This window comes from Staurois parvus, unplaced genomic scaffold, assembly GCF_062004578.1.
Source record: "Staurois parvus isolate SC_StPar_1 unplaced genomic scaffold, SC_StPar_1.0 ptg000609l, whole genome shotgun sequence".
In the NCBI taxonomy this organism is placed as follows: Eukaryota; Metazoa; Chordata; class Amphibia; order Anura; family Ranidae; genus Staurois; species Staurois parvus.
This window is the reverse complement of record NW_028318405.1, coordinates 22,515-80,871: the sequence shown is the minus strand read 5'-3', so window position 1 is coordinate 80,871 and position 58,357 is coordinate 22,515. Positions and strand designations below refer to the sequence as shown.

Below are 58,357 nucleotides of genomic sequence, written 5' to 3'. Positions count from 1 at the left end.
TAGCGGAGCGGGAACTGCCATCAAGGAGTCTGAGGCTGAGAAAGGCGTTTTTTAACCTTCCTCTTGGACTTCTCGGCAGGATCCCTCACTCCCTCCACAGCACCACCTACCTCCCCTTCCTCCATCGGAGAAGCGGGGTCACTCGAGACCTCCCCCTTCTCCCCCGACAGAGCCCCAAACGTATTACCCAGGGCCAGGTCCTCCACCTCAAGAGAGGAGGCCGACCCGGCAGTGGAGAGGGCAGGCCTATTCCGCCTCCTCACCACTGACCACTCTCTGTCCTCCTGGGCCTTATCCTGCCCACTCTGAACAGGACCCTGGTCCTCCTGGGGAGCCCCCCCTGACCTCCGCCTATGAGGAAGAAGGACCGGGGGAGCCAGTACGACAGGCCCAGATTTTACCTCCACCACTCCTGCCCCTTTGGCAGCCTCTGCCAACTTCCTCCCTCCCTTAGGGGCAAGAACCGGTACCGCAGAAGGAACTACAGGAGCCACTACCGTATCTGACTCAACCGGGGCAACTACAACTGAGGACACCTCAGACCCATCCTCCCTGCCTCCAGAAGCTGCTGCAGAGGCCAAGCTGGCCCTCTCCGCCACCAATTCAGCTTCCTCAGCATCCATACGGTCTAATTCTGCCACTAGCTCATCCACCTGCAAATTTCGGAGGGCCTCTGAGCACTGATTATATGAGTGCCCCATGGTGCCACACAGATTACATTTTATTACATTGCAGTCCTTAGCCAGGTGACCAATCTCTTGGCATAGTGAACACCTGATGACTGGACAAGTGGCTGCAAAGTGCCCCTTAGCCCCACACCTATGGCACACCCGGGGCTGACCAGCATAGAACACGATCAACCGGTCCCACCCCAGGAAGGCAGAGGAGGGGATGTGTTGTAAGACATTACCCTCCACCCTCAGACGAACATTGGCCATCCACCCACCCATCCATATTTTCCTGTCATCCAGGATTTTCTGCAGAGGCCCGAAGACATCTCCAAACCTTCCCAACCAGACAACAATATCGGAAACTGGAATTGACTCGTTCCTAACCAGAATCGTTACCTTTTTTTTGACATTCTGGCGAGAAACAAGCTTGGTAGTTAGCCCCTCCCACCTAGGACTACGGGCATAGGTGAACTCATATTTCTGCCAAAAAGATCTAATAGGTCAGCCCTCGTAAAGGATAGATCATATTCGCCCATCCCCACCGGGGCAATAAAGGCAAATATGTCCACCGCACAGAAACCCATCTCCAAGATGGGGTCAATGACCTCTCTACGCCCCAGGGGAGGGCCCGTCCCTGTCCACTTAAGCTGCACTACATTCCTACGCGCAGCTGTGGTAGGCAGGTTCCCCGCCCGTGGCTGGGGTACCCCCAAGGCCCCCTGACCCCCCCTTAACACTGCTGAGTAACTCAAAGCAGGTCTTGACACAGGAACCTCAGCCACAGCAGGAACAGACACCTGGGGACCCGCAACCGGGGCAACAGAAACCTGGGGATTCGGCCCAGGCAGGCCCTGCTCAACAGCAGCCTGGGCCCTAGGGCCCTCATCACTGACAGGGGGACTCACCACAACAGACCCTTGCACAGCCTGTCCACCACCAGGGGGACCCGGAGTAACATGCACAACACCCGGGACCCCCCCAAGGGACTGGGCTCAGATAAGACCTGAACTGGGGCCAAGACCAGGACAGATACACCATCCCCGGGAACCTCAGCAGGGACCCGTTCTACAGACACAACAGCCGCTTCATTCCCCAGTCCCCTGGAGTCCTGCGATACATCCTCCACCAGCGGTTCCCCTGCTTTCGCCAGAAATTCACCTTCCACAGAGCTAGGCATCCGTTGCAGTTTCACAAACACGGCCCGCTCCCGCAGAACAGGTCTTGACGGCTTCCATGACGACACTTTCGCTTCTTCCTCCTCTGACTCGGCCGACGTGAACCGGAAGTTGTCCGCCCGATATTCCAGCCCTGTCTCCGTCGCAAAGCAGAGCTCTCCTACAGCCTCCGCCTCCTCCATCTGTGAGCCCCAATCGGCTGGCTGCTGCTGCCCGGGGGGGAGGGAACCAGAATCTCCGTGTCCTCACCGGCCTTGGCGTTTCCCTTATTAGGAACTTCACTCTGCTGGGTAGATGCAGCGTGCTCCGGCACCTGCTTCTGCTTCCCATCGGTCAATGGCGTCTCTGACAGCTCCTCCATGGAGGAGACAATCTCCACTGGGCCCCTTACAGCAGCCACTCTTCTGCTCCTTGCAGCCTTGAAGCGGGTCTCGTTCTGATACTTCTCCCTTAGTACTCCACTCTTCTTTTTCAAGGCTGCCACATACTTGCTTTGGAGGGCCAGCCGCTTTTCCAATGCCTCCAGGCCTGGCTTCATCAACTGGCGTTTTGTGCTCCAGACTCTGTCATATGACTGACGGAACTTTTTAAGTTCCAGACTCAATTTCTCCAACTTTGTTTCCTCCTTCTCTATCATGCTGATACGGGTTACCACTCGGTCGCGGTACGCGCTGCCATCTTCCCCCTTCCTTGGGGCTGTTCCCAGGTCCTCTATGGCTGGAAAATCGGGACCGGTACTAGGCTCCTCCAGGGGCATATCAACGCTGGACCCAAGCCCAGGATCTGCCATCCTCCCTGGGCTGGGCACTTTAGCCCCAGGCTTCTCCGGCCTACCTGAAGCTCAGCAGAGCACAGGCCAACACAGCCTCTCCACACGCAGTCAGGAATGACTCACCACAGGGCTCACCTGCCTTTTGGGCTGCAGTACCAGGACTGGCCAGCGGGTGCTCTCAGCAACCAGAGGCTCACTCCTGCAGTCAGCCAAAACACCTGAGGCTGATTGCAGAAGGTGAATGTAAGGAATGAACAGGCCTGTGATCTGGGCCTTGGTGTATGTTTCCCAAGAGCCCCTGTACCTGCATCCTGTCTGATCCTGCTTGATCCCTGACTCTGATTGAACTCCGCCTGTCCTGACCTCTGCTATTCCTGACCACTCTCCAGTCTGCTCCTTTGGTACCTTGTCTGCCTGATTGTTCCTGACCCGGTCCGTCTGACTACACTCTGCCTGCTCCTTTGTACCTTGCCTGCCCGTTTGCTACCGACCCGGCCTGCCCGACCACGCTTAGTATTGTTCTTTTGTTATCTGTTGGGGGTTTTGGTTTGGTTTGTTTTCACTGTGTTTATGTTTAGTCTTGCACTGCATTTATGTATTGTTTAGTCTTAAATAAATTATATTGTTTATACTATATCTGAAGCCTGCATTTCCCTGTGTCAGTCCACACACCTCTGGTCATACCCGGAGCCCTGACATCTGCCTTGTCCCCGCAGGGTCAAAATTTGATCCATTAAGAGGTGGGATGTGATGCTAACCTGAGATTGTTTACTTAATTGTTTGACTTTAATTTATTTGATTTTTTGTTTTTTTTTTAGCTCTGGACACTTCTGTGAATACCAGAGTTTAACAAATTGTTTCTTATCCTCTTATTGTTGCCAACAGACAGACATTTCATGCCACTCTGTTGAATACCTGTGTTTATATATTTGCCTGGTTATCACAATATTTAGGTCTGGATTTATGTGTTGTAGCTGTTAGATGGTTGGGCGTGCTACAAACTACCATGACCCCTATCTTAAATTAGACCCTTTGGAGCAATATAGTTACATAGTTAGTCTCTCTGAAAGAAGACAAAAGTCCATCCAGTTCAACCATTTAAAAAAAAAAAAAGTTATAATCCTACATCCACAGTTGATCCAGAGGAAGGCAAAAAAAAAAAACCCAGCAAAGCACGATCCAATTTGCTCCTGCTGGGAAAAAAATTCCTTCCTGATCCCTTGAGAGGGAGGCAATGCCTGGTATTGATCCAAATTGTCCTCACCAGATTTAGCGAATCAAAGATCTGTGTGGATTATACTGTTAGAGACAACTGTTAGAAGAGCCTACATGCATTGGCAATGTTACTCCTTTTCTACTGGGGTCAGGACAGCTACAGTAGCAGACCAGACTGTGATCTGTATTTAAGCCATGGTCAAACTGTTGTGGTTCATCCACTTGGGTTGTTGGTGTTTCTTCCCCTATAGTAATGATGTTATATCTATGCTGTTCCTACTCTCCAGTTCCTTAGAGTAGTATTTTTGGCTTTGTGTTGCCAGGTAGTCCTGGATTGATTCAGCCTGGTGTTTCCCCCCCACATGCCACTCACTGAGTCCCACCAAATTTAACTGGTACCTATTCCTATATATCCCTATTGCCTTTTATAGGTGGCCCCATGATCCCCTATTGCCCGGGGGCCCCATGAGTTGTCAGTACGCCCCTGCCCACTACCATGGTTATGTGTATGTGCTGAGATGGGGGCAGGATCAGAGACCCATTTTGTCACATTTGGTGTGTTTTGTGATGCCACATGGCATCAGAGGTCAGTGGGATGGCTGCACAGGTTTTTGGTTCATAGATGGCACTTTAAATTACTTTACACAGTATTATGTACCTTATAACATGCCTGATGAAGGGGTCCTGCATGCCTATGAAATGTTGCATCTTACTGCTGTGATGTGATCACCTGAAAAAAATGCTTGGACAGCATTTTCAAGATCCGCGGTGTGCTGGCGATATACAGTGTACTCCTCCTTAACATACTCTGAACTTGTTTTGGCTCGGTGGTAGCCAGCCCAGACTAATTGTGTAGTTCTTCTACTGGTTTTTCCCTAAGCTTCAGTAGGCTGTAGCAGTAGGCTGTGATTTTTCACTGTCCCCGGTAGACGTCATTTGTACCACTGGCCCTAATATGAAATTTCATAAACAAAAACGAGGCATGAATATTTATATATCCTTCAGCCAATCCAATAGGAGGTTTAGGTCACTGGTGCATGCTGGCGGATGATATAAATAATTGGGATAGACCATTTGCTTGCTCACTTCTTCTGGACTGAGGCTTGAGGATATGCTGCTGGAAGTAGCTCTGCTCTTAGCCTCAATAGCCTGTTTGGGGTCTGACGTGTTGAATATGATCCCGGAGATGTCTTGCCTGGTGATGGGGGAAGCTATGTACTTGAGCTGAAGTGGTCCTGAAGCTGTCCTGCCTGGTGTGGAGGAAGCTGAGCCAAGGAGAATATCCAGGGGAGGCCCCTTGCTGGAGAAAGCCAGAAGATGATTTCTCACAAAGCCTGGCGACTCACTTGGAGGTCGCACTGAAATATGGGAACATGCTTGCAATGTTGTTGGGCTAACCTAAAATTGACACTGAGAATCTAGACATTGATCTGGTTCTGAAGAGTCTGTCAAGTGGTGTGCAAGGTATCTGGGACCTCTAACCCTCACCTCCTTAACCGTTCTGCAATAAAACTGTAAAAAAGACAAAAGTGACTGGTGCCCAATATTCAGTCCCCCATTTTAGCTGTGAATTCAGCCCTGGGATGAAATGCTAGCCCTCTCCCTGCTTCTGGAGGTGTTATCCTGCCTTCGGGGTGTCGTGAGGGTGCTACAGCCACATAGTGTGTGTCCACTAAAACAGATGTTCCATAGCTGATAATGAAACTTCCTGACATCTAGAGAGTGTGGCTATTCTTCTTTTAACTGAACTGTGACATACAAAGTTTGAATGGATTGAATGATGCAAAGCTCATATAGAATATCAAAAAGAAGGCGGAGGTTGAGGACAGGTGGGGCTGGTTATGGGCCAGGAGACAACCCATAGTAGGAATAAATGCATTAAGCTCAACACTTGATGACGCATTGTTAGGTCAGGGCAGTCAGTGAAGGTTCATATATGAGAAAACTAACAGATACAGAAGTCAGTGAAGGTTCAGATACACTGAGACAAGCTAAAGTCAGCGCAGGTGAAGCAGAATCAGAGACAGTAAGCTGGATTAAAGTCACTATGTAGATCTGGGGAGTCAAACACACGGAAAATACAAAGGTCGTCAGTAGGGTTGAGTAGGAAAGTTACACAAACTTGATTTTGGCTCAGAATTACAGGTTTTGCTTTTACTGAAACTGAAAATAGAGTCTATACACTGAAAGGCAACAAGTTCCCCTTTAACCACTTCCAGTGCGGACACTTTCACCCCCTTCCAGTCCGGACACTTTCACCCCCTTCCAGTGCGGACACTTTCACCCCCTTCCAGTGCGGACACTTTCACACCCTTCCAGTCCGGACACTTTCACACCCTTCCTGACCAGGGCAATTTTCAGCTTTCAGCGCTATCACACTTTGAATGACAATTGTGCGGTCATGCAACACTGTACCCATATGAATTTTTTACCATTTTTTTGAGACAGAGCTTTATTTTGGTGGTATTTATTCACAGCTGGGATTTTTATTTTTTTTTGCTATGTAAATGAAAATGTCCAAAAATTTTGAAAAAAAGTGTTTTTCTTATAATATTTTGCAAATAAATAATATTTCATCATAAATCTTGGCCAAAATTTATTCCGTTATCTTTTTAGTAAAAAAAAAATAAGCCAAATTAGTTTATAACCAAAAATAATAGTTTTTAAACAATTTTTTTTTAAATATTATTTATTTATTTTTTTAATTTCTTTTACATACTGTCACCCTAGCAGTACAGTGTCACCATGGTGACACTGTACTACTTTTGGGGGTGATGGAAATTTTTTTTTTACACTTTTTGCTTTTACACCCATATAGGATGTAAAAGCAATCATTTCTCTTTCTCTCTGTCTGCATTCTTGCAGCCATTGAGAACTACTGAGTGAGCTGTGATTGGTCACAGCTTGTCACATGGTACAAAGCTGTTGTGAATAGCCCTGTACCATGTGACCTCGGTGATCATTCACAGATTTCACACGTAGTAAGTAATGATGTCAGAAGTGACATCTTGCTTACTACCTTGCATGTGATCACTGATTGGCCAATCAGTAGTCACATGATCGGAACCTCGTACAGAGGTCCTGTCCAACGATTGGTGTTTCACTGTGTCCGGAGGACACAGCGGGCACTGGATCGCGGTGCTGCGCGCTCCCAGGGAGCGTGCACAAGCAGGGTGCGGGGAGGCCGTTTATAAACACCCACCCGACCCTGCACTGCCACCGTCCGGCCGTTTATATACAACGGCCGGTCGGGAAGTGGTTAAAGACCAGACCTTTTCTGGCACTTTTTGTTTCCATGTAACAATGAGTATTTTTTGGTAGAAAATGTGGTAGGTACTGCAATTTTTTTTATGTCACAATATTTGCTCAGCAGATTTTCAAATGCAATTTAAAAAAAATACACTTTTTTGAATTGTAATGCAAAAACCCCACAATTTTTTGTAAAATATAAAAGATAATGTTATGCCGAGTAAACAGGCCCCATGCACGTCACGCTGTAACCAGTTGCCCTCTGCCCTACTGGGGTGTTTCATTTATTTGCTATATACATGAATAAATACCAAAAATTAAAAACAAACAAAAACATGTTTTCTTTGTTTCTGTTATACAATTTTGCAAACAAATAACCTTTCTTCATAAATTTCAGCCAAAATGAATTCTGCTACATAACCCAAATCAGTGTATATTATTAGGGCCCCTTTCACACAGGTGTTCTATTTGTCCGTTTTTTATTCTTCCATTGATTGATAAAAAACAGACATCAATTGATCTCTATGCAAAAGTGGATGCAAACGGCTGATCATTTGGTTACATCTGCATCTGACAACATTTTTTTGTTCCGCTGAAAAAAGGAATGGACGAAAAACTGATGTAAATGGACAAATGGTCCATTTTTGCATCTATTTTTGCATTGGTAGTAGAAACGGCCGTGTGAGAGGACACTTAATCTATGTGAAAGTTATAGAGTCTGCAAACTATGGATTATACATTTGAAAATTGATCATTTATGATATACTGACGGCCTGTCTAATTTTGGGAGGCCCTAATATGCCAGGACAGTATAAATCCCCCCCCAAATGACCCCTTTTCAGAAAGTAGACAGTCCGAAGTATTTATTAAAAGGCACATTGAGTTTTTGAAGTTGTAATGTTTCCACAATTTTGGGGAAAATGAAGAAATTAAATAAGCGTTTTCACACACACACATATATATATATATATATATATGACCGGTGAGTGACAGTATATAAAATAATAATAATAACAATAATAATAATATTCTTTTTTCAATTTTTCATTTTTTTTTACAATTTTTTATTTACAATTATTTTATCATACGGTGACCAGAGCAGTGCAATATTACCATAGTGACACTGTACTTCTCTGCGGATGTGATCAGGATTTTTTAAATTTTATATTATGATTGCTTACAACAGCTATGTTCACTATTACAAGAAATTATTTTATGGATGGCATCCATTTATGCGCTATTATGTACAATTGTGATAGCTGTGATTGTCCACAGCTATCACATGGTGCAGGTGCACTGTGAGTGCCCCTGTCTGTACTATGTGATCACTATGACCAATCACATAGATCAATATAGTACACAATGGATATTTATGAATGAAAGCCATTCGTTGTGTATATTTGACATGTGAACACTGTGAATGGTCACAGCAATCGCATGGTACCAGTCCAGTCCAACGAGCTGTCATCTGTTGTGTCTGGTGGGCTCAGCAGGTGACAGATCAGGCTGCTGCAGAACCCCTTGGGCACACATAAGGCGCACAACTTGGAGGACAACATATGACGTGCTCCCAGAATAACACTGCTCAGGCTCGGACATCATTTTACTATAGGCCAGATGGGAGGTAGTTAAAGGTAGGAACATACAGTGTCCGTAGCTAAAAGACCTCAGTGCCGTGTAATGCTGTGGGACACACATGGTTTTATTAATCAACAAAGTTATTGATCACGTGGATATTTTTTATTCCTTTATTTGTTAATAAGAAAAATGTTTTGACCAGCTATGTACAGTAAATGCTATGACAGCACCGTTATGGTGATCACATTATTTTGTTTATAAACAAACGGTTACATTCATGGTTAGGGTTACCAACCGACACAAAACTGGAGTTAATTGTAGGGTTCACTTTTTTTTGTCAAAGTATGAGCCCAAGAAGGAGCTTCCATAACCTTCAAGAGCCCTGTAAAGCTTCTTGTTTGTTTGAGTCCCACTAAAGAGGTTGGTTCTGGTTATCATCTTCTCCTCTACTGAATGGGATGGGAAATCCTTTATTTTGAGGCTTTCACTAGAGTAGGCGGTGAGGAGACATTTGGCGATAAGGAAATGTGGTCTGGTGACAACTGTCTAAGATGATTTTAAGAGATTTGTTTTTACTTCCTACTGTATCTGGAAAACTGAAAGCGAAGGTAAATCTACCCAAATCGAATGTAGACAGAAAAATGAACTGACCGGTCTAACCATTCTCTACTCTACCAAAAGTAAAATAAATAAATTAAATTGGCTATATATACACACAGCTCCCCCAATGACTGATGTATTTTGCTAAATGGAAAAATGCTTCCAAAATCCTTCATATTTATGATTAAATTGCAGCTGATTTTCCTCACCCCTACTTATAGAATGAAGATCAACCAAAAGATAGGCAAAGCCACACATGAGTAGGAATCCAAAAATGAGAAATAAGGACAGTAGGTATTGGAGAGACCTTGACTGGGTACTTGACTTGGGTCTTTACAAAGCAGATGCCCATGTGTGCTTTGGCAGACATGTGTCTATTTATGCGCTTGCACTGGACATGTCTTCAGATGGTCTACAGTTCTCCTTTCCTTCTTGACAACAACATAACACTGTAAACATGATTGATCATCTTGAAACCTTTACCTCTCATTTTTTATTTATTTTTTATATATTTACCTCTCATTACCTATATGTTTAAAATGAAACATTCATGTTTTTGGTGCAAAATATGCAACTATGCAGGACTTCATTTCTCGATTTCGTAGACTGTAAATCATGGGATTTAGCAGCGGATTCCCAACAGAGTAGAGCAAAGACAAAATCTTGTTTAGTGTGAATGAATGCTGCTGAGAAGGAACTAAATAAAGAATGCTGACTGTTCCAAAGTACATGAAAACAGATGCTAGATGGGAACTGCAAGTGGAGAAAGATTTCTGTCTGCTGGTCCAAGAAGGAATTCTCAGTATAGTGAAAAATATGGAGACATAGCTCAAAATTATCAGTGTAAATGGAAGAATACTAAAAAGAAAGGTGACTATTGAACCTACAATTTCAACTAAGTAGGTGTCAGTAGAAGGCAACTGCAAAAATGAGCCCAGATCACAAAGCACATGGTCAATAATATTGGACCCACAGTACTTTAAGTTGCAGATGGAGATAACTAAGAAGGCCATTGCTATAAATCCAGGAAGCCAGCAACACAAAGATAGGTGATTTTGCATTTTGTTATTCATGATGGTTGAATACCTCAGTGGGATGCAAATAGCCAAATATCGGTCATAGGCCATCACTGTAAGGAAAAGACATTCACCGCTTCCCACCGATGCTCCCAAGTACAACTGAGTAATACAACCATAAAATGAAATTGACCCACCATTTCCCCAGATAACATACAATATGTTTGGCAGAAGTATGGTGGTGAAGAGTATCTCACAAATAGATAAATTGCACAAGAAAAAGTACATGGGTGAATGGAGTTTTTTATTTGTAGTTATTAAACTGATTACCAAGGAGTTCCCAAATATAATGATAACATAACATATTAGGAACAAGACAAAAATTAAATATTTCAGATCTTGGAGATTCCCAAACCCCAGAAGAACTAGCTGCATTGTTTTTGTTTTATTGTGTTCACAAGTGACCTGATGATTGGAGATTTAGAAAAAAAAAAGGGTAAAATGAATTTATGATTTTTTAAGGGTCAATCTATTCATTGATGTTTACATCACATCTATAGTCTTAACTTTTCTTCCTTACAAATTTAATTAAAATTAATTTTAACCACTTCATGCCTGAGGGTAAAACAAATCTCAATGCCTAAGCACAATTCTGCAACGTTGACATGTGTTAGTAAAACCGTACGTATCATCACAACTACTTTGTACATTCAGGTGGATTATACCTTGATTTTTTCAGGACAAATTGGGCTTTCATTTGGTGGTAAATGGTAATGGAAAGCTCCTGATTTTTTTTTATTATCAAAGGAAAACTGGCCCAAAAGTAAAAAAAAAAATCATTTTTTTATTTAGCTATGTGTTTCTTACTACTATCATAACCTACCACCAAAAAACAATCCAAAATAAAATATATGTGTATGTTATTTTTTGTTTGTACCCGTAGTACAGCCCAGAATCAATAGTGCGCATTTTGTTTTTGTCTTTTTTTTTTACCTAAAACACACTGACATTATTATTATTATTATTATTACATCGAGTTTATATAGCGCCAAAGGGTTTGCTCAGCGCTGTACAATAGAGGAGGGGGGGACAATACATGAGACAATACAGCAGCAACAAACAGCACACGAGGGGTTAGAGGGCCCTACTCTTTCGAGCTTACAATCTAGGAGGGAGGGGGTAGTGGTACAGGAGGAAGTGGCTGTGGGGATGGAGTGGTAGGAGGAGTGAAGGAGAACTGCTGTTAGGTGAGGGTGGGGTAGGCTTCCCTGAAGGTGGGTTTTCAGGGAGCGCCTGAAGGTGAGGAGGGAAGGTGACAGTCTGATGGGTTGGGGTAGTGAGTTCCAGAGGATGGGGGAGGACCTGGAGAAGTCTTGCAGTCGTGCGTGGGAGGAGGAGACCAGGGAGCAAGGTAGAAGGAGGTCCTGTGAGGAGCGAAGGGTACGGGTAGGGTGGTACTTGGGAATCAGGTTGGTGAGGTAGTTAGGGGCAGTGTTGTGAATGGCTTTGTAGATCAGAGTGAGTAGTTTGAATTTGATGCATTGGGCAATCGGGAGCCAGTGGAGAGATAGGCAGAGGGGGGTGGCAGAGGTGGAGCGGTTGGTGAGGTGGATGAGTCTAGCCGATGAGTTCAGGATGGTCTGAAGCTGGGAGAGCCTGCACTGGGGTAGGTCGGTGAGAAGGGAGTTGCAGTAGTCAAGGCGTGAGATAATCAGGGAGTGTACGAGTAGTTTAGTGGTGTCTGGGGTAAGGAAGCAGCGTATCTTGGCGATGTTGCGGAGGTGGAGCCTGCATGTGTTTGTAAGTGATTTGACATGGGGTTGGAAGGAAAGGTTTGAGTCCACAATGACGCCAAGGACTTTGGCTTGCGGGGCGGGATTGATGGTGGTGTTGTTGGTAGTGATGGATAGGATGGGGGGGGCGAGGGCAGGGGGAAAGACGAGGAGCTCGGTTTTGGGGAGGTTAAGCTTGAGGAAATGGAGCGACATCCAGTCAGAGATGTTGTTTAGGAGGTCAGTGATGCGGGCGGAGACTGTGGGGGTGAGGTGAGGGGTGGAGAGGTAGATTTGAGTGTCACCACCGTAGAGGTGGTAGTTGAAGCCGTGGGAGTGTATGAGTTTGCCAAGGGAGGAGGTGTAGATGGAGAAGGGGTCCAAGGACAGAGCCTTGGGGGACCCCAACAGAGAGGGGGAGGGAAGGGGAGGTGGCGATGACACTAACTGACATTGATACCAATTTTTTTAAAATCCTGACCTTTGAGCTTGACCTATGACCCTCACCTTGACCCAAACACTAACCCTGGCACTGCACTAGATCAAACCTTGATCTAGGTATTTTTCTTTATTTGTTCTTTTATTTTTTAATATTTATTTATTTATCTTCTTCCTTTTTTTTTACAAAATTTTTTATTCTCTCCATGCCAGGAGTTAGAGAGATACAATGTATAATAGAATGTATATAATGATACAATGTATCTGTAAGGGACCACCTGACAGCACTTCTAGCAGTCCACTGATAGAGCCTCCCCAGAGCGCGGAGTCTAAGTTCCGGAGCACTTGTTCACCAGAGCCCCTGACCAGTGGTAGAGGAGTCTGCCAGAGGCTCCTGCAGGGTGAGAGTCTGATGTGAGGGGACCAGGGGATCCCAGAGGGATGGATGGACGAGCAAGAGCGGAGTCAAACAAGCCGTGTCGGTATCCGGGGGGTCGGTGCGGTACAAAACAATAGGCAAAGAATGGTCGGGTCACACGCCAGGTCAATAACAGGAGATCAGATCTAAAAGGGAACATCCAGGAGCAACGTCAGGCAAGCCAAGGGGTCAGGACAGGAGAAGGCAGCAAGGTCAGACAATCCGGATCAAAAGTACTCACAACACAGGTATCAGGTAACAGGATATGCAGAGAAGACCATTCGGCAACAAGTGACAGCACTGGCCGCTTTAAATATCGCGCCCCGCGCTGTCATTGGTGCCAGTCGCGCACTCGCACACGCTAGTGAACTCCGTCGCCGCCGTGGATTGAGCCCTAGCGCCCGAATCCCCGCATGAGATGGTCTATTGCGCATGCATCGGGACCAGCGCCGCGGCGATCCCTGACATTGCCCCCCCCCCCCCCCCCTACGGGCAACCTCCGGGTGCCCAACTGATTTCTCCACTGCGGATGGCTACGAACAAACCTCCGGACGAGTCTAGGGGCATGGACATTTTGAGCTGGTTCCCAAGAGTTTTCCTCTGGACCATAGCCTTTCCATTTAATCAAGAATTGGGTCTGGCCTCCCCTCTTCCGACAATTTAGAATTGCTTCCACTTCGAATTCCTCTTGTTTTTCAACAGTGATAGCTTCAGGGGGTCTGGATTCTCGGTCTGGGAATGGATCTGGGACAACTGGTTTTAGCAGCGAGACATAAAACACCGGGTGAATCTTAAAGGTTTCTGGAAGAATGAGCTCATAAGCTACCTTATTGATTATGCGTTTAACACGAAATGGCCCCAAAAATTTAGGTCCTAGCTTCTTCGAGGGGCATAGCATCTTCAAATTTGTTGTTGCCAACCAGACTTTATCCCCCGGTTGCAGCGCCAGTTCCCCCCTTCGCTTCTTATCAAAGGCTTTCTTGTTATCTTCCTGGGCCTTAGCCATGGCTTCTTGCAGTATCTTGTCAGAAAACAAATCGATCATACTTTGGGTAGCTGGAACTGCGCTCTCGGCTATCAAATCAGGCAAGAAGGTGGGATGAAACCCATAGTTTTCAAAAAATGGGGATTGTCCCGTGGCTGAGTGATTTGCATTATTATATGCAAATTCCGCCAAAGGCAGAAGTGTCAGCCAATCGTCTTGTAAAAAGGACGTATAGCACCTTAAATATTGTTCCAGGGTCTGATTGGTCCTTTCTGTCTGCCCGTTGGTCTGGGGATGAAACGCAGAAGAGAGAATCAGCTTAATGCCAAGTGCTTTACATAAAGCCTTCCAAAACTTGGAAGTAAATTGAACTCCTCGATCTGACACAACATCTCCCGGAACCCCATGTAGTCTGACCACTTCTCGGATAAAAATCTGAGCGGTCTCCAATGCCGATGGGGTGCTTTTCAGAGGCAAAAAATGGGCCATCTTTGACAGGCGGTCAATAACGACAAAAATTGCGGTATGGCCCTGGGACGGGGGAAGCTCAACTATAAAATCCATAGCAATCATCTGCCAGGAACGAACAGGTATGGGTAATGGACGTAATAGCCCCCAGGCCTTGCTTCTAGGTGGCTTGTTCCTTTGACAGATGGTACAAGGTCTGACATATCGTTCACAGTCTCCAGCCATGTTAGGCCACCAAAAGGTGCATCTAAGCAACTCCAGGGTTTTTGCCAATCCAAAGTGCCCTGCCATTGGGTGGTCGTGACAATGCCCCAAGACCTGCGTCTGGACTTCCTCTGGCACTACGATCAACCCCTCTTTCCGTATCAGTCCCCCTTCGTTTGAGAGTGGTACCCCTGGTAGGGTAGGCATAGTCCCTGACGCATCTTGCAGTTTTGAGCGCAGTTCTGTCTGGAGAGCCAGAAAGTTTCCGGATGAAAGGATGGTATCTGGCCTGGGTTCTTCCTTGGGGTCCTTGAACATGTGCGAGAGAGCATCAGGTTTAGTGTTTTTAGATCCTGGCCTGTAGGTGATGTGGAATGAGAATCGGGAAAAGAAGAGTGCCCATCTTGCTTGACGTGGTCGTAGACGTTTCGCCGTCCTCAAATACTTGAGATTTTTGTGATCTGTAAAAATCAAAATCGGGTGGGCAGCTCCTTCTAGCAAATATCTCTATTCCTCCAAGGCGGTTTTAATGGCCAATAGTTCTCGGTCACCGATGTCATAGTTCCGCTCAGCCGGGGTAAGTTTCCTGGAGAAGAATGCCACCGGGTGTAGGAGCTCCTTTGGGCCCTTCCTCGGTGACAGAATTGATCCTACTGCATTTTTGGATGCATCTACTTCTAGTACGTATGGTAGTGCTGCGTCCGGGTGGCCCAGGATGGGTGCCGTGGTAAATAGATTCTTTAGGGATTCGAATGCCGCCTGGGCCTCTGGTGTCCATTTGAAGCGGGTTCCTAGCTTGGTTAACTGTGTGATAGGGGAGACCAGACCTGAAAAAGTCTTGATGAATTTCCTGTAGAAATTGGCAAAACCAATGAATCGTTGAACGCCTTTCTTGTCAGTAGGGATTGGCCAATCAAGAATTGCCGTGACCTTCTGGGGGTCCATCGCAACCCCCGCGGTGGAGATGATCAGACCCAAAAAGGAGATACTCTGCTGTTCAAAGCTACATTTGTCAGCTTTGGCGCATAGGCCGTGTAGGCGCAAACGCTCCAGGACCCTTGTCACATGAACCCTATGAGTCTCCAGTGAGGGTGAAAATATCAAGATGTCATCAAGATACACAATGACAAAGATGTCAAGGTAGTCCCTGAAGACATCATTGACAAAATGTTGGAAAGTGGCCGGGGCATTGAAGAGTCCAAAGGGCATAACGAGGTATTCAAAGTGGCCAAACCGAGTGCAAAAAGCCGTCTTCCACTCGTCCCCCTCTCGGATACGAACCAAATTATATGCCCCCCTGAGGTCCAATTTGGTGAAACAAGCTGCGTACCTCAAGCTTTGAAAAAGCTCCGGGACCAGAGGCAAAGGATAATGGTTCTTGATCGTGATCCTATTCAATTCACGATAATCCACACAGGGCCTCAGAGATTTATCCTTTTTCTCAACAAACAAAATTCCTGCCCCTGCCGGAGAGGTGGAAGGGCGGATAAATTTCTTTTGGAGATTCTCCTCTATATATTCTTTGAGAACCCCTAATTCTACTTCGGACAGAGGGAAGATTCGGCCAAAAGGGATCTCGGATCCCGGCAACAGGTCGATTGGGCAGTCATATGGGCGGTGAGGAGGCAGAGTGTCGGCCCCGCGCTTGCTAAAGACATCAAGATAACTATGGTAAGCTGCGGGAACCACCTGTTTTAAACTGGGGTCCTCCTCTGAACATAGGAGAATCTGGGGAGCCCCGGGCCCTGAGGCATGACAGTGTTTCTGACAATATGCCGAAAGGAAACTGAGTGATCCGGTTTCCCAGTTGATCTGTGGGTTATGGGCCTGCAGCCATGGAAGCCCCAAAATCACTGGGAAAAGGGGTGACGCAATGGTGTCAAAACGTAAAAGCTCCCGGTGGTGTCCCATTATGGTGGTAAGCATAGGGGGGGTTTCCTGATCTACCAACCCTGATCTAATCCGGGAGCCGTCAGCTAAAAACAAATTGAGACCCCATTTTCTGGCCTGTAGAGGAATCTCTTGTTGACGTGCAAAATCAAGATCCACTAAACAACTGCATGCCCCTGAATCAATGATAGCCATCGTTTCCACGGTTCTTCCTGGGAGCTGAAAGAAGAGGGGTACCGCTAAGTAACTAAACTGGTTCATATTCCCAATAGAACAGGAAGAAACTGAAGATCTCGACTTACGTGCTTTCACAGGGCAGGACCGCACTATATGCCCGGCTTCTCCACAGTAGAAGCAGAGATTCCTGGAACGTCTTCGTTGGCGCTCCTCAGGAGACAAGGTATGCCGAGCCAGCCCCAACTGCATGGGCTCCGGGGGGGTCCACTGGAACGGATGATAGGTTGTCTGTGGAAGTTAACTGACCTGCACCTCTGGTTGGTGCCCATGTAACTCCTTGACCCTGGCCAGACCTCTCAGACCAGCGTTCCCGCAACCTGCGATCAATTTGGATCGCCAGGGAGATCAGATCCTCCAGGGACTCTGGGAGGCCCACTCGGGCCAGTTCATCCTTTAGGGCCTCTGAGAGTCCGACCCGGAATCGGTGACGCAGGGCAGCATCATTCCAGCGCGTGTCACCCATCCATCGCCTGAACTCAGAGGCGTATTCCTCTGCCGCCCGGTGACCCTGTCGGAGTGAATATAGGGCAGATTCAGTGGAAGCTGCCCGCTGCAGGTCATCATATAGGATGGCCATGGCCTCGAAAAAATTGTTTACCGACTCCAACTGGGAATCATGGTTTTCCATTAATCTATGGGCCCAGTCCTGGAGTTCGTCTTGAAGTAGGGAGATTATGAACCCCACTTTAACCAACTCGGTCGTAAACGTGCGGGGCTGTAGGTCAAAATATAGAAGGCAAGAGTTCCGAAATGCCCTAAAGCGCGCACGGTCTCCCCGAAAACATTCAGGCAGGGGAACACGGGGTTCTGCCGGAGAGGGTGCGACAGCAGCCCCGTGGTAGGCCTAGGGGTCTCCCCTGAGCCGGTGGCCGGAGCCAGGCCCTGGGGAGAGGCATCAGACACGGTCATGGTGTCAAAACGGTTCTCTAAGCGAGTGCATTTATCCTGTAATGCGGTGACAGCCTGGGTCAGGACTGATAAATACCTGCAAATGTCCTCCAGGGGAGAAGGGCCTCCCTCCAGACTCAGTCATGGCCGAATGGTACTGTAAGGGACCACCTGACAGCACCTCTAGCAGTCCACTGATAGGATCTCCCCAGAGCGCGGAGTCTAAGTTCCGGAGCACTTGTTCACCAGAGCCCCTGATGGTGGGGATGGACTTGGAGCGCTCCGAGACCAGGTCGCAGCTACTGGATATCCCTACCAGTGGTAGAGGAGTCTGCCAGAGGCTCCTGCAGGGTGAGAGTCTGATGTGAGGGGACCAGGGGATCCCAGAGGGATGGATGGACGAGCAAGAGCGGAGTCAAACAAGCCGTGTCGGTAGCCGGGGGTCGGTGCGGTACAAAACAGTAGGCAAAGAATGGTCGGGTCACACGCCAGGTCAATAACAGGAGATCAGATCTAAAGGGTAGTGCGCATGCGTGAACTCCGTTTCCGCGGTGGATTGAGCCCTAGTGCCCTAATCCCCGCATGAGACGGTCTATTGCGCATGCGTCGGGACCAGCGCCGCGGCGATCCCTGACAGGAGGTCTTGTAAGGAACGAATATTACGGGTTGGGCGGTATTTGGGTATCAGGTCAGTGAGGTAGTTTGGGGCGGCGTTATGAATGGCTTTGTATGTCAGTGTTAGTAGTTTGAATTTAATGCGTTGGGCAATCGGGAGCCAGTGGAGGGAATGACAGAGGGGGGTGGCGGATGCGGAGCGGTTGGTAAGGTGGATGAGTCTGGCCGCTGAGAAGGGAGTTGCAGTAGTCCAGACGTGAGATAATGAGGGAGTGAACGAGTTGTTTAGTAGTGTCTGGGGTTAGGAACGAACGTATTTTGGAGATGTTGCGGAGGTGGAGTCTGCATGAGTTTGCCAACGATTGGACATGGGGTTGGAAGGACAGGTTTGAGTGTAGAGTGACACAGCATGTGGTCTTAAGTCACTTTAACCACTTCCCTGCTGACCTATATCAGAAATACTGCTACAGGGCGGCAGGGTTGCGCAAAATCATATATATATATATATCAATATGTGATTTTGCACCGCCATTTGTGGCCTAGGATGTCGATCACCGTGTCCCGGCCAGTGATTTCCCTGCGGCACCTGGCTGAGTATCACTGATGGGGAAAGACCTTTGTGTAAATAACACAGGTATCTCTCCTGTCAGCTCCTGCACACTGGTTTGTATGGCTCTGCATAGCATAGCCATACAAAGCAGTGTGCTTACAGTGTAAAATACACGCAGTTAACCCTTTGATCGCCCCAAATGTTAACCCCTTCCTGCCCAGTGTCATTAGTACAGTGTCAGTGCTTTTTATTAGCACTGATCACTGCATTGATGTCACTGGGGATGTCAGTGACACCAAGTCAGTTCCCCCCAGTGTCAGAATGCCCGCCACAGTCCCGCACTCCCGCTATAAGTTGCTGATCACCACCATTACCAGTAAAAGTAAAAAATTCCAGTATATATACCGCCATTTGTAAAAGCTATAACTTTCATGTAAACCAATTAATTTGCACGTATTGGGATTTGTAAAACATTTTTTACTGGACATGTTTATTAGGAAAATATAAAAAATATAGTTTTTTGTTTCAAAACTGTCAGTATTTTTGTGTATAGCGCAAAAAATCAAAAACGCAGAGACAATCAAATACCACCAAAAGAAATCTCTATTTGTGGGGAAAAAGAGACATACATTTCATTTGGGTGCAGTGTTGCATGACCGCGCAATTGTCAGTTAAAGTAACGTAGCGCCTTAGCGCAAAAATGACCTGGTCAGGAAGGGGGGTACATCCTCTGGAGGGCGAGGGGTTAAGGTAACTCTTTAAGAACATTAAAAAATAAACCAGCAAGAGGCAAGGTTATACCTATAGGTTCTTATTAGTCTGCTGGCAGCTTCATCATGGAATATTCTGTGCACAAACCCCTCCTATGGTATACTAAAGTGAGTCAGAACTGTATCTAGAATTAAAAAAACTGCTTTATTTTAGAGACAATTCTATCCATTTTTGTCACCATATTCTTGTAGAAGCTGCGAAAGAAAGGTAGAAAAAAATGATTTATTTTACAAAAATGTAGAAACATACCATGTAGTTTATGTTGAGTCTTTGCTGTTGGTCTGGTCAATGATTTACATATAAACTGCTCAAATCATGAGCACAAGATGCATGCTGGATAAAATAAGTAAAATAAAATGTGTCCTAGTCTGAGGTCACCATTTATATATATTGTTTTAGGTCTCCTTGTAACAGTCAGAATAACTGATAAATAGAGCCACACATGACCAAACCTCTCAGGGAGCCAATTAAAAACGATATACTGTAATACCCATGTGTTTGAGGAATCCTGGCACTGATGTTTGTTATTTTACAACAAAGTTTAAAAAAAAATAAAATTTAAAAATTAAACTTCTTAAAAACACAAAATCAAACACATTTTTTTGTAAATAACACATTTGAAGTGGTTGAGTCATCTAAGTAACATCACATGGGGTCCAATATGAAATAACAGGATCCTTTGCAGCACATTGAGGAGAGGGAAGAGGGGAAATGTTACATAATGGCCCTTTACCATGTGATTAGCTGTTCCAGTCACAGCTGATCATATGTAAACAGACTTTTCGGTTATCAACAGTCTTTTCCTCACACGCTGTGTCTGTGTCCGATACCCGACAAGGCTGTCAGCACTTTCATTGCCCTGATTATTAGTGCAGCCCCATCAATGCCTGTCAGTGCAGCTCACCAGTGTTCATCAGTGCAGCTTATCAGTGCCAATCAGTGACCATCACTGCTGCCCAGTGGTGACCATCAGTGCCACCTATCAGTGCCCATCAGTGTCACCTACCATTGCCCATCAGTGCAGCCTCATTAGTGCCTCCTCATCAGTGCACATAATGGTGATGCTATCTCTATATGACTGCTTATTGGTTCATCCAAGGTGTACTGTCTCCTAAGGGTTCTCAGGCAGCTCTTAGGCCTGGTTGTATTGTTGTGGCTTCCTGGGGTTGTGAGTTGTACCTGATCCTCCTGCAGCCAAACTTTGCCTGGGCATGATTTGTTCAGCTAACATGGAAGGGGGCGCCCACTGCTGACATTGCACTTCGGTATTACATGTTTATTATATGCCTTGTAGATCTGTCCTTGACCCTCTCTAAACCTTACTCATTGTGAGGTATATTGAAATCTGGGAGCTCACACTGTACACCTTTGTGTTCTGACCACTTGGGTTATATCCAGTGGTGTATTTAGGTTTTGTGCTGCCCTAGGCAACACAAAAATTGGCTCCCCCCCACAGAAAGAGCCTGACATTGACCAAGAACACCCCTGACCTCCACCCGAGCCTTCCACTACCACTGCCCCCCATACACCAGCCACCATCCCCCATGGCGAGAGAGAGAAAGACACTCACCTTCACAGCACCACTCAAGTCCGGACATCACCAGGAATGAGAGTCGGGCTATACAGACATCGTCATGAAACCCACAGCATCTCTCAGAACCCAGCAGGTCTCCATGCCACGTGTGTCCCTTCTTCCGTCCCTTCTTCCAAGGGGTAGTGCTGCCCCTCCCCCCAAAAAATGCCGCCCTAGGAAAATGCCTTGTTTGCCTTGTGGTAAATACACCCCTGGTTATATTGCTTTATTTTACTCATTTTGTGCACCTAGAGTGTAGATCAGCCTTTTTCAATTAGGGTGCCCAGGCACCTTGAGATGACTTCAGATTTCTTCAGCCTTGGCTAAATGCCAAAACATTGTATACAAGACAATGGGTAGATGAAGCCTGCCTTTTAGTTAAGCAAAGCCTCAGGTTTTCATTGTGCACCATTACAACGTTCTATCTCCTGGCACTCTAACATCCAATGACATCATCATTTGATAAAAAGGACATTGGGCACCTTTGTCTGCCCCTCTCCATCAGCATTGGTTCACATTAGCTGATCGAGGGAGAGTAACTGAGCGGGAATAGAAACACTGGAATATTAGTCTGTACCAGTGTACAAAGGTGTGTTTGCTTTGGAAGAATAAAAACCCTTCATGTTGGGTGTTCTACGTGTGTGGATGTAAAACTATTAGTTTAGATTTTTACATTTTATAAAGGGGTGTCTTGAGATTGTGCAAAATTTTAAAGGGTGTCTTGACTGAAAAAAGGTTGTGAAACACTTGTGTAGATGCACCTGCTCTGCCTTGTCCCCGCAGGGTCACAATTTGCCCCCCATTAAGAGGTGGGATGTGATGCTAACCTGGGATTGTTTGCCTGGTTATCACAATATTTAGGTCTGGATTTATATGTTGTAGCTGTTGGATGGTTGGGCGTGCTACAAACTACCATGACCCCTATCTTAAATTAGGCCCTTTGGAGCAATATAGTTACATAGTTAGTCTGGCTGAAAAAAGACAAAAGTCCATCCAGTTCAACCATTTAAAAAAAAAGAAGTTATAATCCAACACCCACAGTTGATCCAGAGGAAGGCAAAAAAACCCCCAGCAAAGCACGATCCAATTTGCTCCTGCTGGGAAAAAAATTCCTTCCTGATCCCTGGAGAGGCAACGCCTGGTATTGATCCAAATTGTCCTCACCAGATTTAGCGAATGAAAGATCTGTGTGGATCATACTGTTAGAGACAACTGTTAGAAGAGCCTACATGCATTGGCAATGTTACTCCTTCTCTACTGGGGTCAGGACAGCTACAGTAGCAGACCAGACTGCGATCTGTATTTAAGCCATGGTCAAACTGTTGTGGTTCATCCACTTGGGTTGTTGGTGTTTCTTCCCCTATAGTAATGATGTTATATCTATGCTGTTCCTACTCTCCAGTTCCTTAGAGTAGTATTTTTGGCTTTGTGTTGCCAGGTAGTCCTGGATTGATTCAGCTTGGTGTTTCCCCCCCACATGCTACTCACTGAGTCCCACCAAATTTAACTGGTACCTATTCCTATATATCCCTATTGCCTTTTATAGGTGGCCCCATGATCCCCTATTGCCCGGGGGCCCCATGAGTTGTCAGTACGCCCCTGCCCACTACCATGGTTATGTGAATGTGCTGCGATGGGGGCAGGATCAGAGACTCATTTTGTCACATTTGGTGTGTTTTGTGATGCCACATGGCATCAGAGGTCAGTGGGATGGCTGCACAGGTTTTTGGTTCATAGATGGCACTTTAAATGTCTTTACACAGTATTATGTACCTTAGAACATGCCTGATGAAGGGGTCCTGCATGCCTATGAAATGTTGCATCTTACTGCTGTGATGTGATCACCTGAAAAAAATGCTTGGACAGCATTTTGAAGATCCGTGGTGTGCTGGCGATATACAGTGTACTCCTCCTTAACATACTCTGAACTTGTTTTGGCTGGGTGGTAGCCAGCCCAGACTAATTGTGTAGTTCTTCTACTGGTTTTTCCCTAAGCTTCAGTAGGCTGTAGCAGTAGGCTGTGATTTTTCACTGTCCCTGGTAGACGTCATTTGTACCACTGGCCCTAGTATGAAATTTCATAAACAAAAACGAGGTATGAATATTTATATATCCTTCAGCCAATCCAGTAGGAGGTTTAGGTCACTGATGCATGCTGACGGATAATTACATTTGAAAATTGATCATTTATGATATACTGATGGCCTGTCTCATTTTGGGAGGCCCTAATATGCCAGGACAGTATAAATCCCCCCCAAATGACCCCTTTTCAGAAAGTAGACAGTCCGAAGTATTTAATAAAAGGCACATTGAGTTTTGAAGTTGTAATGTTTTCACAATTTTTGGGAAAAGGAAGAAATTAAATAAACGTTTTCACACACACACACACATACATATACAGTCAGGTCCATAAATATTGGGACATCGACACAATTCTAATATTTTTGGTTCTATACACCACCACAATGGATTTGAAATTAAATGAACAAGATGTGCTTTAACTGCAGACTGTCAGCTTTAATTTGAGGGTATTTACATCCAAATCAGGTGAACGGTGTAGGAATTATATGACTGGTGACAGTATATAAAATAATAATAATATTCTTTTTTCAAATTTTCATTTTTTTTTTCTATTTTACAATTTTTTTTTACAATTATCATACGGTGACCAGAGCAGTGCAATATTACCATAGTGACACTATACTTCTCTGCGGATGTGATCAGGATTTTTTAAATTTTATATTATGATTGCTTACAACAGCTATGTTCACTATTACAAGAAATTATTTTATGGATGGCATCCATTTATACGCCATTATGTACAATTGTGATAGCTGTGATTGTCCACAGCTATCACATGGTGCAGGTGCACTGTGAGTGCCCCTGTCTGTACTATGTGATCACTATGACCAATCACATAGACCAATATAGTACACAATGGATATTTATGAATGAAAGCCATTCGTTGTATATATTTGACATGTGAACACTGTGAATGGTCACAGCAATCGCATGGTACCAGTCCAGTCCAACGAGCTGTCATCTGTTGTGTCTGGTGGGCTCAGCAGGTGACAGATCAGGCTGCTGCAGAACCCCTTGGGCACACATAAGGCGCACAACTTGGAGGACAACATATGACGTGCTCCCAGAATAACACTGCTCCTGCTCGGACATCATTTTACTATAGGCCAGATGGGAGGTAGTTAAAGGTAGGAACATACCGTGTCCATAGCTAAAAGACCTCAGTGCCGTGTAATGCTGTGGGACACACATGGTTTTATTAATCAACAAAGTTATTGATCACGTGGATATTTTTTATTCCTTTATTTGTTAATAAGAATAATGTTTTGACCAGCTATGTACAGTAAATGCTATGACAGCACCATTATGGTGATCACATTATTTTGTTTATAAACAAATGGTTACATTCATGGTTAGGGTTACCAACCGACACCAAATTAGAGTTAATTGTAGGGTTCACTTTTTTTTGTCAAAGTATGAGCCCAAGAAGGAGCTTCCATAACCTTCAAGAGCCCTGTAAAGCGTCTTGTTTGTTTGAGTCCCACTAAAGAGGTTGGTTCTGGTTATCATCTTCTCCTCTACTGAATGGGATGGGAAATCCTTTACTTTGAGGCTTTCACTAGAGTAGGCGGTGAGGAGACATTTGGCGATAAGGAAATGTGGTCTGGTGACAACTGCCAAAGATGTTTTTAAGAGATTTGTTTTTACTTCCTACTGTATCTGGAAAACTGAAAGCGAAGGTAAATCTACCCAAATCGAATGTAGACAGAAAAATGAACTGACCGGTCTAACCATTCTCTACTCTACCAAAAGTAAAATAAATAAATTAAATTGGCTATATATACACACAGCTTCCCCAATGACTGATGTATTTTGCCAAATGGAAAAATGCTTCCAAAATCCTCCATATTTATGATTAAATTGCAGCTGATTTTCCTCACCCCTGTTATAGAATGAAGATCAACCAGAAGATAGGCAAAGCCACACATGAGTAGGAATCCAAAAATGAGAAATAAGGACAGTAGGTATTGGAGAGACCTTGACTGGGTACTTGACTTGGGTTTTTACAAAGCAGATGCCCATGTGTGCGTTGGCAGACATGTGTCTATTTATGCGCTTGCACTGGACATGTCTTCAGATGGTCTACAGTTCTCCTTTCCTTCTTGGCAACAACATAACACTGTAAACATGATTGATCATCTTGAAACCTTTACCTCTCATTTTTTATTTATTTTTTTTATATTTTCCTCTCATTAACTATATGTTTAAAATGAAACATTCATGCTTTTGGTGCAAAATATGCGACTATGCAGGACTTCATCTCTCGATTTCGTAGACTGTAAATCATGGGATTTAGCAGCGGATTCCCAACAGAGTAGAGCAAAGACAAAATCTTGTTTAGTCTGAATGAATGCTGCTGAGAAGGGACTAAATAAAGAATGCTGATTGTTCCAAAGTACATGAAAACAGATGCTAGATGGGAACTGCAAGTGGAGAAAGATTTCTGTCTGCTGGTCCGAGAGGGAGTTCTCAGTATAGTGAAAAATATGGAGACATAGCTCAAACTTATCAGTGTAAGTGGAAGAATACTAAAAGGAAAGGTGACTATTGAACCTACAATTTCAACTATGTAGGTGTCAGCAGAAGGCAACTGCAAAAATGAACCCAGATCACAAAGCACATGGTCAATAATATTGGACCCACAGTACGTTAAGTTGCAGATGGAGATAATTAAGAAGGCCATTGCTATAAATCCAGGAAGCCAGCAACACAAAGATAGGTGATTTTGCATTTTGTTATTCATGATGGCTGAATACCTCAGTGGGTTGCAAATAGCCAAATATCGGTCATAGGCCATCACTGTAAGGAAAAGACATTCACCGCTTCCCACCGATGCTCCCAAGTACAACTGAGTAACACAACCATAAAATGAAATTGACGCACCATTTCCCCAGATAACATACAATATGAATGGCACAAATATGGTGGTGAAGAGTATCTCACAAATAGATAAATTGCACAAGAAAAAGTACATGGGTGAATGGAGTTTTTTATTTGTAGTTATTAAACTGATTACCAAGGAGTTCCCAAATATAATGATAACATAACATAGTAGGAAGAAGACAAAAATTAAATATTTCAGATCTTGGAGATTCCCAAACCCCAGAAGAACTAGTTGCATTGTGTTTGTTTTATTGTGTTCACAAGTGACCTGATGATTGGAGATTTAGAAAAAAAAAAAAGTAAAATGAATTAATGATTTTTTAAGGGTCAATCTGTTCATTGATGTTTACATCACATCTATAGTCTTAACTTTTGTTTTGTTTTAGGAAGAGTTTGGAAAGATTAGATTCCCACTCAGGTTTTACCACTATGCTGGAGATATCCCCTTACTTCCTTTCCCTAGGAACAACGTCTTCATCAGACAGAAAATGAGGGGAAGAGCAACACAGACAGACTTTATTGTCTGTTTCCGATGCTGATTTTCCCTCAATTTCCAAAAATATTTTTTTCCTTCCTTACAATTTTAATTAAAATTAATTTTAACCCCTTCACACCTGAGGGTAAAACAAATCTCAATGCCTAAGCACAATTCTGCAACGTTGACCTGTGTTAGTAAAACCGTACATATCATCACAACTACTTTGTACATCCAGGTGGATTATACCTTGATTTTTTCAGGACAAATTGGGCTTTCTTTTGGTGGTAAATGGTAATGGAAAGCTCCTGATTTTTTTTTATTATCAAAGGAAAATTGGCCCAAAATAGTAAAAATAAATATTTGTTTTTATTTAGCTGCATGTTTCTTGTTACTACCATAACCTACCACCAAAGTACAATCCAAAATAAATTCTCCAGCTCTTGACGATCGCAGCGACACTATATATGTGTATGTTATTTGTTGTTTGTACCCGTAGTACAGCCCAGAAACAATAGTGCGCATATTGTTTTTGTCTTTTTTTTACCTAAAACACACTGACATTGACACTAACTGACACTGATACCACTTTTTTAAAATCCTGACCTTTGAGTTTGACCCATGACCCTGACCTTGACCCAAACACTAACCCTGGCACTGAACTAGATCAAACCTTGATCTAGGTATTTTTCTTTATTTTTTCTTTTATTTTTTAATATTTATTTATCTTCTTTTTTTTTACAAAATTTTTTTTTCTCTCTATGCCAGGAGTTAGAGAGATACAATGTATAATAGAATGTATATAATGATACAATGTATCTCTCTTCTCCATTCATAGAGAGAGAAACAAACAAGGGGGCCAGGATGCACAGTGACTAATCACTGTGATAGCCAATCAGAGGCTATCACAGCCATCTTGTGACCCTGAATCGGGAGTACCGGGTCCCAATCATTAAAACGGGACCCGGGGCTCTCAGTGACACCGCGGTCTTTGTGCTGGGAGCGCGCCGAGCACAAAGACAGGTACGCAAATATGTGGCCCCACGGAAAAAAGCCCAATTCCGTGAGGCCGCATATTTGTTTGACGTCGGCGTCAAGGGGTTAACTACCTACAGCTCTTCCCATCCAGTCTAGCAAGGGGTTGATCTGTAGGAGATGTCTCCCATTTTTTCACACAACAAAGCCTAGTATACAAGATGAGACTATGGGATTAATCATTGCTTTTACATATAGATTGCTTTTAGAAATAGATGACTAAAGTTACAAAAATTCAGACTACAACTTCCAGTGATAATGTAATGTATGACAGAATATTGTATTGTAATGTATTCTTTAATTTCCAAACATTCGAAGTCTTGGTCACTAAATGTTTTACGGACGAATTCCATACTGATTAGACAAAAAATCATTCATGTTTATCCCTTTGGAAAATTGTGCATAAACTGTCGTGATCGAAAACTGTGTACTAATGATCAGATTATTGGACGATCACCGAAAAAACATTTTTTTTGTCCGATTTTCTCATGTGTTCTGGGTATTAGGGTTTTCCCCCATACTACCCCACACTTCCAGGTGTGAAATATTGAGTCACCCGCTAGATGCTGTGTTCCTCCTGGTGACACCTGCATCACAACTGTGTCATGCAGTGACTAAGGTCAGCAAGATGAACCACAGCAGCCAATGGACGGGACATTCTTTTCAACACACCAAAGATGTGAGGTGGTATCAGCACATGGAACTCTACAAAACAGCAATGTGACCATCAGACTGATGAGGATTGAGAAGTACAACCCTACTTCTTTTTCAGGATATTGCTGGTTTAATTTCCTAACCCCTTCAAAGAGTTATCTTAAAGTGACTTAAGACCACATGGACTCTGGGCATTTAGCCCCAGGTGCAACCAACCCTGCCATTTTCATGCACAAGTGGAGTGTCTGGTCCCATCCAACTGCAGAGTATTTCAGGCAAACAAAATACCCGGATTGGACACACATGAGCTAAACGTCATGTGAGCATTATTATTATTATTATACAGTATTTCTATAGCACCAGAAAGGTTTGCTCAGCTCTGTACATTATAGTGGGGGACAGTACATGAGACAATACAGTAACAAAACAATACACGAGGGGTTCAAGGGCCCTGCTCCTTGGAGCTTACAATCTAGGAGGGAGGGGAAAGTGGTACAGGAGGAAGTGGCTGTGGGGGATGGAGTGGTAGGAGGAGAGGAGGAGATCGGCTGTTAGGTGAGGGTGGGGTAGGCTTCACTGAAGAGATGGGATTTCAGGGAGCGCCTAAAGGTGAGGAGGGTAGGTGACAGTCTGATGGATTGGGGTAGTGGGTTCCAGAGGATGGGGGAAGTCCTGGAGAAGTCCTGCAGTCGGGCGTGGGAGGTGGAGACCAGGGAGCTAGAAAGCAGGGGGTCTTGTGTGGAGCGAAGATTACAGGTAGGGTGGTATTTGGGTATCAGGTAGGTGAGGTAGTTTGGGGCAGTGTTATGAATGGCTTTGTATGTCAGTGTTAGTAGTTTGAATTTAATGCGTTGGGCAATCGGGAGCCAGTGGAGGGAATGACAGAGGGGGGTGGTGGATACGGAGCGGTTGGTAAAGTGGATGAGTCTGGATAGACGAAGGTGGAGCCTGCATGAGTTTACCAACGATTGGACATGGGGTTGGAAGGACAGGTTTGAGTCTAGAGTGACCCAGCATGTGGTCCTAAGTCACTTTAACCACTTCCCTGCTGCCCTATAGCAGAAATACTGCTACAGGGTGGCAGGGTTGTGCAAAATCACATATATATATCTACAGTATATGTGATTTTGCACCGCCATTTGTGGCCTCGGATGTCGATCACCGTGTCCCGGCCAGTGATTCCCCTCCGGCACCCGGCTGAGTGTCACTGATGGGGAAAGACCTTTGTGTAAATAACACAGGTATCTCTCCTGTCAGCTCCTGCACACTGGTTTGTGTGGCTCTGCATAGCATAGCCATACAAAGCAGTGTGCTTACAGTGTAAAATACACACAAAGCACACAGTAAAACACACACAGTTAACCCTTTGATCACCCCAAATGTTAACCCCTTCCTGCCCAGTGTCATTAGTTCAGTGTCAGTGCTTTTTATTAGCACTGATCACTGTATTGTTGTCATTGGGGATGTCAGTGACACCAAGTCAGTTCTCCCCAGTGTCAGAATGCCCGCCACAGTCCCGCTATAAGTGATCACCACCATTACTAGTAAAAAAAGAAATTCCAGTATATATACCGCCATTTGTAAAAGCTATAACTTTCATGTAAACCAATTAATTTGCACGTATTGGGATTTGTAAAACATTTTTACTGGACATATTTAATAGCAAAATATAAAAAATATAGTTTTTTGTTTCAAAACTGTCGGTATTTTTGTGTATAGCGCAAAAAATAAAAAACGCAGAGGCGATCAAATACCACCAAATGAAATCTCTACTTGTGGGGAAAAAGAGATAAATTTAATTTGGGTGCAGCGTTGTCAGTTAAAGTAACTTTGCACCGTAGCGCAAAAAATGGCCTGGTCAGGAAGGGGGGTACATCCTCTGGAGGGCGAGGGGTTAAGGTTACTCTTTAAGAACATTAGAAAAACAAACCAGCAAGAGGCAAGATTATACTTATAGGTTCTTATTAGTCTGCTGGCAGCTTCATAATGAAATATTCTGTGCACAAACCCCTCCTATGGTATACTAAAGTGAGTCAGAACTCTATCTAGAATTAAAAAAACTGCTTTATTTTAGAGACAAATCTATCCATTTTTGTCACCATATTCTTGTAGAAGCTGCGAAAGAAAGGTAGAAAAAAATGATTTATTTTACAAAAATGTAGAAACATACCATGTAGTTTATGTTGAGTCTTTGCTGTTGGTCTGGTCAATGATTTACATATAAACTGCTCAAATCATGAGCACAAGATGCATGCTGGATAAAATAAGTAAAATAAAATGTGTCCTAGTCTGAGGTCACCATTTATATATTGTTTTAGGTCTCCTTGTAACAGTCAAAATAACTGATAAATAGAGCCACACATGACCAAGCCTCTCAGGGAGCCAATTAAAAACAATATACTGTAATACCCATGTGTTTGAGGAATCCTGGCACTGATGTTTGTTATTTTACAACAAAATTAAAAGAAATTTAATTTAAAAATTAAACTTCTTAAAAACACAAAATCAAACACATTTTTTTGTAAATAACACATTTGAAGTGATTGAGTCATCTAAGTAACAACACATGGGGTCCAATATGAAATAACAGGATCCTTTGCAGCACATTGAGGAGAGGGAAGAGGGGAAATGTTACACATTTTAGGACTTGTCCGGTGCTTAACCTCTTCATGCCGGCCGCACACAAATGTGGGACCTCCCAACGTCTGGGCCTAGACGCCGAGCGGCTGCACATTTGCGTTCAATTAGAAAAAAACATGTGCTGACAGCGTGCTCCCATGTCCGGTACTCACGGAAAGGTCCCGGTCTTCTCTTTCAATCGGGACCTTTCCCGATCATCTGACCTCCATGAGAACGCGTCACGGCAGTCATATGATCCCTAAACCCCACCCATCCCACCTCCCGGCTTCTTAAACTCTTAAAGGGCCGGGAGGCACCGGCGTAAAGGGGTTAAAACCTTTTGTAAGCTTTCCACATTTTTTGGGCCTGCCAGTCCATTGCATCCTTTTGGAGAGAGGTCCTTGGCCTACTGCGGCTACTTTTACAGGCTGTTATCCCATTTCAGCCCGTTCACTTTTTGTTGGGCCTGCCTTTTTCAGGCCTTTCTAAATTTGCAAGGAAACTTTCCTCTCATGTTTTAATGGTGGCCAGGAGAACCATTCCCATGCATTGGCTTTCTCTTACACCCCCTAAGCTACCGGAATTGATGAAGGATATAGCGGAGATTAGAAAAATGGAGTACTTAACTGCTTTGCGGGCTAATTCTGTTCCCACATTTGAAGCAATTTGGGATCCATGGAATACTTCTGCTTCTGACTCGTCTGCTCTAATTGTCTGAAATGATTGCTAATCCACTGTTCTGTATTGACATTGTATGTATCTATGTACCTCTCATCGATGAGCCTGTTTTACTGTTTTTTCTCTTCTACTGCTTTGTGTTTGCCATATCTTGTTTCTATGCAACTCTGTTGGTTGTAAATGTTTGAAAATCAATAAAAAGTTAATTACAAAAAAAAAGTTCAAAAGCACGTCCGCTCTATGGTGCAGAAGTTCCATGATCGTCCTCTACCCTACACACTGCCATTTTAATTCCTACATCATTCTACTGTTACATTAAAGCTGTACAGAAAATTGGTGGTCAGACACGTCATCAACTTTGCATGTCCCTCTATTCCCATCTTATGGCCCTAGGCAACACAAAAATTGGTTCCCCCCCTCCCCCCACAGAAAGAGCCTGACATTGACCAAGAACACCCCTGCCCTCCACCCGAGCCTTCCACTACCACTGCCCCCCATACACCAGCCACCATCCCCCATGGCGAGAGAGAGAAAGACACTCACCTTCACAGCACCACTCAAGTCCGGACATCCCCAGGAATGAGAGTCGGGCTATACATACATCGTCATGAAACCCACAGCATCTCTCAGAACCCAGCAGGTCTCCATGCCACGCGTGTCCCTTCTTCCGTCCCTTCCGTCCCTTCTTCCAAGGGGCAGTGCTGCCCCCCCAAAAAAATGCTGCCCTAGGAAAATGCCTTGTTTGCCTTGTGGTAAAAACACCCCTGGTTATATTGCTTTATTTTACTCATTTTGTGCACCTAGAGTGTAGATCAGCCTTTTTCAATTAGGGTGCCCAGGCACCTTGAGATGACTTCAGATTTCTTCAGCCTTGGCAAAATGCCAAAACATTGTATACAAGACAATGGGTAGATGAAGCCTGGCTTTTAGTTAAGCAAAGCCTCAGGTTTTCATTGTGCACCATTACAACGTTCTAGCTCCTGGCACTCTAACATCCAATGACATCATCATTTGATAAAAAGGACATTGGGCACCTTTTTCTGCCCCTCTCCATCAGCATTAGTTCACAATAGCTGATCGAGGGAGAGAAACTGAGCGGGAATAGAAACACTAGAATATTAGTGTGTACCAGTGTACAAAGGTGTGTTTGCTTTGGAAGAATAAAACACCTTTAATGCTGGGTGTCCTACATGTGTGGATGTAAAACTATTAATTTAGATTTTTACATTTTATAAAGGGGTGTCTTGAGATTGTGCAGAATTTTAAATGGTTTCTTGACTGAAAAAAGGTTGAGAAACACTGGTGTAGATGCACCTGCTCTGCTGTCAGGAATGGACTCGCCAATAGTGGTGGGACTCACCTGCCTTGTGGGTTGCAGTACCAGGACTGGCCAGTGGGTGCTCTCAGCAACCAGAGGCTCACTCCTGCAGTCAGCCAAAACACCTGAGGCTGATTGCAGGAGGTGCATATAAGGAATGGCCAGACTTGCAATCAGGGCTTTGGTGTATGTTTCCCAAGAGCCCCTGTACCTGCATCCTGTCTGCTTCCTGTCTGATCCTGCTTGATCCCTGACTCTGATTGAACTCCGCCTGTCCTGACCTCTGCTATTCCTGACCACTCTCCAGTCTGCTCCTTTGGTACCTTGTCTGCCTGATTGTTCCTGACCCGATCCGTCTGACTACGCTCTGCCTGCTCCTTTGTACCTTGCCTGCCCATTTGCAACCGACCCGGCCTGCCCGACCACGCTTAGTATTGTTCTTTTGTTATCTGTTGGGGGTTTTGGTTTGGTTTGTTTTCACTGTGTTTATGTTTAGTCTTGCACTGCGTTTATGTATTGTTTAGTCTTCAATAAATTATATTGTTTATACTATATCTGAAGCCTGCTTTTCCCTGTGTCAGTCCACACACCTCTGGTCATACCCGGAGCCCTGACATTACACCAAGGCCAATCCTGACCAGAAGTGGCTGCACAGGGAAGCCATCTTGGCTTATTGTTGCTGGGAAGGATGAATCTTGATGAGGTGGTGTATTTGTCTCTGCTAGTGTTTGATGACAGAGATTATGCTTATCAGACTCTGAAGGAGTATACCCGGGATCAGCTACTAGAGTGCATAAGGATCGCTCATTGCCTAGTAGATCAGGGCACAGAATTCTCTGAGGTGCAGCCATTGATTCTGGTTTGTGCTGAGTTGGTTTCATCTGGTACCCCCGAATGCAGGGATGAATTTTTGCCGCCATTTAGTGCAGACCAGGTAGACTCCCTGGTATGGTTATTGGAGGATGATGTGGATTACTTTCTGAAGCGTTATTCTGCATGTTCACAACAGGTGCTAAGAGATTGTATAAACGCAGTGCAGTCTTTGACCAGACAGGCTTTGTGTAAGCTGAGCTTTGTACAACCCATACTGCAGACATGGTCAGACTTGTTGCACCCAGCCTCAGTCAGCTTGCAACGTCATTCCTCTGCTCAAGGCACTCTTCCTGCATCCCCGACAGCACCCCCAGTGACTGCCCAGTATACACTGCTAACTACCACATATCAGTCCCCTGCTCCCACTCGCTGCACCTATCCTTTCTTTAACCCTGTAAAGAAGTCCTCTGTATCAACTGCTCCCTCCTTTGTTCCATCCCCCAGCTCTTCTCTGCCTACAGCTGCTCTATCCACTTACAAACCTGCGCTTACTTCCTGTGCTCCAGTAACTAAAACCAGGAAAAAGCAAAAATTCTTTCCAACCAGTACCATCCTGCCAGTATCCAAACCGGTCAGCCTGCCGTCTGAGAACCCGCCTTCCGTGGTTCAGCCTGGTGCCCCGGCACCCGCAATTCAGCCTGATACCCTGATGCCTGATGACCCAGTGTACACTTCCCAGCCTGATGGTTCTACCCAGCCTGATGGTTCTACCCAGCCTAATGTTCCTACCCAGCCTGTTGAACTGATCGAGCCAGATGACCTGTTGCCAGATGACCCGGTGCCCGCTGTCGAACCAGGTGACCCTGTACCCGCGGTCGAGCAGATGACCTGATGCCAGATGACCCGGTGCCCGCTGTCAAGCCAGATGACCCGGTGCCCGCTGTCAAGCCAGACGATCCAATGCCCGATGACCCGGTGCCCGCTGTCGAGCCAGATGAACCGGTACCCGCTGTCGAGCCAGACGATCCGATGCCTGATGACCCGGTGCCCGCTGTCTTGCCAGATGACTCGGCGCCCGCAGTCTTGCCAGATGACTCGGTGCCCGCTGTTTTGCCAGATGACTCGGTGCCCGCTGTCTTGCTTGACGACCCGATGCCAGCAGTCTTGCCAGATGACCCGGTGCCCGCTGTCTTGCCAGATGACTGGGTGCCCGCTGTCGAGCTTGACAACCCGATGCCCACTGTTTTGCCAGATGACTCGGTGCTCGCTGTCTTGCCAGATGACCCGGTGCCCGCTGTTTTGCCAGATAACCCGGTGCTCGCTGTTTTGCCAGATGACCCGGTGTCCGCTGTTTTGCCAGATGACCCGGTGCCCGCTGTTTTGCCAGATGACTTGGTGCCCGCTGTCTTGCCAGATGACTCGGTGCCCGCTGTCGAGCTTGACGACTTAATGCCCGCTGTTTTTCCAGATGACTTGGTGCCCGCAGTCTTGCCAGATGACTCGGTGCCCGCAGTCTTGCCAGATGATGCGGTGCACGCTGTCTTGCCAGATGACTCGATGCCTGCTGTCGAGCTTAAAGACCCGATGCCTGCTGTTTTGCCAGATGACTCGGTGCCCTCGGTCTTGCCAGATGACTCGGTGCCCTCGGTCTTGCCAGATGACTCGGTGCCCGCTGTCTTGCCAGATGACTCGGTGCCCGCTGTCGAGCTTGACGACCCGATGCCCGCTGTTTTGCCAGATGACTCGGTGCCCTCTGTCGAGCTTGATGACTCGATGCCCACTGTTTTGCCAGATGACTCGGTGCCCGCTGTTTTGCCAGATGACTCGGTGCCCGCTGTCTTGCTTGACGACACGATGCTCGCTGTCTTGCCAGATGACATGGTGCCCGCTTTCTTGCCAGATGACTCGGCGCCCGCTGTCTTGCCAGATGACTCGGTGCCCGCTATCGAGCTTGACGACCCGATGCCCACTGTTTTGCCAGATGACTCGTTGCCCGCTGTCTTGCCAGATGACTCGGTGCCCGCTGTCGAGCTTGACGACCCAATGCCCACTGTTTTGCCAGATGACTCGGTGCCCGCTGTTTTGCCAGATGACTCGGCACCCGCAGTCTTGCCAGATGACTCGGCGCCCACAGTCTTGCCAGATGACCCAGTGCCCGCTGTTTTGCCAGATGACCCGGTGCCCGCTGTTTTGCCAGATGACCCGGTGCCCGCTGTTTTGCCAGATGACCCGGTGCCCGCTGTTTTGCCAGATGACTTGGTGCCCGCTGTCTTGCCAGATGACTCGGTGCCTGCTGTCGAGCTTGACGACCCGATGCCCGCTGTTTTTCCAGATGACTTGGTGCCCGCTGTCTTGACAGATGACTCGGCGCCCGCAGTCTTGCCAGATGATGCGGTGCACGCTGTCTTGCCAGATGACTCGGTGCCCGCTGTCGAGCTTAAAGACCAGATGCCCGCTGTTTTGCCGGATGACTCGGTGCCCTCGGTCTTGCCAGATGACTCGGTGCCCGCTGTAGAGCTTGACGACCCGATGACCGCTGTTTTGCCAGATGACTCGGAGCCCTCTGTTGAGCTTGATGACCCGATGCCCGCTGTTTTGCCAGATGACTCGGTGCCCGCTGTTTTGCCAGATGACTCAGTGCCCGCTGTCCTGCTTGACGACCTGATGCCCGCTGTCTTGCCAGATGACTCGGTGCCCGCTGTCTTGCCAGATGACTCGATGCTCGCTGTCGAGCTTGACGACCCGATGCCCACTGTTTTGCCAGATGACTCGGTGCCCGCTGTCTTGCCAGATGACTCGGCGCCCGCTGTCTTGCCAGATGACTCGATGCTCGCTGTCGAGCTTGACGACTCAATGCCCTCTGTTTTGCCAGATGACTCGGTGCCCGCTGTCTTGCCAGATGACTCGGCGCCCGCAGTCTTGCCAGATGACTCGGTGCCCGCTGTCTTGCCAGATGGCCCGGTGCCCGCTGTTTTGCTAGATGACTCGGTGCCGCTGTCTTGCCAGATGACTCGGTGCCCGCTGTTTTGCCAGATGACCCGGTGCCCGCTGTCTTGCCAGATGACCCGATGCCCGCTGTCTTGCCAGATGACTCGGCACCCGCAGTCTTGCCAGATGACTTGGCGCCTGCAGTCTTGCCAGATGACTCGGTGCCCGCTGTTTTGCCAGATGACCCGGTGCCCGCTGTCTTGCCAGATGACTCGGTGCCCGCTGTCTTGCCTGATGACTCGGCGCCCGCAGTCTTGCCAGATGACTCGGTGCCCTCTGTTGAGCTTGATGACCCGATGCCCGCTGTTTTGCCAGATGACTCGGTGCCCGCTGTTTTGCCAGATGACTCGGCACCCGCAGTCTTGCCAGATGACTCGGCGCCCACAGTCTTGCCAGATGACCCAGTGCCCGCTGTTTTGCCAGATGACCCGGTGCCCGCTGTTTTGCCAGATGACCCGGTGCCCGCTGTTTTGCCAGATGACCCGGTGCCCGCTGTTTTGCCAGATGACTTGGTGCCCGCTGTCTTGCCAGATGACTCGGTGCCTGCTGTCGAGCTTGACGACCCGATGCCCGCTGTTTTTCCAGATGACTTGGTGCCCGCTGTCTTGACAGATGACTCGGCGCCCGCAGTCTTGCCAGATGATGCGGTGCACGCTGTCTTGCCAGATGACTCGGTGCCCGCTGTCGAGCTTAAAGACCAGATGCCCGCTGTTTTGCCGGATGACTCGGTGCCCTCGGTCTTGCCAGATGACTCGGTGCCCGCTGTAGAGCTTGACGACCCGATGACCGCTGTTTTGCCAGATGACTCGGAGCCCTCTGTTGAGCTTGATGACCCGATGCCCGCTGTTTTGCCAGATGACTCGGTGCCCGCTGTTTTGCCAGATGACTCAGTGCCCGCTGTCCTGCTTGACGACCTGATGCCCGCTGTCTTGCCAGATGACTCGGTGCCCGCTGTCTTGCCAGATGACTCGATGCTCGCTGTCGAGCTTGACGACCCGATGCCCACTGTTTTGCCAGATGACTCGGTGCCCGCTGTCTTGCCAGATGACTCGGCGCCCGCTGTCTTGCCAGATGACTCGATGCTCGCTGTCGAGCTTGACGACTCAATGCCCTCTGTTTTGCCAGATGACTCGATGCCCGCTGTCTTGCCAGATGACTCGGCGCCCGCAGTCTTGCCAGATGACTCGGTGCCCGCTGTCTTGCCAGATGGCCCGGTGCCCGCTGTTTTGCTAGATGACTCGGTGCCGCTGTCTTGCCAGATGACTCGGTGCCCGCTGTTTTGCCAGATGACCCGGTGCCCGCTGTCTTGCCAGATGACCCGATGCCCGCTGTCTTGCCAGATGACTCGGCACCCGCAGTCTTGCCAGATGACTTGGCGCCTGCAGTCTTGCCAGATGACTCGGTGCCCGCTGTTTTGCCAGATGACCCGGTGCCCGCTGTCTTGCCAGATGACTCGGTGCCCGCTGTCTTGCCTGATGACTCGGCGCCCGCAGTCTTGCCAGATGACTCGGTGCCCTCTGTTGAGCTTGATGACCCGATGCCCGCTGTTTTGCCAGATGACTCGGTGCCCGCTGTTTTGCCAGATGACTCAGTGCCCGCTGTCCTGCTTGACGACCTGATGCCCGCTGTCTTGCCAGATGACTCGGTGCCCGCTGTCTTGCCAGATGACTCGATGCTCGCTGTCGAGCTTGACGACCCGATGCCCACTGTTTTGCCAGATGACTCGGTGCCCGCTGTCTTGCCAGATGACTCGGCGCCCGCTGTCTTGCCAGATGACTCGATGCTCGCTGTCGAGCTTGACGACTCAATGCCCTCTGTTTTGCCAGATGACTCGGTGCCCGCTGTCTTGCCAGATGACTCGGCGCCCGCAGTCTTGCCAGATGACTCGGTGCCCGCTGTCTTGCCAGATGGCCCGGTGCTCGCTGTTTTGCTAGATGACTCGGTGCCGCTGTCTTGCCAGATGACTCGGTGCCCGCTGTTTTGCCAGATGACCCGGTGCCCGCTGTCTTGCCAGATGACCCGATGCCCGCTGTCTTGCCAGATGACTCGGCACCCGCAGTCTTGCCAGATGACTTGGCGCCTGCAGTCTTGCCAGATGACTCGGTGCCCGCTGTTTTGCCAGATGACCCGGTGCCCGCTGTCTTGCCAGATGACCCGATGCCCGCTGTTTTGCCAGATGACTCGGTGCCCTCTGTCTTGCCAGATGACTCGGCGCCCGCTGTCTTGCCAGATGACTCGGCGCCCGCAGTCTTGCCAGATGACTTGGCGCCCGCAGTCTTGCCAGATGACTCGGTGCCCGCAGTCTTGCCAGATGACTCGGTGCCCGCTGTTTTGCCAGATGACCCGCTGCCCGCTGTCTTGCCAGATGACCCGATGCCCGCTGTTTTGCCAGATGACTCGGTGCCCTCTGTCTTGCCAGATGACTCGGCGCCCGCTGTCTTGCCAGATGACTCGGCGCCCGCAGTCTTGCCAGATGACTTGGCGCCTGCAGTCTTGCCAGATGACTCGGTGCCCGCAGTCTTGCCAGATGACGCGGTGCACGCTGTCTTGCCAGATGATTCGGCGCCCGCAGTCTTGCCAGATGACTCGGCGCCCGCAGTCTTGCCAGATGACTCGGCGCCCGCTGTCTTGCCAGATGACTCGGCGCCCGCAGTCTTGCCAGATGACTCGGCGCCCGCTGTCTTGCCAGATGACTCGGTGTCCGCAGTCTTGCCAGATGATGCGGTGCACGCTGTCTTGCCAGATGACTCGGTGCCCGCTGTCGAGCTTAAAGACCCGATGCCCGCTGTTTTGCCAGATGACTCGGTGCCCTCGGTCTTGCCTGATGACTCGGTGCCCTCGGTCTTGCCAGATGAATCGGTGCCCGCTGTCGAGCTTGACGACCCGATGCCCGCTGTTTTGACAGATGACTCGGTACCCTCTGTTGAGCTTGACGACCCGATGCCTGCTGTTTTGCCAGATGACTCGGTGCCCGCTGTTTTGCCAGATGACTCGGTGCCCGTTGTCTTGCTTGACGACCCGATGCCCGCTGTCTTGCCAGATGACTCGGTGCCCGCTGTCTTGCCAGATGACTCGATGCTCGCTGTCGAGCTTGACGACCCAATGCCCTCTGTTTTGCCAGATGACTCGGTGCCCGCTGTCTTGCCAGATGACTCGGTGCCCGCTGTCTTGCCAGATGACTCGGTGCCCGCTGTCTTGCCAGATGACCCGGTGCCCGCTGTTTTGCTAGATGACTCGGTGCCCGCTGTCTTGCCAGATGACTCGGTGCCCGCTGTTGAGCTTGACGACCCGATGCCCACTGTCTTGCCAGATGACTCGGCGCCCACAGTCTTGCTAGATGACTCGGTGCCCGCAGTCTTGCCAGATGACTCGGTGCCCGCTGTTTTGCCAGATGACCCGGTACCCGCTGTCTTGCCAGATGACCCGATGCCCGCTGTTTTGCCAGATGACTCGGTGCCCGCTGTCTTGCCAGATGACTCGGCGCCCGCAGTCTTGCCAGATGACTCGGCGCCCGCAGTCTTGCCAGATGACTCGGCGCTCGCAGTCTTGCCAGATGACTCGGTGCCCGCAGTCTTGCCAGATGACGCGGTGCACGCTGTCTTGCCAGATGACTCGGTGCCCGCTGTCGAGCTTGATGACCCGATGCCTTCTGTTTTTCCAGATGACTTGGTGCCCGCTGTCTTGCCAGATGACTCGGCGCCCGCAGTCTTGCCAGATGGCTCGGCGCCCGCTTTCTTGCCAGATGACTCGGTGCCCGCAGTCTTGCCAGATGATGCGGTGCACGCTGTCTTGCCAGATGACTCGGTGCCCGCTGTCGAGCTTAAAGACCCGATGCCCGCTGTTTTGCCAGATAACTCGGTGCCCTCGGTCTTGCCTGATGACTCGGTGCCCTCGGTCTTGCCAGATGACTCGGTGCCCGCTGTCGAGCTTGACGACCCGATGCCCGCTGTTTTGCCAGATGACTCGTACCCTCTGTTGAGCTTGACGACCCGATGCCTGCTGTTTTGCCAGATGACTCGGTGCCCGCTGTTTTGCCAGATGACTCGGTGCCCGCTGTCTTGCTTGACGACCCGATGCCCGCTGTCTTGCCAGATGACTCGGTGCCCGCTGTCTTGCCAGATGACTCGATGCTCGCTGTCGAGCTTGACGATCCGATGCCCACTGTTTTGCCAGATGACTCGGTGCCCGCTGTCTTGCCTGATGACTCGGCGCCCGCAGTCTTGCCAGATGACTCGATGCTCGCTGTCGAGCTTGACGACCCGATGCCCGCTGTTTTGCCAGATGACTCGGTGCCCGCTGTCTTGCCAGATGACTCGGTGCCCGCTGTCTTGCCAGATGACCCGATGCCCGCTGTTTTGCTAGATGACTCGGTGCCCGCTGTCTTGCCAGATGACTCGGTGCCCGCTGTTGAGCTTGACGACCCGATGCCCGCTGTCTTGCCAGATGACTCGGTGCCCGCTGTTGAGCTTGACGACCCGATGCCCACTGTTTTGCCAGATGACTCAGTGCCCGCTGTCTTACCAGATGACTCGGTGCCCGCGGTCTTGCCAGATGACTCAGAGCCCGCTGTCTTGCCAGATGACTCGATGCCCGCTGCTCCGCCTGGTGACCCGGTGCCCAGCCTGATGTGCCTCTGTCTGGTGCCCAGCCTGATGTGCCTCTGTCCGGTGCCTAGCCTGATGTGCCTCTGTTCGGTGCCCAGCCTGATGTGCCTCTGTCCGGTGCCCAGCCTGATGTGCCTCTGTCCGGTGCCCAGCCTGATGTGCCTCCGTCCAGTGCCCAGCCTGATGTGCCTTTGTCCGGTGCCCAGCCTGATGTGCCTCCGTCCGGTGCCCAGCCTGATGTGCCTCTGCCCGGTGCCCAGCCTGATGTACCAGTCCTTGATGTCCCGCAAATTACCGGATCTGGATGGTGGAACATTTTGCCAATTTAGGACGGTTTGGAGCGTCCTGAGGCCGCTCCTTGAGGGGGTGGGGGGGTACTGTCAGGAATGGACTCGCCAATAGTGGTGGGAAATATTTTATTTTGTAATGTAAGCTTACAAAACCACCCAACTTAAACTCTTTTTTTTACAAAAGTACAAAAAAATTACAAATAAATAAATAAATAAGTACAAACATAATCACTAAGCATAACTGAAAGTCCAGAATTTCATGGGGAAAGAAACAGCAAACCATATGGCTTTAAATGGCCCAAACATAAGAGTCCATAACCTTGCAAAGAAGGCATATACAGCCAGACCTATATGGTCATTGAGGAGACAACAGGCCCGACACCCCACTGAGCAGGACAACAGGCCCATGCCCCCAACATGTATCTACAAGGCCTTTATGGCCAAAAAATTTAGCCACCATGCATGACTGAAAACCCAGAACTTCCTGGGGAAAGAAAAACATAGAATATGGCATATGACCTGTGGCCCATTACATAAGAGTCCATACATAAGAGTCCATAACCTGCAAAGAAAAAGGACATATGCAACCAGACCTATACGGACATGGAGAAGACAACAGGCCCGACGCCCCACAAAGCAGGACAACAGGCCCAATACGGCCTAAATCCAAGACTCAACCAAGAACCCACCAATATAGATAATACAAAACTCCAAGGGGAAGACTAAAAAACACAGACCCTCAGTACCTGCAACCTTTCTTCAAAAAACAAATGCACAACTACAAAAAACCTAAGGGGGTGTAAAGAGAAGAAACAGGGATAGCTACCACTACCGGAGATCAACAGGCAGCAGCTACAGGCCTGATGTTCCTCCACGCCTCCAACCAAGCCTTTCGCCGCCACTGGTCTTTCTCAAGAACCCGAATTTTCCCAACCTCACCAAGAATGCCACACACCACCACCTGGACAGGGAGGACTTTTTTCCGAATGGAAACCTGACACCGTGCATTCCACGTGTAATAACGTACCACTAAACTAACTGTCTAAATCAAATGCTCCATACACCCACTCCGCATAAGACATGCAGTGGAGGAAAGAGACACCCAAAGCCCCACCCACCTCTTTGTACACTTCAACGTTAAAGGGGCACTGAAGCAAGAAGTGGTCCATACTCTCCACTTCACCCCCCACACTCCACCCTCGGACAACCACGTTCATCCAGAGAGCGGCACTTCAGGTTGCCCCTTACATAAAGCCTGCCATGGAAGCCGAGCCAGGCCTGGTCCCTCAACTTCAGGGGGATCCACTCCAGATTTAATAAACGCAAACCCTCCCTCATGATATGGCCTGGGCAATCTCTCAGGGCCAATGGAGCATGGAAAGCGGTAGCCACAATCCTCTCACCCAGGAATTTCCTAGGGAGGGACCTGACCTCCTCCGCCATCACATGCCACCGCCGGAGTAACTTCAGGCACGGGGCCACGTAAGCCGGGAGCTTACCGTGCTTGACCCGCAGGCTTCTCACTGGCCCATCACTCTCCCAACTGTTCAGAAAGGGTCCAAACCAGGCACGAAAAAGTCCTACCCATGCAGGCGGTCTCTCTGCCAACATGCTACCAAAGTTATGTTTCAAGAACATCAGAGAGAACAAAAACTACTGGGTTGACCATACCTAGGCCACCCTCCCACCTGGATGAATAAGTTACGTTCCGCTTAACAAGGTTCAGCCTATTTCCCCATAACATCTGGAAGAAACAGCTGTAAACCCTCATATAGAGTGATTCTGGCAAGAGACAGATGTAACTGACATACAGAAATACCGGAATCAGGAAAGTCTTGATCAGATCAACCCTTTCCCTCAAGGAGAGCCGCAGCCCCTTCCAGCATCTGACCTTGACCTCTGCATCAGACAACTTGGCTTCCCAGTTTAGCTTGCCATAATCGGCATGGCCAAAATTGATGCCCAAAATTTTTATGCTTGGCTGAGGCACCGGGAAGGTGTCCGGGAGCGAGAAGCTCTCACCCTCTCTACCCATCTAGAGAACTTCACATTTGTCCTGGTTGACCTTGGAGCCAGACGCCTCGGCATACTATTCCATCACTGAGACCACCTCCTGCGCCTCCTCAGACCCAGAGATGAAAACATAAACGTCATCAGCATAAGCTACAACCTTCAGGGGCAGACTCCCAGCAGCACCCCCCGGCACCCCGCCCAACGCTCCACCATCTAGCCTCCTGATGAAGGGGTCAATGGCAAAGACGTAGAGCAAGGGGCTCAGAGGGCACCCCTGGCGCACCCCGGATCCAACCCCAAAAGGCTGCCCAACCCAGCCATTCACCAACATGAATCTCTCAGCCTCCCTATACAATGTTTTTAACCAGCCAATAAACCTCCCTTCCAAGCCGTACCGGTCAAGGAGACACCAGAGGTACTCATGGTTGACACGATCAAAGGCCTTTGCCTGATCCACTGTCAGCAAGAACTTTCCCCATCCTTCAGCTTTACAACGCTCCAGAGCCTCCCGGACAGCTAACACCGCTGTAAAGGTACTCCTGCCCTGGACCGAGCAATGCTGCTGACGAGAAAGCAGACCCTCTGCCACTGACGACAAGCGCCAAAACAAGATCTTAGCCAGAACCTATCTATCGACATTGAGAAGGCTAATGGGGCGCCAGTTCTCAATAACTGAAGGATCCTTACCCTTTGCCAGCAAAATCACCGTAGACTGCCTCATGGAGGGAGGGACCCCTCACTCATACAGCAATTATACACCTCCGCTAGGCGAGGTGCCAGGCTAGATTTGAAGGTCTTAAAAAATTCAGCTGTCAACCCTTCTGGCCCAGGAGTTTTCTTAATGGTCAGACTATCAATGGCCTTAGTCACCTCCTCTGTGGTAATTTCTCCTGTCAAACTTGTAGGCAGAACATTACTGTCAGGGACCGCCCCGGCTCCGTCCCTGGCGCATGCGCACTTGCGGCGGCTCACACCGGGACACAGGCACCAGGTCCCGGCGGGCCGCGGCTGACAGGAGGCCGCGCATGTGCAGTAGGAGCCGCGGGCGCGCCTCGGGCGGCCAATGACAGCCCGGGGGCGCGTCCCGGGCGGCCAATGACAGTGCAGGGCGCGATATTTAAAGATGCCCTGCACTGTCACAAATCACCACAAGGTCTGATCTGTTACCTGTAGTTCCTGTACCCTGTGATTAAAGACCCGGATTGTTTGACCTTCTGCCTGCTCCAGCCCTGACCCGGATTACCTGACTACGCTGCCTTCTCCTGTGTTTGACCCGGATTGCCCCTGACTACGCTGCCTTCTCCTATCCCGACCCCCGACTTGTTTGAACATTCTGCGGACTGACTCCGGTAACTGACCCTGCGTGTGACCTGACCACTCTCTGCCTGCCGTCTCTGTACCTCGCCATTTCCCACGGTGACAACCGCCGGTTTATCCTGCCTGCTCCTGCCGGCCTCCTCACATCTGGCTCTATCCTTTCTTACTCTCATCCCCGGAGGCTCCCTCTGCCACTGGTGGTATTGCTCGGAGGTCGTGACCTGGTCCTGGTTCTGCTCCAAGTCCATCCCCACCATCAGGGGCCCTGGTGAAAACGCAGACCAGGACTTAGACTCCACGCTCCGCCTAGTGGGCTGCCAGAGGTACCACCTGGCGGATCCGTAACAATTACTCTCCAAACCTGGTGTAGATTCCAAGAAGCTCAACATCCTTGCCCGGTTAAGGCACTTCTCACTCAGTAAGTCTTTGTAAAAATCCCTAGAGACCTCCAGAATCCCTGACCTGGATCTTGTCAGAGACCCCATACTATCCCTCAAGGCAGAGACCGTCCTAATCGCTGCACCCTGTTTGTAATTCTGAAAAGGGTCGGTCGAGTGGTACTTCCCATAATCCCTTTCCAGAACCAAAGAGGCACGCCGATCGTACTGGTATTTACTGAGGAGAAGTTTGACCTCGGAGATTGCTCCAAAATCTCCACCGCTAGAAACAAGGCGATCGAGCTTCCTCCGTAACTGTTGGTAGGCGATATATTTATCACGCTGCTTTTTCTTGCCTATGGCCTTGAAAAACCTGCTGATCCGCACCTTAGTAAGCTCCCACCAGTTCGACTTACTGTTGCAGAAATCAAGCACCGTCTCCTGAGCCTGAAAGAACACCTTGAAAGATTGTCTCACCTCCTCGTCCTCCAGCAGAGACAAATTCAGCCTCCAGATGCCCCTTCCTCTCTGGGGCGTGTCTGAAACATTCAAAACCACAGTAAGCATAAAGTGATCGGAGAACTCCACCGCCCGACACTCAGGTGCTGAGAAGGCAGAGTCATCCTTCAAAAAAAACCTATCTATTCTACTCTGGCTGCTACCTTTCCTATACGTTTACCCAGTGCTGTCCGGATTGCTTTTAATCAAAGCATCTACCAGACCTGCTTCCCTGACTATAGAATTAAGAAAAACGCTATCATACCCCAGGTGGTCAGTGAAGCCCCTCCTGTCCTTGGGCCTTGTTATGGTGTTGAAGTCACCTCCAAAGACCACCTGTCGGGATGTGAAAAGAAAAGGTTTGATCCTTGTGAAAAGGCACTTCCTATCCCACTTGGACTGCGGCTCATAGATGTTAATCAGGCGCAGCTCCTGCCCCCTCACAAGGACGTCCAGGACCAAACATCTACCAATCTCAACCTCAAAAGCCCGCCGGCACGTTACCATCTCGGAAAAAAGGACCGCGACTCCGCTGTAAGGCTCAGCCGCAAGAGACCAGTAGGATGGCCCACGCCTCCACTCCCTCTTGGCCAGATGGATATCAGCCAAGGTGGGCAGCCTGGTCTCTTGCAAAAAGAAAATATCAGCATCCATCTCACTGATCAAAAATAGGGCTGTCTCTCTTGCACTTACAGATCTTAGGCTGGCAACGTTAATAGTTGCCACCTTTAGTGGAGCGGGAACTGCCATCAAGGAGTCTGAGGCTGAGAAAGGTGTTTTTTAACCTTCCTCTTGGACTTCTCGGCAGGATCCCTCACTCCCTCCACAGCACCACCTACCTCCCCTTCCTCCATCCTCCATCGGAGAAGCGGGGTCACTCGAGACCTCCCCCTTCTCCCCCGACAGAGCCCCAGACTTATTACCCAGGGCCAGGTCCTCCACCTCAAGAGAGGAGGCCGACCCTGCAGTGGAGAGGGCAGGCCTATTCCGCCTCCTCACCACTGACCACTCACTGTCCTCCTGGGCCTTATCCTGCCCACTCTGAACAGGACCCTGGTCCTCCTGGGGAGCCCCCCCTGACCTACCCCTCCGCCTACAAGGAAGAAGGACTAGGGGAGCCAGTACAACAGGCCCAGATTTTACCTCCACCACTCCCGCCCCTTTGGCAGCCTCTGCCAACTTCCTCCCTCCCTTATGGGCAAGAACCGGTACCGCAGAAGGAACTACAGGAGCCACTACCGTATCTGACTCAACCGGGGCAACTACAACTGAGGACACCTCAGACCCATCCTCCCTGCCTCCAGAAGCTGCTGCAAAGGCCAAGCTGGACCTCTCCGCCACCAATTCAGCTTCCTCAGCATCCATACGGTCTAATTCTGCCGCTAGCTCATCCACCGGCAAATTTCGGAGGGCCTCTGGGCACTGATTATATGAGTGCCCCATGGTGCCACACAGATTACATTTTATTACATTGCAGTCCTTAGCCAGGTGACCAATCTCTTGGCATAGTGAACACCTGATGACTGGACAAGTGGCTGCAAAGTGCCCCTTAGCCACGCACCTATGGCACACCCGGGGCTGACCAGCATAGAACACGATCAACCAGTCCCGCCCCAGGAAGGCAGAGGAGGGGATGTGTTGTAAGACATTACCCTCCACCCTCAGACGAACATTGGCCGTCCACCCACCCGTCCATATTTTCCTGTCATCCAGGATTTTCTGCAGAGGCCCGAAGATATCCCCAAACCTTCCCAACCAGACAACAATATCGGAAACTGGAATTGACTCGTTCCTAACCAGAATCGTTACTTTTTTTATGACATTATGGCGAGAAACAAGCTTGGTAGTTAGCCCCTCCCACCTAGGACTACGGGCATAGGTGAACTCATATTTCTGCCAAAAAATATCTAATAGGTCAGCCCTCGTAAAGGATAGATCATATTTGCCCGTCCCCACCGGGGCAATAAAGGCAAATATGTCCACCGCACGGAAACCCATCTCCAAGATGCGGTCAATGACCTCTCTATGCCCCAGGGGAGGGCCCGTCCCTGTCCACTTAAGCTGCACTACATTCCTACGTGCAGCTGACGTAGGCAGGTTCCCCGCCCATGGCTGGGGTACCCCCAAGGCCCCCTGACCCCCCCTTAACACTGCTGAGTAACTCAAAGCAGGTCTTGACACAGGAACCTCAGCCACAGCAGGACCAGACACCTGGGGACCCGCAACCGGGGCAACAGAAACCTGGGGATTCGGCCCGGGCAGGCCCTGCTCAACAGCAGCCTGAGCCCTAGGGCCCTCATCACTGACAGGGGGACTCACCACAACAGACCCTTGCACAGCCTGTCCACCACCAGGGGGACCCGGAGCAAAATGCACAACACCCGGGACCCCCCCAAGGGACTGGGCTCAGATAAGACCTGAACTGGGGCCAAGACCAGGACAGATACACCATCCCCAGGAACCTCAGCAGGGACCCGTTCTACAGACACAACAGCCGACACTTTACCAGCCTCCCCGTGACATCAGCTGCTTCGTTCCCCAGTCCCCTGGAGTCCTGCGATACATCCTCCGCCAGCGGTTCCCCAGCTTTCGCCAGCAATTCACCTTCCACAGAGCTAGACATCCGTTGCAGTTTCACAAACACGGCCCGCTCCCGCAGAACAGGTCTTGATGGCTTCCATGACGTCACTTCCGCTTCCTCCTCCTCTGACTCGGCCGACGTGAACCGGACGTTGTCCGCCCGATATTCCAGCCCTGTCTCCATCGCAAAGCAGAGCTCTCCTACAGCCTCCGCCTCCTCCATCTGTGAGCCCCAATCGGCTGGCTGCTGCTGCCTGGGGGGGAGGGAACCAGAATCTCCCGTGTCCTCACCGGCCTTGGCTTTTCCCTTATTAGGAACTTCACTCTGCTGGGTAGATGCAGCGTGCTCCGGCACCTGCTTCTGCTCCCCATCGGTCAATGGCATCTCTGACAGCTCCTCCATGGAGGAGACAATCTCCACTGGGCCCCTTACAGCAGCCACTCTTCTGCTCCTTGCAGCCTTGAAGCGGGTCTCGTTCTGATACTTCTCCCTTAGTACTCCACTCTTCTTTTTCAAGGCTGCCACATACTTGCTTTGGAGGGCCACCCGCTTTTCCAATGCCTCCAGGCCTGGCTTCATCAACTGGCGTTTTGTGCTCCAGACTCTGTCATATGACTGACGGAACTTTTTAAGTTCCAGACTCAATTTCTCCAACTTTTTTTTCCTCCTTCCCTATCATGCTGATACGGGTTACCACCCGGTCGCGGTACGCGCTGCCATCTTCCCCCTTCCTTGGGGCTGTTCCCAGGTCCTCTATGGCTGGAAAATCGGGACCGGTACTAGGCTCCTCCAGGGGCATATCAATGCTGGACCCAAGCCCAGGATCCGCCATCCTCCCTGGGCTGGGCAGGGCACTTTAGCCCCAGGCTTCTCCGGCCTACCTGGAGCTCAGCAGAGCACAAGCCAACACAGCCTCTCCACACGCAGTCAGGAATGACTCACCACAGGGCTCACCTGCCTTGTGGGCTGCAGTACCAGGACTGGCCAGCGGGTGCTCTCAGCAACCAGAGGCTCACTCCTGCAGTCAGCCAAAACACCTGAGGCTGATTGCAGAAGGTGCATGTGTCAGGGCAGGGCTGTGGAACGGACAGGTAGGCCTAGTGGCAGGGTAACGCACTGGCTGACGACAACCACCACCAACAGACTGAAGTCCCTCAGGGCGCGGAGTCTAAGTCCCAGGCTGCCCTTCACCAGGGCCCCTGATGGTGGGGATGGACTTGACGCAACCAGGGACCAGGTCGCGGCCCCCGAGACACCCCAGCTGCGGTAATGGCCGCCGCCAATGGCGTGTAGTTGGTGAGAATGACAATAGCGTAGTCAGACAAGCCGGGTCAATAACAACAGGACAAAACAGTACAGAACAGTAGACAGAGAATCACAGGTCACGGGCCGGGTTCAGCAACGGAAGGTCAGATCAAAGGGAAACGCAGAGAATGGTCTTAGTCACAAGCCGAGTCAGAATACCAGAAGAGTCACGAGCGTATACACAGAGCTGTAGCAAGACCAAGACACAAGACACAAGTGCAAAGAGCATGTGCAGATCCCAGGCTTATATGTACTCAGCCACACCCCTCTGGGGGATGAACCTCAGAGACCTGAAGGCATAAAAGATTCCCATCATGCTCAGCAGAAATCCAAGATGGATGCTAGCACATGGAGTAACATAACCTCTGGGAAAAGGTAGGACCTTGACAGTACCTCCTCCTCAAGGGCCCCTCCCCCTCCGCGGCTCAACAAAAGGTTTCCGAGGAAAGCGGGTATGAAACGCGCGGAGGAGGGCAGGAGCATGGACATCCGCGGAAGGAACCCAGGAACGCTCCTCGGGACCATAACCGCGCCAATGAACCAGGAACCGTAATCGGCCGCGCACCAATCGAGAGTCCAGGATCCGGCTCACCTCATACTCCTCATGACCGTCAACCCGAATGGGACGGGGCCGAGGCAGAGAGGTAGTGAAGCGATTGCAGATCAGAGGTTTCAACAGTGATACATGAAAGATATTGGAGATCCGCATCCCAGGTGGAAGGGCAAGGGCATAGGCCACCGGATTCACCTTGCGGAGAATGCGAAAAGGACCGACAAAACGGGGAGCTAGTTTGGGTGTGGGCACCCGAAGATTGAGGTTACGAGTAGACAACCACACCCGATCGCCGACCTGGTATGAAGGAGCGGGCAACCGTCTGCGATCAGCCTGGAACTTCTGACGCTGAGCCGAGTCCCTCAAAGCCCTCTGGATCTGCCCCCATGAAGAACGCAGGGCAGCAAGATGGTCCTCCACAGCCGGAATGTCCTGTGGTGAGAACCTCTCAGGTAATACCGCGGGTTGGTACCCATAGTTGGCCATGAAGGGGGACATCCCGGAGGAGGAGTTGACCGCTGAGTTCCTGGCAAACTCAGCCCAAGGCAGGAGATCGGCCCAATCGTCCTGATGGTCCGAGATATAACACCGAAGGAATTGTTCTAAGGCCTGATTGGAACGCTCCGCAGCCCCATTGGACTGCGGGTGGTAGGCTGAAGAAAAGGAGAGACTAATGCCCAACTGGGAGCAGAAGGCGCGCCAGAATCTGGACACGAACTGACTCCCGCGGTCCGAGACAATCACCTTGGGCAACCCATGCAGGCGAAAAATCTCCCTGGAAAAGACCGTGGCCAGTTCTTGCGCTGTTGGTAATTTCCTGAGTGGAATACAATGGCACATTTTGGAAAAACGATCGACGACCATGAGGATGACCGTATGGCCCCGAGACACAGGGAGGTCTACAATAAAGTCCATGCCCAGGTGTGACCAAGGACGCTCCCCATTGGGAATGGGTTGCAGAAGACCCATTGGAAGATGCCGTGGAGATTTATTCTGGGCACAGATCGAACATGCCGCTACATAAGAGGCGATGTCGGCACGGAGAGTTGGCCACCAGAACAACCGAGAGACGACCCAAGACAACTGGTTCCTCCCCGGATGCCCGGCAGTTTTGGAGTTATGGTAGGTACGCAGCAGACGGGTGCGCAACCCCTCGGGTACAAAACATCTACCCTCCGGTCTCTCGGGAGGAGCGTCAGTTTGAGCCGCCAAAATCTGCTCCCCAAGGGGAGAAGTCAGACTGGTACGAATGGCAGCCAGGATATGATCCGGAGGTATGACCGAGGTTGGCTCAGAGTCCTCCCTGGACAACTCAGAGTATTGCCGCGATAATGCATCAGCCCTGACATTCTTGGAACCAGGCAAATAGGAGACCACATAGTTGAACCGTGACAAGAACAAGGCCCATCTGGCTTGACGGGGTGTCAATCTTTTGGCCTCCGAAAGATAAGTCAGGTTCTTATGATCGGTAAGAATGAGGACCGGAACTGCGGAGCCCTCGAGCAGGTGCCTCCATTCCTTGAGAGCCAGAATGATTGCCAACAACTCCCTATCTCCAATCTGGTAGTTGCACTCTGCAGAGGAAAGCTTCCTGGAGTAGAACCCACAGGGAAGTAGGGGTCCATCGGGCGACCGACGTTGAGACAGGAGAGCGCCTACTCCTGTCTCGGATGCATCAACCTCAAGAACGAAGGGCAATCCAGGATTGGGATGAGACAGTATCGGAGCCGAAGCGAAGGCGGATTTCAGAGCCTCAAAAGCTACGATGGCCTCGGATGGCCACTCGTGAGGATTGCTGCCCTTCTTGGTTAGGTCTGAGAGAGGTTTTGCCAGCGTGGAGAAATTTCTGATGAATTTCCGATAGTAGTTGGCAAAACCCAAAAAGCGCTGAATGGGCCGAAGGCCATTGGGACGAGGCCACTGCAGAACTGCCGAAACCTTCTGAGGGTCCATGGAGAATCCCTCCGCAGAAATGATGTAGCCTAAAAAGGCAACTTGGGATCGATGGAATTCGCACTTCTCAAGTTTACAAAAAAGTTCGTTCTCACGTAATCGTTGCAGCACCTGCTTGACATCCTGGATATGGGACTCCATGGAGGCAGAGTAAACCAGGATGTCATCCAAGTAAACTACCACGCACTGCTGCAACAAGTCACGAAGGACATCATTTATGAATTCCTGAAAAACTGCGGGCGCGTTACACAACCCGAAGGGCATCACCAGGTATTCGTAGTGACCGGTTCTGGTGTTAAACGCGGTCTTCCACTCATCCCCCTGTTTGATCCGTACGAGGTTGTACGCCGCCCTAAGGTCAAGTTTGGTAAAGACTGTTGCCCCCTTAAGGCGGTCGAACAACTCAGTAATCAAGGGAATCGGGTAGGCATTCTTAGTGGTGATTCGATTGAGACCCCTATAATCGATGCAAGGCCTCAATTCACCACCCTTCTTCTTTACAAAAAAAAAGCCCGCTCCTGCTGGGGAAGTAGACTTACGAATGTGCCCCCGGGAAAGCGCATCCGCAACGTACTCCTCCATGGCCTTATTCTCCGCAACCGAGAGAGGATACACCCTGCCACGCGGAGGAGTGGCACCGGGTTGCAAGGATATGGCGCAGTCGTAAGGACGATGAGCAGGTAAGGCACCAGCGCGTACCTTATCAAACACGTCCTGGTACTCCCCATAATCAGTGGGCAACGCAGAGTCTGAGGAGGCACACAACACCTTAACCGGCCCACGGATGCACCCGGCCCCACACTGTGAAGACCACGAGAGAATCTCGGCAGTTTGCCAATTGAAGGTTGGATTGTGCATCTGGAGCCAGGGATACCCCAAAACCACCGAATAGTGCGGAGAAGAAATCACCTGGAAACAGGCCAGCTCCCTGTGAACAGCCCCAATAGCTACTTCAACTGGCATAGTCTCGTGGGTAACCTGCGGTGGTTGCAGGGGCCTGCCATCTATCGCCTCGAGAACCAATGGGGTAACTCGAGCCTGCAGGGGAATGGAGTGCTGGGCAGCAAACGAGCTGTCCATGAACAACCCGCCAGCCCCAGAATCAACCAACGCCTGGGCCGTCACCGAGCCCTCTGCCCAAGAGAGGACAACGGTGATCAGTGGCTTATCTCTGCGGAACGCCGGGGACGAGGAGACTCCACCCAAGATCTGTCCCCGACAGGATCTCAGGTGCGAGCGTTTCCCGGACGGACCGGACAGGACTGCCGAAAGTGCCCACCAAGACCACAGTACAGGCAGCGACCCTCCCGACGCCGAGCGGCTCGCTCTCCCTCGGAAAGGCGAGCAAACCCCAGCTGCATGGGCTCACCACCAGACAATCTATCCCCAGGAGGCGTGGGAGGAGAGGGAGGAATGGGTGGGATAGAAAACGCAGGTGCCAGTCGATTGGAAGGCCTCCGCAGGCGTTCCTTGAGTGAAGGCCTCTCCCTGAGCCTGGTATCAATCAGGATCAGGAAGGAAATTAGTGCTTCCAGCTCCACAGGCAATTCCTTGGCTGCGATCTCATCCTTCAATGCATCAGAAAGACCCTGAGAAAACGCAGCCACCAGAGCCTCATTGTTCCAACCCACCTCTGCTGCCAGGGTACGAAACTCTATGGCGTACTCGGCCACGGTCCGTGAACCCTGATGCATAGACATGAGCAGCTTGGCAGCCGAGGCGGAGCGAGCCGGTACATCGAATACCCTACGGAAGGCATCGACAAAACCGGAAAACTCGTGAATCACGGGGTCATTCCTCTCCCATAAGGGATTCGCCCAGGCCAAGGCCTTGTCTGAGAGTAGTGAGATGAGGAAACCCACCTTTGACCTCTCAGTCGGAAAAGCGTAGGGGATTAATTCAAAGTAAATCCCCACCTGGTTAAGGAACCCACGACACTGACTCGGCTCACCCCCAAAGCGCTGTGGAAGAGGGGCTGAACCGGTCATACCTCTGGACACCGCGGGTGCCGCATCAGCCGCGGCGGTAGGCACAGCAAGCGGAACAGCAGCGGGAGCGACCACCGGAGTGACAACCGGCCTAATAACACCAGGAGTAAGGTGCGCGGTGCGTGCCAGCAGAGTTTGCAACGCCTGAGCGAACTGATCCAACAGGAGATCCTGTTGATCCAGTCTGGCAACCAACATAGGAAGTGAAGGCGTACCTGCACCGTCAGGATTCATGGCACTTGTGTAATGTCAGGGCAGGGCTGTGGAACGGACAGGTAGGCCTAGTGGCAGGGTAACGCACTGGCTGACGACAACCACCACCAACAGACTGAAGTCCCTCAGGGCGCGGAGTCTAAGTCCCAGGCTGCCCTTCACCAGGGCCCCTGATGGTGGGGATGGACTTGACGCAACCAGGGACCAGGTCGCGGCCCCCGAGACACCCCAGCTGCGGTAATGGCCGCCGCCAATGGCGTGTAGTTGGTGAGAATGACAATAGCGTAGTCAGACAAGCCGGGTCAATAACAACAGGACAAAACAGTACAGAACAGTAGACAGAGAATCACAGGTCACGGGCCGGGTTCAGCAACGGAAGGTCAGATCAAAGGGAAACGCAGAGAATGGTCTTAGTCACAAGCCGAGTCAGAATACCAGAAGAGTCACGAGCGTATACACAGAGCTGTAGCAAGACCAAGACACAAGACACAAGTGCAAAGAGCATGTGCAGATCCCAGGCTTATATGTACTCAGCCACACCCCTCTGGGGGATGAACCTCAGAGACCTGAAGGCATAAAAGATTCCCATCATGCTCAGCAGAAATCCAAGATGGATGCTAGCACATGGAGTAACATAACCTCTGGGAAAAGGTAGGACCTTGACAGCATGTAAGGAATGAACAGGCCTGTTATCTGGGCCTTGGTGTATGTTTCCCAAGAGCCCCTGTACCTGCATCCTGTCTGATCCTGCTTGATCCCTGACTCTGATTGAACTCCGCCTGTCCTGACCTCTGCTATTCCTGACCACTCTCCAGTCTGCTCCTTTGGTACCTTGTCTGCCTGATTGTTCCTGACCCGGTCCGTCCGACTACGCTCTGCCTGCTCCTTTGTACCTTGCCTGCCCGTTTGCTACCGACCCGGCCTGCCCGACCACGCTTAGTATTGTTCTTTTGTTATCTGTTGGGGGTTTTGGTTTGGTTTGTTTTCACTGTGTTTATGTTTAGTCTTGCACTGCATTTATGTATTGTTTAGTCTTAAATAAATTATATTGTTTATACTATATCTGAAGCCTCCGTTTCCCTGTGTCAGTCCACACACCTCTGACATCTGCTTTGTCCCCGCAGGGTCAAAATTTGCCCCATTAAGAGGTGGGATGTGATGCTAACCTGAGATTGTTTACTTTATTGTTTGACTTTAATTTATTTGATTTTTTTTTTTTTTTTTTATCTCTGGACACTTCTGTGAATACCAGAGTTTAACAAATTGTTTCTTATCCTCTTATTGTTGCCAACAGACAGACATTTCATGCCACTCTGTTGAATACCTGTGTTTATATATTTGCCTGGTTATCACAATATTTAGGTCTGGATTTATGTGTTGTAGCTGTTAGATGGTTGGGCGTGCTACAAACTACCATGACCCCTATCTTAAATTAGACCCTTTGGAGCAATATATTTACATAGTTAGTCTCGCTGAAAGAAGACAAAAGTCCATCCAGTTCAACCATTTAAAAAAAAAAAAAGTTATAATCCTACATCCACAGTTGATCCAGAGGAAGGCAAAAAAAAAAACCCAGCAAAGCACGATCCAATTTGCTCCTGCTGGGAAAAAAATTCCTTCCTGATCCCTTGAGAGGGAGGCAACGCCTGGTATTGATCCAAATTGTCCTCACCAGATTTAGCGAATCAAAGATCTGTGTGGATTATACTGTTAGAGACAACTGTTAGAAGAGCCTACATGCATTGGCAATGTTACTCCTTCTCTACTGGGGTCAGGACAGCTACAGTAGCAGACCAGACTGCGATCCGTATTTAAGCCATGGTCAAACTGTTGTGGTTCATCCACTTGGGTTGTTGGTGTTTTTTCCCCTATAGTAATGATGTTATATCTATGCTGTTCCTACTCTCCAGTTCCTTAGAGCAGTATTTTTGGCTTTGTGTTGCCAGGTAGTCTTGGATTGATTCAGCTTGGTGTTTCCCCCCCCCCACATGCCACTCACTGAGTCCCACCAAATTTAACTGGTACCTATTCCTATATATCCCTATTGCCTTTTATAGGTGGTCCCATGATCCCCTATTGCCCGGGGGCCCCATGAGTTGTCAGTACCCCCCTGCCCACTACCATGGTTATGTGTATGTGCTGAGATGGGGGCAGGATCAGAGATTCATCTTGTCACATTTGGTGTGTTTTGTGATGCCACATGGCATCAGAGGTCAGTGGGATGGCTGCACAGGTTTTTGGTTCATAGATGGCACTTTAAATGTCTTTACACAGTATTATGTACCTTATAACATGCCTGATGAAGGGGTCCTGCATGCCTATGAAAGGTGGCATCTTACTGCTGTGATGTGATCACCTGAAAAAAATGCTTGGACAGCATTTTGAAGATCCGTGGTGTGCTGGCGATATACAGTGTACTCCTCCTTAACATACTCTGAACTTGTTTTGGCTGGGTGGTAGCCAGCCCAGACTAATTGTGTAGTTCTTCTACTGGTTTTTCCCTAAGCTTCAGTAGGCTGTAGCAGTAGGCTGTGATTTTTCACTGTCCCCGGTAGACGTCATTTGTACCACTGGCCCTAATATGAAATTTCATAAACAAAAACGAGGCATGAATATTTATATATCCTTCAGCCAATCCAATAGGAGGTTTAGGTCACTGGTGCATGCTGGCGGATGATATAAATAATTGGGATAGACCATTTGCTTGCTCACTTCTTCTGGACTGAGGCTTGAGGATATGCTGCTGGAAGTAGCTCTGCTCTTAGCCTCAATAGCATGTTTGGGGTCTGACGTGTTGAATATGATCCCGGAGATGTCTTGCCTGGTGATGGGGGAAGCTATGTACTTGAGCTGAAGTGGTCCTGAAGCTGTCCTGCCTGGTGTGGAGGAAGCTGAGCCAAGGAGAATATCCAGGGGAGGCCCCTTGCTGGAGAAAGCCAGAAGATGATTTCTCACAAAGCCTGGTGACTCACTTGGAGGTCGCACTGAAATATGGGAACATGCTTGCAATGTTGTTGGGCTAACCTAAAATTGACACTGAGAATCTGGACATTGATCTGGTTCTGAAGAGTCTGTCAAGTGGTGTGCAAGGTATCTGGGACCTCTAACCCTCACCTCCTTAACCGTTCTGCAATAAAACTGTAAAAAAGACAAAAGTGACTGGTGCCCAATATTCAGTCCCCCATTTTAGCTGTGAATTCAGCCCTGGGATGAAATGCTAGCCCTCTCCCTGCTTCTGGAGGTGTTATCCTGCCTTCGGGGTGTCGTGAGGGTGCTACAGCCACATAGTGTGTGTCCACTAAAACAGATGTTCCATAGCTGATAATGAAACTTCCTGACATCTAGAGAGTGTGGCTATTCTTCTTTTAACTGAACTGTGACATACAAAGTTTGAATGGATTGAATGATGCAAAGCTCATATAGAATATCAAAAAGAAGGCGGAGGTTGAGGACAGGTGGGGCTGGTTATGGGCCAGGAGACAACCCATAGTAGGAATAAATGCATTAAGCTCAACACTTGATGACGCATTGTTAGGTCAGGGCAGTCAGTGAAGGTTCATATATGATAAAACTAACAGATACAGAAGTCAGTGAAGGTTCAGATACACTGAGACAAGCTAAAGTCAGTGCAGGTGAACCAGAATCAGAGACAGTAAGCTGGACTAAAGTCACTATGTAGATCTGGGGAGTCAAACACACGGAAAAAACAAAGGTCGTAAGTAGGGTTGAGTAGGAAAATTAGACAAACTTGATTTTGGCTCAGAATTACAGGTTTTGCTTTTACTGAAACTGAAAATAGAGCCTACAGTTGTGTCCAAAATTATTCAACCCCCACTGAAATTGAGTGTTTTGGCCAGTTTGACATTGCTTTTGATCATTCAGTCATCTTGCTTACATTTACATTAAAGAGGCACTTGTAGGTCAGACAAATATAACATAACAGTTATAATGAAATAACCACAAATGTCTTTTCTGTGCTCACAGCATTATCAGTTTTATTCAACCCCCAAGTGACATTCAATCTTAGTACTTAGT

At 48.8% G+C, this 58,357-nt stretch overlaps 1 protein-coding gene across 1 annotated transcript; it reads right to left on the bottom strand.

The window, feature by feature from the left end:
• Nucleotides 1–25,385: 25,385 nt before the first annotated feature.
• LOC149449614 (olfactory receptor 10A6-like) lies at nt 25,386–47,172 on the bottom strand. The gene is made up of 4 exons (XM_089692986.1): nt 46,569–47,172; nt 45,648–45,770; nt 42,058–42,086; nt 25,386–26,318 (listed from the first exon to the last, which is right to left on the bottom strand). The coding sequence occupies exons 1-4, from the start codon at nt 47,170–47,172 to the stop codon at nt 25,386–25,388; spliced, it is 1,689 nt and encodes a 562-aa protein (XP_089549112.1).
• Between the last annotated feature and the right edge of the window lie 11,185 nt (nt 47,173–58,357).

Excerpts from the sequence above, each read along its gene's own strand:
- LOC149449614 (XM_089692986.1), bottom strand. The coding sequence starts at position 47,172 with ATGGGGCACTCATATAATCAGTGCCCAGAGGCCCTCCGAAATTTGCCG. Across the intron at positions 45,771-46,568 it reads GGAGGATGGAGGAAGGGGAG|ACACGCCCCAGAGAGGAAGG; the intron begins GTAGGTGGTGCT and ends TGAATGTTTCAG. Across the intron at positions 26,319-42,057 it reads TCTTATGTATGGACTCTTAT|GTCACTTGTGAACACAATAA; the intron begins GTAATGGGCCAC and ends TCCAATCATCAG.